This window comes from Octopus bimaculoides, chromosome 9 (genome assembly GCF_046866305.1).
Source record: "Octopus bimaculoides isolate indiv1 chromosome 9, ASM4686630v1, whole genome shotgun sequence".
Classification (NCBI taxonomy): Eukaryota; Metazoa; Mollusca; class Cephalopoda; order Octopoda; family Octopodidae; genus Octopus; species Octopus bimaculoides.
The window spans coordinates 19,782,767-19,854,855 of record NC_142936.1 but is presented as its reverse complement, the minus strand read 5'-3'; the positions used below and the strand labels follow the sequence as shown (position 1 = coordinate 19,854,855).

Below are 72,089 nucleotides of genomic sequence, written 5' to 3'. Positions count from 1 at the left end.
AGCACTGGTGCCTATATAACCCCTTCCCCTAATTTCCATGCAGTTATAACTATGCAAATGTGTCTCCTGCCTGAATTTGTTTCCTCAAAACTTTCTGAAAAGGGGATGTTATTTTAATGAAATTTTATACGAGTTTCACATGGTATAGATTACAACTATATCGGATTTAGTGAAAATTGTTTCATCAGGAGGTGTTGAGATAAGTTTTTGGATAATTCACATGCTGCGATTTTCTTTATCTTTGCAATTGCTTTAGTCAAAAGGCTGAAGCCATGCTGGGGCACCACCTTGAAGAATTTTAGTTGAACAAATTGGCCCCAGTACTTATCTTTTTAAGCTTGGTACTTATTCTATTGGTCTCTTTTGCCAAACCATTGTTACAAAGACATAAACACACCAACACCAGTTGTCAAGCAGTGGTGGGGCACAATCATAGACATGTATATGACAGGCTCCTTTCAGTTTCCATCAACCAAATCCACTGACACAGCTTTGGTTGGTTGGAGGCTATAGAAAACACGTTCAACATATCACACAGAGGAACTGAACTCGGAACCATGTAGTTGGGAAGCAAACTTACCACAGCCTCGACTCCACCTCATAACTTTCAGAAAAATCGGTTTTTCATTTTCTACAAATGTCTTTCAGATAGTGTGCATTAAGGTTACACCGAAATTTAATGTGAAAAAAAAATGGAGAGGGGCAGATATTTCATGCATCCCGACTTTGTTTCTTCATATGTTTTTGCGATGTAGATTCTAGTAGTGTTGAATAATATATACTTTTGAGGAGTATTCCACCTGGAACTTGTCAAATGAATATCTTTTTAATAATATGAAATTTTCCAGAGATACCAGCATAATTTATGGAAACAAAAATTAGCAGCTGAAACATTTCATTTTATTGAAAACTAGAATGACCTATCATTTATTGATCTAAATTATATTTTATTAACAAAAGTACATAATTTAAATTAGTGTTAGGGAAAATGACGAAGATAAGTCTGAGACGTATTCCAAAAGATTAGCCCGTTATTTTCTGGTGCAACGACTAATAAGCATATTTTATTTGGTAATGTGGCGAAGAATATGCACACCCGGTGTTTAGGGTGAGGATTATGCCGAAAACGGGTGGTGTACGTATTCTTTACCTCCGCCTAATTTTCTTGCGGGAAATCTATTTCTGATATTAATTTGGTCATTTAAATCATGAATAATTTAAACTTGAGCATATTTAGGAATATTTTCATCTGTATTATACAACGAAACTTATTCTGTGGTAAATTTGACCTTGTATTTTGAAAACTGGCATGAATGGCGGTAGAGATACTGATAATTCATTTAACAAATTCCAAAAGGGAAAAGGAGAAAGAATCCTCAATTTATTTTTTTCCGTGATTGCAGTTTACATCAAAACATGAGAAATCAAGGGTGAGGCGTGTGAATTATGCGAAACTCTTATCCCCACCTCCCAAACAATTTTCACAACAAATTCTGATATAACTGTAATCTACATCAACAGAAATAAATTTGTGATTATTTCATTAGAAAGTATTCAAAGTTAAAGGAAACAAAGTCGGAAATGTACATTGCATATGTATGCCTTTACGGCCATGTGCACAGGTTTAAAGCACTATTATAAGCAATCACCTTGTTCTGTGACTAGCGACTGAGGTTATTCGTTTGTATTACAAATCCTCAACCGAGAATATTTGTAGATAATTGGCGCAAAGACATGGGGTTGAACAGATTTGGGATTTGGAAGAATTAGAAAGGAACGAGATGAGACGATCTCCGGTTTTATTTTTGCGGTATTACAGGAAGAGGTGTGCGTCTGCACTCTTACAGATGTATGAATTTTTTTTTAATTCATAAAATAAACATATGTATTTAATCGTTAAGCTAATTCATATTTAGAAATAATAGTTATTTTAACAATTAAAATTACATTTATGAAAGGAAACCTTTTTAATTCTTTTTATTCTCCCCCGTAAAAAAAAATACTGAACGAGAGGACAACGTGATTCTCGTTATAATTTACCCGAAATCTCGTGTTCCTCTTCCTTTTCACGGTCGTCCATTTTAACTGTAAGTTGTTGGTGTGATTCTTCTTAAAACTAATAATGGAATTACTGAGGGTTTTAAATGTACAATGATTTGTTAAGTCTCGCATTTTGTTTCTTTACTATTGCAGAAGATTTTCTTAGAATAAAGAAAGGATTATGCAGAACGAAGCAGGTGAATTCGTGGATATGTATATCCCAAGGAAATGGTATGCTCCACACACGTGGTTTACACGTTTTCTTTTTCTCAATTATATTTTGAAATTATTTTTGCCTACTTTATTATATACCTCTGGTGTGTATCTTGTAATAGTCCTGTATTATACACGGGAGATCTTGTACTACGTTTTTGGCTTAGTTTCCTTTCATTTACAATCCTAAATTTAAGGTTCTCTAAACGAAAGATCGCTAAGGCTTTTCATAAGCTCTTTAACTTTTTTTTTTTTGTAACTAGCATAAAAGTTACCATATCCTATTTATTTTTCTCGGGAAAGTTTGTCATTCATGTAGAAACGAAGATTTGCAATTTTTATTCGTGTTTTTGTTTTTATCTTACCCTTATTTCATTCTGCGGCGAACTGGCAGAATCATTAGCACGCCGGGCGAAATGCATATCGGTATTTCATCTGTCTTTACGTTCTGAGTTCAAATGCCGCTGGAGTCGATAAATCAAGTACCAGTTTCGCACTGGAGTCGATGTAATCGAATGGCCCCCTCCCCCAAAATTTCAGGCCTTGTGCCTTAAAGTAGAAACATTTATTTCATTCATGTACAAGGCGACTGAATAAGCGTCAAAATATGATCACTTTGCTCTTAATTCGTTTATCCCTTTCACATCAGGAATGCTCGGTTTTATTCCACATACAATTTTCGATCCCTAGTTACTCTCACTTCATACTTTTCTTCAGAAAGCAGCGATGACACACCCCGAGACCTGTAAGTGTGGTCTCTAGATCTGCTAAAAATAGTACCCAAATCACACCCTACCATTTTAAATACAAATAAAACTTGTATAAAGTAGTAGTAGATATCTGTAATATTGAAAAAATAAGGTCTTTAATCACATAGGTTTGCTCGATTGGAACAGGCCTGAATTCAAAACACGCAGGAGACAAGTTTGCATATTTTTAGATATCGTTATTCTTCAAAGCAAAACATTTACTGTAATGAGAAGATACAAAATTAGTTTTAACTAGAGAGGCTGTGTGGTTTCGGTTTCAGTCCTACTGCGTGGCACCTGCTGCGAGTATCTTTCACCCTAGTCTCAGGCGGACCTTAAAATGGTGGGGGGGGGGGACGTCATGGGAGTCGTACCCTCCGTTTCCAAACTTCAATGAGAAAATATGGTAGACCGAAAATACCTAAATTGGGAATAGGTGAGGATTGGCGAGGGCATCTGGTCGTAAAAAAATATGGCATGGAAAGTGGACGTTAAAACGAAAATTAGGTTGATTAGGTATATAGCACAGCTAGTTCGATGTACTGCCGCTTTTGTTTCCTCGTGATTGTTTTCCAAAGGGTGTTGCGACTCATGGTAAAAACCTGTGAGTGGAGTCAAAACTTTGGTACAGAAAATGTTGAACTGCTGAAAACAATCTCAGAATTCCAACGTTCTGATTATTCTGCTGGTTCACACATTTACACTTTATACAATAGCTTCGTACCACAGTCATCATTTGACAAGAAGTGAAATTAAAAGTGTTTACTCTACTAATGTTTCACGCACGTATAGCATTACACAATAACAGACGCAAAAAGTATCTAAACAGAAAACCTGAGATGCTAGAAACACACTTTCAAAATTCTAATACGAATTCTCTTGAATTCTAACATTTTGATTTTGTGTGATTTTTCTTGGCGATATTATCTTCCTTATTGTTTTAAGAGTTACGTCCCTTGTATTATTATCGAAATTGTTAATGCCACTTCTATGATTCTGAGGAAAGGACCGGAATATGTACACTTATTAGCTTCCTCCACACACACACGTACACCCATTAGCTTCCTCTTCCACTTTAACACGTCAAACAAGAATAAGCACGCACACGAATGTTTACAATTGACAAGTCAACGTGCTCACGGAAAATGACGAAGTTAATGAGATGTATTCCGAAAGATTGCCCATATTTGTTCTTACCTGCTTTATTTCTGTATGTAAAATCCGTAAATTTCCAGGAAGAAAACGTCGAAAAAGCCATGTGGGGTTTTTTGTTAATGACCGAAGAGCCGAAATATTGCAGCATGCATGGAAAAAAAGTCGGTCAATTAAAACTTGTGTGTGGATTTGGTTGGCGGAAACTGAAAGAAGCCCGTTTTATATGTATCTGTTTGTCCCGCCACCATCGCTTGACAATCGATGTTGGTGTGTTTACGTCCCCTTAACTTAGCGAATCGGCAAAGAGATCGATAGAATAAGTCCTGGGGTCGATGTTTTCGACTAAAGGCAGTGCTCCAACATGGCCGCAGTCAAATGATTGAAACAAGTAAAAGAATAACACTTAAAGAAATGGTTACATAAAACCAACTCGCACACACACCCATTAGCGTCCTCTTCCACACGTCAAACAGAACGGGAGTGTTTACAATTAAAAAGACGTGCTCACGGAAAATGACGATAATAATAAGACGTATTCCAAAAGATTACCCCGTTATTTTCTGGTGCAACGACCAATAAGCATATTTCATTTGGTGATGTGGCGAAGAATATGCACACCCGGTGTTTAGGGTGAGGATTATGCCGAAAACGGGTGATATGCGTATTCTTTACCCCCCCCCCCATAATGTTAGCATATTTCGATATTGGAGTTATGGTGATCATTTTCCAAAGGGTGTTGCGACTCATGGTAAAAACCTGTGAGTGGAGTCAAAACTTTGGTATATAAAATGTTGAACTGTTGAAAATGTATCTCAGATTTCTAATCTTCTGAATATTCAACTGGTTCATACATCTGAACTGTTTCCAAACACCAAATGGTGTTTATAAAATAGTATCTACAAGTAATTTTTTTTTAGTATAATAATTGCAATGGTAATTTTTCTTTCCAAACTAAAATAATTATCTACATGATCATAATCATTGCTTTCATATTTTTTTCTTTTTGTGTCTCTAGTTCAGCCAGTAACAGCATTATTGCTGCCAAAGATCATGCTTCTGTACAAATAAACATTGCTGAAGTAAGTATTACAAAATTAACCAATATTCTTAGTTAAAATTTGGTTTCAAAATGTTTGTCTTCATCTGTGAATTTTAGACCAGTGCTTCTCAAACTTTTTTTTTTAACTATCATTCCGTCTTTCTTAACCCTGAACTCTTGCTAAAATACAGTAAAATTAAATGCACAACCATGTTCCTTTCAAGCATTGGGCCTCATGGAAGCAATGACCAAGGCCCTTGGTATTATATTGTGCTTGAGAAGACGACCCAAGTCATGCAAATGACACTCGTGCTGTCAGCACGTAAAAGCATTACACTTGGGAGTTGTTGCCATTAGGAAAGGCATCCAGCTGTAGAAAGCCATACCAAATCAGACTGGAGTCTGGTGCGGATTACCAGCCCTAGTCCATTCGACTTATGCCAGCATGGACGACAGACTGCAGATGATTTGCTCATAGGATAAAAATTGAAAGTAAAGGCAATTAAGAAGCATATCTCATGCTTCACTGTTCCCAGTACTTATAGTAACATTATTTCACACACACCCCTGCAAGAGGAAGTACTGCTCGTTTTGAGAAAGCTCTTATTTAGAGAATGTCATCATCATCATTGTTTAACATCCGCTTTCCATACTGGGATGGTTTGATTGAGGACTGGCAAACTAGGAGGCTGCAGCCGGCTCCAATCTGATCTGCCGTGGTTTCTGCAGCTGGATGCCCTTCCTAATGCCAACCACTCCAAGAGTAGTGGATGCGTTTTACTTGCCAGTCAGGCAGCACTGGTACCAGCCATGACTACAATTTCACTTGACTCAACAGGTCTTCTGAAGCACAGCACATTCTATCACAGACTCTGACTACCTCTTTTACCTTATCAACCCATTTCTCCACAAGGGGTATACCCATGCCCCCAACCCCATCAGTGTTCCCTACCCAGAAAATCTTATACCTATGTTCTTTGCCTGTGAGGAACCTAGCAAAACTTCCTCTCCACCTTGGGTGCAGCACGAATCTACATGTCTCTGTTCAAGCATCTCAATAATCTCACCAGACCTACCTTTCAATGTGCCAACTCTGAGGGTGTGGAAGGTCTGGGATGGAAGACAGCAGCATTATGCATCTGAAAAGAACACTTGCATTTGGCAGGTCTCATAAACATATAAATAGCCTTCAACCTGCATACACTATACCATCATTTTATTTGCTACATAATCACTACATTCAACAGGAGATAGACTCTAGGTAGGGATGGAGGGAGAAGGTAGGTGGGGGAAAGCGTTCTGTATAGCTAGTCGTAGGAAGTGTTCAGGAAAAAGACATCCGGTAGAGGTCAGGGGATAAAGACTTCAGTGAGCGCAAACCTCCACCAGGGCAACACCAACGTCCTCTCAACAATTAGCAGATTATTTTTAAAATGAAAATATCTGAAATAAACTCAACTGCTCTCACGAATGAGAATGAACCCAACCACTATCAAAAATTAAGTCAAACAAAAAAATAATCCAGAATCCTTGTCTGTTACCTGATCAATCCCAGTGCTAGTCATGGAATGTGAAGATGGCTGTGTGTGTGTGTTGTCTGCAGTGGGGACAGGGACAGTTTTCTCTATGAAGGCCTTTTTTTGTCTATCCACTGATATAGTATTTACAACCCTTAAGGTCTAGAGTGAAAAATTTTTAACTGGTTTAACAACATCATTGCGCACAAAGACGTGGGTCCATGAAATAAAGCTTCCTTCAGGGTAGAGCGAGAAATGCAATTGTGAAGTAGGTAAGAGGTTTTAAACAGGTGTGATATATTCATAATTGGTAAAAGTAAAAATTGTCAGGGATTAATTTATTATTGTTACTGAATATGCTAGTGTTTAGTTTCTGAACAACTTTGCTGCCGTTTGTTTATGTAGTTTGATTTCTTTATCCATCGGTTATGGATAGAGATGCGAATAAAATTAATAATAGAGAAACGAAACAGCAAACCATGAATGTACTTTCAAGGGAGAAGTGAGTGTAAGATCATAATACTTCATGTAAGGTAAATATAGTAAATAATCCTGAATCCTTGTCCAGTACTGGATCAATCCCAAGATCTAATCAGTTCATGCCAAACATCCCTGAAAGTTTCATTTGAATCTATCCAATGGTTCTTGGGATATCTTGAACACAGACAAACAAACACGACTGAAAACAATACCTCTGCCTTCGCTAAGGCAGAGATAATAATTATAGCGAGTGCTAAAATGAGAGGGAATTGAATTGAACATAGGATTTCTTAAGTTTACTATAACATACAGCATGGAAGAAATAGCAGTCAAATCTCTAATCTCACCATATGTTAACCCTTTCGTTACCAAACCGCCCGAAAAAAATTTTGGTTCATGTGACCAAACCGCCCGTAATCACCTATTCATATTTAAATGAGAATATCTGAGCAAATCTCATTAGTACATTCGTGAAAACACGTGATTATTTGTGTAAACAGTTCAGCTATAGTTTTGTACGACGATCAACGTGTTTTTTTAATTTTGTGAATTTTGGGAGATTTTTTTCCAAATTTGTTCCTGTTGTGTTTTCAAAATTTGTAATCCTGACAAAAAAATGGATACGAATTTTATTCTGTCAAGCAGCGAGTCAGAATTCGAAGGATTTTCCGTTGAAGACCTTGATAAATCCAACTCTGTAACCGAAAAAAAAAAAAAAAAGCATGTGGTATTTGATAATGAATCTGAGGTTTCATTTTCCGAAAATGAAAGCAGTGAATCCGAGAGCTCCGATGATAGCGATAAAGAGAATGAATTAGTACCTGAATGGAGTGAAAATTTAAAAACTCCTTTCAGTGATTTTTCTGAAGAAACTGGACCAAGTCACAGTCTTACCCAGGAGAGTAAAGCTTTAGACTATTTCTTTTTGCTTTTTCCGATGTGCCTATTTGAATTGATTACGGCGGAAACAAACCGTTACGCTAAATGTAAACAAAGCGTAAAAAAGGATAGTTTGAGGTTTCCCATAAACTTGAATGAAATTAAAGCATATTTTGCCATAAATATTATCATGGGCATTAGAAAGTTACCTAGAATAACAAATTACTGGAGTAGTGATGAACCCTTTTGCGACGAATATGTCTCGAGTATAATGACGAGGATACGGTTTTTAAAATTGACTCAATATCTACATGTAAGAGACACGAGCAGTACACCAGTACGTGGAAAACCAGACTTTGATCCCTTATTTAAAATAAGACCCCTCATTGACTTGTGTTCAAAGCACATATAAAACAGTTTATAGATAAGGATATGGTGGGCTATAAAGGCTGAGTGCGTTTTCAACAGTATATGCCAGGAAAGCGCACAAAATGGGGGATCAAAGTTTGGAAAAGATTTGTGAATCAAATACTGGGTACTGCTCTGGATTTTAATTTTATACTGGCAAAAGAGACAGTAATAAATCCAGTAATGTGCACAACTCTTCTATAATAATATTTTGTTGTATACCCAATTGAATATTAGCTAATAACCCATTTTCTATAGCGATGTTTGAACAAAAATTTTAATAATTTTATATTTTGTTGAATTTACCTGTAATTAAAGTCACTTTGTGACAAAAATTTTGGTATAGAATTGGTTGAGAACCTTTCGTTAATTTATCTTCCAAAAATCACATTAATATGTTGATAAATAAAAAAGTTAGAGTTGTTTAATGAAACCAGCCTAAATTTATGATTATGTTAGAAATTAATTGAAACACATAAGGGGTGTAATTTGGTTAGAAATATGGTAACGAAAGGGTTAAGTAACAGTTTTACATGCACTACATAAGACAGGATAATCACAGCTTGAAAGTTTTTGAACCATGGGCCTGTTCAATCAAATGCAACAGCAAATTGCCTCTGGACCTTATCAGTCACCATGTAAAACAAGTTCAAAATTTTTTTGCTTTTGTCATTGATATTTGTTTCTGCTCAACTGTATATACGTGGTGGTTGTGATATCAATATAAATGAAAAATCTTGTATAACCTATGCAGAAAGTTTATTTCTTTCTCTATACTACTTGTAAGAGTTGGTGGCATTCAAAAGTTTTGGCATAGTCAGGCTTAAATAGATCAGATGTCACTACTATTTGGACAATGGTTTTCTTCAATGAGTAATTGTTATTACAAAATGTTATGTAGTAGTAAAACCATGAACATAAATGTGTGTTCAAAAGGGGAGAGCAATGCCACAGTCCTTGCTGGCAGTGATAGACTTGCTAGTAATTTTACCTACATGCACACAAACACGTGTACACATGCCCGTACTCTCAAACATACATACACAAATATACCTTTCAATCTACTTCACTGCTGCCATTCTTGTGGTTTTCAATTCACCATGCTTGCCGGTACTCTAGGTTTCCTTTGTAAAAGAGTTGTGTAACTTGTATGTAAAATGTATCACCAAAGTTGTCAAATTCCTGTTCACATAGTACCCCTGTGTACAGAGCCTAGTCTTTGGGATATAAATTGAGGAAAACTTTCAGCTAATTTTTTACTCGTAAAATTATCTGGACAAGCACCTCTGACATTAGTTTCCATATTGTTTGTTTTTTTATCTTTTGGCAGTTTGTGTTGCAAGTTAAAATGGCTTGCATACACACACACACATCAGAATTGAATGTGGTTTTTATGTGATTTTATTTCTAGTCTTTCTCCCTTTTCTCAGGTTGATGTTACTACAGGCAGAATGACAGGTTCAAACAAAACATATGCTATTTGCGGGAAGATTCGACAGATGGTAATACCCTTGATATATTTCAACTTGGCTCATTATTATAATGTTAATATTGGAAAATTGCTAGATTATATAGGAAGTCTGTTGTGATTCTATCTTTATTTGTATATAAAGCCAAAGTCATCAAATTCCTGTTCATGCTTCATTTTTGTGACTGGGGCCAAAACTTTGGAAAATAAAAAGAGGAAAACTTTCAGATAATTTTCCATATAAAATTGTCTGGACAAGCACCTCTGACATTCTTTTCATTGCATAGATAATGGTGTGCATCACTATTAATTGGTGGTACTGAAATATAGAATTTTACAAAATGAAAGGTTTGTCAGATTTGGTTCTAATATATTTTGAATTAACTTCATCTTCAGTAAGTTCCTCATATTTAGGGAGATGCAGCCTTAGATTCATAGTAACATTTGTTCATTTCTTTTCAATGCCTTTTCATTAATTTATTTCTCCTTTCTCCTCACTTTACAGGGTGAATCTGATGACAGTATTTGCCGTTTAGCAAAAAGGGATGGAATTATTGCAAAGTAAGTTGTGAAAGTTTGTTAGTTTGGACTTGGTATTTTTGGTGGTTGTGTGGTCAGTTTGCTTCCTTTCTACGTGGTTCCAGGTTCATGTGGCTTCTTCTATAGCCCCAGGTAAATCAAATCCTTCAGAGTGGATGAGACTAAAAGAAGCCTATCATGTTTGTCCTCTCACTTCCACTTGACAATTGGTACTGGTTTGCTTTATGTCTCTGTAACTTAGCAGTTCAACATGAGGGACCGATGGAATAAATCCCAGGCTTATAAGAAAAAAAAGATTCAGTATTGTGGTCAATTCATTCAACTAAAACCCCTTCAAGATGGTGCCCCAGTATGACTGAAAGAAGTAAAGAATAAAGATATACATATATAAAGACATGCTTAACTCTAAAAGTATTTATTTTTAGAAGAATTGTTTAGTGCACAATATTATAAGTTATATTGGTTTCCAGCAGGGCATTCATTGATAATTAGCACTTTTGGTGGTGGAAATAAGTGGCCTTTGTATATTATATTAATTTATTTGCAACAGGCTTCTGCAATTTCTATCTACTAAATTTCAGTAGGGTGCAGTGGCAATTGGTCAACCCAGGGCATTGCTAGAAGATTTCACCTTAATCAGTAGGATTGAAACCGGAACTATGTGCTTGCAAATTTCTTAACCATGCAGCCATACTTACACTAATGCATTAATTAATAGTAAATGCGGTGGGAACTTGATTCAAATACATTGAAATATTTTAACTTTATAGAATTTAATTTTCTATTATATTACATGTCTTTCAAAACTTAATTTCAATACCTATTGCAGTTTTATGAGAATTTTTTTTCTTTTTCTTTCAGAAATTATTGAATATGGCCTGCCAAATAGAAAATAAAATTATAAACTAAATTTAGTGTTTGTTCTTTTGTCTTTTGAGTTTCTATTTATTTTCACTTGTCCTGTCTTTACTATTAATACACTTATAAATAATGAAATGAATCATGACTATTTCTTCAATTTCAAACAACCCTTCCATTGTTGCCTCTTGTAACAGGATCTGTGCTTGCATAGAATGCTTGGATCTTCAGCACAGCCCGTCACCACCTGTTGCTGCAGTCACTCCTTTCTGAAAATCAGTTTGGCTTTCACAGTTACAGCCTATGTTTTTACCTTCCACTCAAATCACTGGTACTTTACCCAATTATCACTTTCCATATACATTGTAAGTTTTCACTAATAGTTACCTTTATTATATCTTTTCTTATGCCTAGTCTTTCATTGTACTCTAATTATTCGTGCACAACAACACTACATATCTAGTAAAATGTATCTGCATCATGGCAAGTTCATGTTTTGGTGTAATGCAACATCAGATTTCATGTCATAAGATTTACTTACACTCAAAGATAATCCTTTTAAGCATTTAACAGAATTTATTTTATTTGTGCTTTCACTACTAACTATTCCTCTAGGTCTACCACATAAAAGGTTTTTCTTTTCTCTCAGCCTTTTCTGTAATTCCAGTATGCCTTGCACGTTTATAGTTTACAACAGGTACACCATATGGAATTCTTATCTATTTTTGTATATTGATAATGGCAATAGAAATCTGCTTTCTTTGCTAAAACATTTTTGTCTTGTACTTTGAGACCTCTTAATTGTTGAGTTTTCTTCAATAATTTCTTCTGATATACATGTAGCTTTCATAGCAGCCATCAGACTGCATCATCATAGTTTTGACATCTACTTTTTCATGCTTGCATGGATCAGCAATATCTCACTGAGATACATTTTTCCATGGCTAGACACCCTGCCTATTGCCAACACTCGTTTGCAAAGAAGATATTTCTTCATGGCTAGACATTTCTACAGGATTGTATGGTGATGACTGTTGTATAATATCAAGGCAAGGAGACAAAAATACGTGCAGTTTCCCCCTTCCAAATCAACTCTAGGCTTTTTTTTATTAACCTGCAGCTATAGAAGACATAGCTGTCACTCAGGTGGATTCACAAAAACTGACGTTTTGTTCATTTTCCAGTCCTGAATGTGGAGAATGTGCAGATGTATTAATTTGACTCCATGGTTGCTAATGAGATTTCCCTCTGTCTTTGGCAATGGATTGCAGTTGTTCCCAAGAATAGCTGCCTGTCAGCGCTTCAGTTTCCGTGTTCTTGATTTGCCATGCTTCTCTCTTGGGGTGTCCTTGTAATATTGGAAGCCAGTTTTCATTGGGTGTGTCCCAACAGACTCCCATTTCTTCTTGGTCTGGACTTCAATAAGTTACTAGTTTGCCTGTTCTTACTAGGCTTTTGTGAGTTTTGCCATTTCACCTAAAGAGATGATTGCTTTAACTACCTCACTATCCATTTTTCTGACAACTTGTGATGATGCTTACTCCTTGTACAGGGCATACATTGACTAACCCCTTGTTCCAGCACCTCAACAATTTTCCCAGTACTACTTTTTGTGATGGCAGCCCTGAAGGAGTTAGTGCATTCATTTGTTAACAATTGGGTAATGGGGTTTTCCTATATGGCCAGACATTTCCACTTGACTACAGCACTAACAGGGTTGTATCACTCCTGTACGTGCATTTAGGGGGTGGGGGTTATGTTTGTAACTTGTAGTGGTGGTGTTTTATTGGCTTTATGCTTTTCTTGTCACCAACTACTTTGCAGCATTATCTTTGTACATTTTATTCCACTGGCACAAGGGAATCCGTCTCCTTTATTGTGTGTGTTTTTCATTGAGTTTCTGCATTCTTAATCACATTAGCTGCATTATCGTTTGTGTTTTTCCAAAATTCTGCTAAAGCGTGAAGCTTATGATAGACTGTTTCTGTATTGCAGAGGGGAGACGGGAGTAGTTTCCTAGACTGAAGTTGGTACTGCTTACAGCATACTAGATAAGATTTATGACAAAAAAAAATTTACATATCTTATTCTCATACAAATGAAATACATATATAAATACTAATGATTATATTAGCAAAAAGTATGTGGAAACATACAAATCTAATATTGGGGTAGTCTGAGGTAAGAATAGTTATGAGGAGAGGGAAGCAGCATAGTTGATCAAGTATAAGAGATAGGGGTCACTACTACAATTCTTCAGATATATGTTTACCTGTTCTGAGAGGACGAGTGCTACAAACGAAATAATTGTAATACTTGCCCTGTTATTGACTGCTGTTTTTATTTACTAAAAGATTAGTAAATAAACTATTACAGTGCCATTATTACAACAAATACGTAGATATTTGTTTACATTTTGCAATGAGGCTTATAACTTAAAAAACAAAACTAGAAATAAAATTTCATATCTAGATAATAAAAAAGGCTATTCCAGTAATTATTAGCTTAAAACTTATCAAGACACCTTAGTTCCAGCTCAGTAAGAGCAGTAAATCTGAGATTCTGTCTTTTGGCCATATTCCAAATATCCTAGTTAAAAATAAAACATTGATTTCTTTGTGTAGAAGCATTTTGAAGAGAGAGGGTGGTGGAAATGAAACAATACTAACATACTATGCTTCAGGTTTGTTTGCCTGTTGTGGGTGTGAGAGGAGGAATAATACTGCAATTATAAACAATGGCAGCTACAATAGTTAAAATACAGTTTATTGGAAACATGTCCACATAGTGAGTACTCTTGTTTTATGAGACAAAGCAATCTCACTAGTACTGATGCCAAAATATGCACCCAGTATGCTTTGTATAATTGGCAAACAAACAATTGCATTCAGAGGACACTAATCTTGCCAAGGGCATGAACTGTTGTTTCAACAAAATGCACACCACTGGAAAGTGGTTGATGACAGGAAGAGCATCCACTTGTGGAAACCAATCCAAAACTGAAATGTACAAGTAAGACATGGCTCACTAATATAAGTGACTGAGATTAAAACTTATTTCTTTAGCAGGATGCCAATCTATTGCAAGTATATTAATCAAAGCAAGAGACAATCCACAATTGCAGCAATATATTTGGTAGGGGGTGGAATGTTGTGTTAATGGATATTATTTATAAGGGGCATCGGACTTGTTAGTCTGCCTCGTGATCCCAGTGGACAAAATGGAAAAGGTGTTGCCCCAGAAGATGGTGAGGGAGACACTTATAGATAGCCATCTCTTCCCTGATATGGATTTAGTCTGGGGGCAAAGAATACCAGATGTCTCCACAAATTTGCCAGCAGCTAATAACAAGGTTACTCATTTACAGTTGAACTGAAATGCTTTGCTCAAGAACACAATGCACTGCACAGTCTGGGAACCAAACCCATGATTTTGGGAGTGCAACACCCTAACCACTAGGTCACTCGTCTTCACACTCATGGAAAGTAAACATAAAATGATTATAGTTATCTTGTTCTAATACAAGAAAAGAGCATATCTAATTATTGCAAATATTTGACAATTCTTTGAAATTTCTTCCACTTAAATTCTATGTATATTTCTACTATATTCTATTAAAGAACAGACATTGGTGTGTAGATGAGAAGTGACTTTCCAATCATATGGTTTCAGACTCAGAAACTTGCCCAACAGCATATGTCTTTTGCCATAGCCTCAGACCAACCAGATCCTTGTGAGTGGATTTGGTAGACAATAATTAAAAGAAGTCTGTGCATGTGTCTTATCTTGACATTGTTGTAAAACAAGCATCACCATTTTACAAGCATTGTTTCCAGTCTTCTGCTGAAACATATCTGAGTAAATGTTACTTTACTTAGAGACCTGTAAAGATTGGCAAAGGGAAGGGTATCCAGCTATAGAAAATCTCCCTCACTGAATTACATTTGATCCATACAAAGATGGAAATGTGAATGTTAAAAAAAAACTGAGTTTAATACAGTTGTATCTGATGGTGATATATATTTAGTCAGTCATACTGGCTGTAAAGACAAATCATTTCCAGTAACAGATTGAAACAACAAAATTGAATAATTTTTCCAAGTTTTTTTAAAGAACTTTAACCCATTTGCATTTGGATTATTTTGTCAAATGTAATGCTTATTTATTCACAGTTTTGAATTAATCATGCATTATCTTGTACCTTCAAGATTTTGATGTGATTGTTTATTTTTTAGAATGACATTGTAGGATAGATGTGATAAGCCAAATCTGGCCATTTTGAACATAAAACAAGTAGAATATTTGAGTTAGATATGGCTGGTTTAAAGACAAACAGGTAAATCTAACCAAGTAACTTGTACAGGCTGGAAAACTCTTTTGTTGATGTGTATATATATATATATATATATATATATATGCATACATATGTGCTGGTACCACATAAAAAGTACCCAGCACACTCTAAAATGGTTGGCATTAGGAAGAGCATCTAGCTGTAGAAACCAAACCAAATCAGACTGGAACCTGGTGCAGCTCTTTTGCTTGCCTGCATGGAAAATAGGCATTTAATTAGAATGATGATATATATGTGTGTGTGTATGTTCCCTCACACCCACTGCTTAACAACTGGTGTTGGTTTGTTTATATCCTCATAACTTAGCAGTTGTTTGACTTTGAAATAAATTTTGGATATTGATAAATATTGATGACAGTCAACTTGCTGAGTTTTCTTTAGAAAAAGGCCTTAAATTTATGGAGAAGTATTTTCATGTCAAGTGAAATGAAATGGCTCAAACTAGGAATTGGAATTAGATCACTAAGATTACCACTTACTCTATGGAGCTCACTGCAAATCTATAGATGAGGATGATTTAAAATAAATATTTTACCTATTAAAAATATACTTTGGCAAATTTTGGAGTTTGTAAGTCTTATATTACTCATGCAGAATAGAAAAGTAACAATTGGAGTACAGATAAGTGAAATGATAAAGTCAATCTCCACTATATAAAGTTAGTGGTGATCAAAGATTGAATAGAGAATGACAGATTTTTCAGAGATATTGAGTCGTTGATGTAGCCATTAGGAAAGTACAAAATACTTTGGCTGTTCATTCTTTTACATAATCAAGAAATATTGATCAAAATGCTGGCAGATAAAGGCAAAAAGAACTATGCTTTCCTGGATATTTTGTACAAATATCTAAAAGAAAGTCTGTTGCAAATCCATGCAGACAGCTGTGTGGTTAAGAAGTCCACTTTGCAAAATGTGATTCTGGATTCAATCTCAATGTTACACACTATGGACAAATGTCTTTTTATCATAGCCTCAGGTTGACCAATTCTTTGTGAATGAACTTTGGTAGATGGGAATTGCAGAAGTCCATGATGTATCAATGAGAACATTGAAAACCTGATGCTCATCAAAGTACTATGCACTGAGTTTCAGACATTCTCTTGTTACCATAAAAAATGCAATGTACTAATGATTGACCTGTTTGGGAGTCTATCATCAATTACTCTATTGTAATAATGGCACCCAATCATAGTCGTGGCTGTTGCTGGTGTCATGTAAATGGCACCTGTGCTGGTGGTGCATAAAAAGCAACTATTACACTCTTGGAGTGGTTGGCATTAGGAAGAGCATTCAGCCATAGAAACCATGCCAAATCAGACTGGAACCTGGTGCAGCTCTTTAGCTTACCAGTTCCAGTCAAACCATCTAACCCATGCCAGCATGGAAAGCAGACGTTAAATGATGATGATGACATATAAAGAAAATATAACTGCACATTTGCATAAACATTTTTTCTTATAAACCATAACTCACTCAGCAAAATAGCATGCTGAGAAAGCAAATTCCTCAAAAGCATTTTTCAGTTACCTGATGTTATTCCTAGCTGTAACTAAATTCTAGTATATTAGAGCAAACACTCAAACGAGCAGGCTGGATAAAAACACAATAATGAAAGAACAACCAATTTGTTGATGGCTGGATGGAGTAAAGGGAGTACAAATAACTATTGTAATGCCATCTGTTTTAAAATACAGTGAATAAGGTAGCAAGCTGGCAGAATTGTTACCATGCTGGATAAAATGCTTAGCAGTATTTCGTCCATCATTCAAATTCTGTTAAGGGTGACTTTGCCTTTCATCTTTTCAGGGTCGATGAAAAATGTACTAGTTGAGCATTAGCTTCTTCCCATAAATTTCTGGCTTTGTGCCTATAGTAGAAAGAATTATTAAAGGAGGTGAACTGACAGAGCTGCTAGCATGCTGGGCAAAATATTCTGTGTCATTTCTTCTAGCTCTATATATTCTGAGTTCACATTCTGCTGAAGTCAACTTTGACTTTCATCTTTTTAGAGATTTATTTTTCAAGATAGTCCCCTTTGCAGTCCACATGTCTTCCATCTGTGTTTCAGGGCTTGGATCCCATTGGTAAAGAAGCTTTCATCTTGTTGGTCAAAAAAGTCATCAACAGTAGATATGACATCATCTTCACTGTGATATTGGTTCCCAACCAAATGTTTTTCATGTTGGGGAACAGATGATAGTCAGATTGGGCCAAATAAGAATAGAGAGGGTGATCAACCAGTTCAAAGGCACAATCATGAACAGCAGCCATTGATACCAAGGACTTGTGTGCTGGAGCATTGTCCTGATGAAACAAAACCCCTTTCATCAGTTTTCCTGGGTGTTTGATCTTGATAGCCTTTCATAACTGCCTCAGCAAGTTGGCATAGCACTCTCCATTGATGGTGTGGCCCTTTTTAAGACAGTCAATAAATACAATGCGTTTTGCATCCCCCCAAAACAGGCTATCACCTTCCCTGCAGATGAAACAACCTTGACCTTCTTTGGAGCAGGTGAGAAGTGGTGTTTCCACTGCATGGATTGTCTTTTTGCCTCTGGCACAAAGTGATGAAGCCAACATTCATCCTGAGTTAGGAAACGTTCAAGGAAACAAACAGGATCTACCTCAAACAATGTCAGATTTCCCTGTGATGTTATTAGTCTGGTGTGCTTTTAATCAGATGAGAGATGTGGCACCTACTAAGCAGAAACCTTTGTCATAACAAGATCATTGTGCAGAATATTTTCAACACTCACAGGATATACTAATAGCATTAGCTATTTGATTTATAATCAATCGCCTGTCATCCATCACCATGTGATGAACGTGATCAATGTTTTCCTTGATAGTGACAGTTGTAGGATGGCCAGACCTTGGGTTATCTTCAAGACTCTCCCCTCCTTTCCTAAATTCGCGCTCCCCACTTTTGTACTGTTGATAAATATGGAGCATCATTACCTAATGCTGTAACCATATCAGCATTAATGTTTTTGAGGGCTAAGCACTTTATCTGTAGGTACTTGGTAACACGGTGGAGGCGCAATGGCCCAGTGGTTAGGGCAGTGGACTCGCGGTCATAGGATCGCAGTTTCGATTCCCAGACCGGGCATTATGAGTGTTTATTGAGCGAAAACACCTAAAGCTCCACGAGGCTCCAGCAAGGGATGGTGGCGAACTTTGCTGTACTCTTCCACCACAACTTTCTCTCACTCTTACTTCCTGTTTCTGTTGTGCCTGTAATTAAAAGGGCCAGCCTTGTCACACTGTGTCATGCTGAATATCCCCGAGAACTACGTTAAGGGTACGCGTGTCTGTGGAGTGCTCAGCCACTTGCACATTGATTTCACAAGCAGGCTGTTCCGTTGATCGGATCAACTGGAACCCTCGACGTCATAAGCGACGGAGTGCCAACAACAACAACTTGGTAACACAACAATGTTGTGTTATTTTCAAGAGAAGTTGCTACTAGTTACTTTTGAAGTCTTCTTTAAACAGTCAGATGTTAGTTTACCTGGAAAAAAACAATGCAGTTATTAATAAGAGGTGAAATTAAGGCATGCAAGATTTCACTGGTCTAGCATTACGCCTTCATAGTCAGCCTATTAAATATTCAGCCCAATCTCAGATAGCAGGGTTTTTGATCTTTTGTAGCTCAGTTGCTCCTTTCATAGAATGATGTATAAATGCCCTGTCATCTCCATGTTTTACAAAAGCAAAAAAAAATTGGTTCTGTGGTTGGAAAGTAAGCTTCCCAACCATGTGGTCTTGAGTTCAGTCCAAGGCGCACCATACTACTATAGCTTTCTACTGTAATCCTGGTATGACCAAAGGTTTGTGAGTGGATTTTGTAGACAGAAACTGGAAAGAAGCTCATTGTGTATGTGTGTGTGTTGAACCCCACCAGTGCTTGATAGGGTCTGTTTCTCTATAACTTAGCAGTTTGGCCAAAGTGACCAATAGCATAAGTACCAGGTTTTGAAATAAGTAATGGGATCAACTTGTTCACTAGATCCTTCAAAACAGTACTCCAGCACTGCCACAGTTTAAAGGCCAAAACAAGTAAAAGATAAACATGATTTAATTTTGCACAGTAGTCTATTATCTATACTTCCATATATCAATCTGTTCAGTTTGTACCTCTTTTCAGTTATTTGTTGAGGCTAATATCTTCTATGTTAAATTTTTATGAAAATTACTAAAGAGAGTGAAGATTTCACCATTTCATCATCAAAATTTTAATATCCACTTTTCCATGCTGGCACAAATCAAATAGAATTTGTTGAAACAGATTTTCTATAGCCCAATGTCCTTGTTGCAACTCTCACTTGTTTCGAGCCTGGTGTTGCCATCCGGTTTCACCAGTCCTCAGTCAAATCGTCCAACCCATGCTAGCATGGAAAGCGGACGTTAAACGATGATGATGATGATGAACATTTCCCCTTCTCAACACCAAAAGAAAGAAATCATAACAAGAAATTAAGCTATGGAATCAAGGAAGTTGCTAAGATAACTTTGGTTTAGTTTGGTAGAAATATTTATGGCAAAAGAACAGGAAGCTCAGATATTATTGCGATGGTGAAGCTAGAAGCACAGCATGCAAACTCCTCAAATGACCACTTATTTGCATGGTCAAGAATAAAATTAAAAGCCAAGACATTCGTGGAAGAAAGGCATAAATTTGCTTCTAAATAGCTGGTGTTATATTTTTATCCTCTTTAGTAAGAAAATAACCAATAATGAACCTGGGCAGATCAGTAACTGAAAGTCATTATTCATTAGGGAAAACTGCTAGGAAAGTTTAAGGTATAGTGTTTTCTTTATGGATTTTTTGTAAGATGGTGTGATATTTATTGATTTATGTGGTTGCAGTATCATAGTCAGCATTTGAAACAGTTTGGTCTTTTGAGATCATTTGATACTGCTGCATTCTATGGAAGAAGTAATCAACTTGACCTGATTTAAGCATCTGCCTTTGAAGCGTATATCGGAAGTAAGGTAAAGGCATTGATGTTGTGGAGATAAACAAGAGCTACTAAAAACCCCGGATCCCCTTTTGTTGAAATATAAACAAGTAAGAAGTGGAAGACAAAAAAAAAAAATAATAAATAAATGGAGTGGTGAGCAGTTTGATATACAGGAATATCATATGTATAGGTACAAAGTAAGTAACATGGACTTGGGAAACTGAGCTTCAAGCCATTTTGCCAAAGGAATGAGTATAATAGTAGAAGTGAAGCCTCGAGAACAAGGAGACAACTTCATTTTGCGCAATGCTATCAACAGAGCAATGTTTGAGGTAGGAATGGTGTGATGGAAAAGCTGTGGGTTTAGAAATGGTATAAATGAAATTTAAAGTCGATGCATAATATATTCCATAGTAAAATAGACACTAACAAATATATTGTCATCATAGTTTTAATGTCCCCTTTTACATTCTTGCATCAGATGAATTTTGATGAGGCAGATTTTCTTTGGCCAGATGTCCTTTCTGTTGCCAACCCTCAACTGTTTCCAATAAAGGCATTCTTCCTCAGGGCTGGACATGTTTGAACAACAACGCTTGTATGATTGCTCGCTCGTTTACAAATTCGCATAAAGAAACATACGCAGAAACGACAGGCTTCTTTCAGTTTCCGTCTTTCTAATCACTCATAAGGCTTTGGTTGGCCCGAACAGTAGTCGAAGAAACTTGTCCAACTCGCCACGTTGTGGGACAGCACCCTGAACCATGTGGTTGGGAAACAAACTTAACAACACAGCCATGCTTACGTCTAAAACTTACAAAGTACAAAAAAAAAAAACCTCCCGATATTGGTTATCGACTCTGTTATTATCAATTCTTCTAAGATAGAATAATTAAACTATATACATATACCTCAATTGAGATCATTTACCTGAACAATAACTATAGATACATTAACCTCTTGTATGTCAAGTTCTTTGTACTAACGTTCAAACTCAGAAATCTAATGTCTCAACTAGCCCTCAATTACATTTGATGACAGCCTCGTAATACAACTAGTTATGTTGACTTAAGGCAAATAAAGTGACAAGAATTATTTGAAGTAACGGCATATCGTGTGAGACAGGAATCGAACTCAGTATCCATGAGCTATTCAATTAAAGCATTTTATCTACACAGCGATGGTGATTAGAGATATCAAGGATAAGAAATTTGTTTACTCTTACCAGCTGCCATTAACTATTCATAATATGGGAGATCACGTCTTAGCTTTGTTTAAAGAAAAGCATGCTACTGGTTAATGTAAAAGACGGGAAAGGAGAGAACAAGGAGAAAAGTAAGACGATAGTGAGGTGAAGAGATGTGATGTTTTTGAGTGAAAACAAAAGAAAATATGCATCTATCTTTGTCTTGATAGGTGAATGCATTTGAGGCCAACAAACAGAAAATAAGTGTTGGTTTATTTTGTTTTTTTTAGGTGTTGAAAGAATTTTTATTATTTATCTCTTTCTTGTACGTGATATTCCAAGGTCTTCTCTTGTTCAGTTTAGTAATCGTCTGCTGTGAAGATCTTGTATTTATTCCTCTGTGGCAGTATCTCACTACAATCAACAACCTAACTCGTGGCATAGTTAAAACAGACCTGGAGATAAGCAGACGTCGTCTTTTACAGCTCGAGCTGTAAAAGGAACAAACAGTATTTCACCAATTCCTAACTTCGTTTTATTTATAATTTGACAACAAATGTTTTGGGTTTGACTTGCAAGGGAGCTAATTATAAATATTATTGTCACTTCAGAAAAGGAGGAACTCTTCAAGTCTTCAGGTTATTTCATCGTTTGTATGGTGGCTCCAACGTGCTACCAAAATGCACGTGGTTGCCAACAAACTCCAACTGACATTGGCAATTTTAAAGCCCGATTGCATGGCTTGTCCGCACATCATATCAGTAAGAATAATTTATCTTATTTCATTAACTTTTTTGCTATTATTATTATTTTTTTGCTTTAAAATCTATGAAAAAAACCAATGTTGACATTACTCCGACTCGCCTCTATTTATTTACTTTCCTTTTATTATTATAGTTTTTTTTCTTCGTTATATTGTAAACATGACCGTATTGGTATGAAGCGATGATTTTCTCCCCCTCTCTTTTACTCACCACCCTCTTGCTTTACTTTATTTCTTTCCGTCTGATTTTTCTTTCTCCTCTTTCTCTCCTTCACACACACACACACACACACACACACACACACTATTTCTCTCTCTCTCTCTCTGTTTATAGAAAGTTCATCATTGGCGTAAACAAATACATACACACATGTACACACACTATTATTTTTTTTTTTTTTAGTTTTGAATGAATTTTATTTTAATATTTACGTTTAATACTGTTACATAATTTATTAAAAAAATTACAAGAAAGAAAATTCCAAACAAATAACAAAACCTTTCACATATAAATGATACAAAAAAACTGGAGCCAAAAATTTGCATTGTTTTTAATGTGACCATTATGATTGCAATATGTGTATATACATTAAAACATCAAAAGGAAAAGCATATCCAACATCTTAGCACCGATCCCCACCTTTCAAAAAATTTGTGTTACTTAAATCCTTATGGAAAATGGTTAAATTGTCATTAACAGATGTTCTGGAAGTTTATTCCATATTGGGACTATTCCATTTTTTTAAAATCACGTAATCTAATCGGTGACATTTAACAAAAATCTTTTTGAGAATGACCTATTGTATGAGAATTTTCAGTTTTGAAAGAAATCGTTAATGAAAATATCCGCTAAATTGTTCGTGTTTATTAAAAAATACGTGAGTCCACACCGTTAAAGCTAAAAATTTGAGACAGATATTTTAACCAGATATTGTAGTTATTCAACGTCAGTCCAAACAACACCTGAAACTGACTTAGAACTGGTCATCATTTTAAACAGTTCCAACCACGTGCAAGCATGCAAACTACCTGCAGCAGCAATTAGCCGAACAATAATCTCATCGATCTGGTAGATAGATAGATAGATAGAGGACTGGATACGTTTACTTAATAATAGATTAATGTAAATATAACGTTACTCTAACCACGGAAAAACTAAATCGTGATTGTCATTAAATTAAATCTCTGTGGCTTTCCAAATTCTCTTCACGATTCTGCACCTTCTTTCTACGTGGTGGTGTCGCTAAATTACTAAATTACGAGTATTAGCATGATGTAGTAGGGTTGGCAGTGTTGGAGGTGTTAGACTTGAGTACTTGCGGCAGAAGTTAAAGAAATCAATGATGTTAACTTGTTATTTGAAACTAAGTACAGAGTGCCACATGATCAAGCGACAACTCTATACAATCGGAGGATACGATGCGGGTTTTGAGTAGCAGATGTGCTAGTGAAGTGTACTTATGTGTTATACGTTCAAATGATAACAGAGGGGTTTTTTTTTTTTTTTTTTTTCATATTTAGGTTTAATTCAAGCTATGTATCTTCCAACATGAATCAGGTTTATATCTGTAGAAGAGATATCCAGTAAAATCTTTTTCTAGGCATGGGTGTGTGGTAAGAAGTTTGCTTGCCAACCACATGTTTACAGGTTCAGTTCCACTACACGACACCTTGGGCAGTTCTACTATAGCTCGAGACAGACCAAAGCCTTGTGAGAGGATTTGGTATATGGAAACTGAGAGAAGTCAGTCTAACGTCCGTTTTCCATGCTGGCATGGGTTGGACGGTTTGACTGAAAACCAGCAAGCTGGGGAGCTGCACCAGGTTCCAATCTGATCTGGCAGAGTTTCTACAGCTGCATGCCCTTCCTATTGCCAACTACTCCAAGAGTGTAGTGGGTGCTTTTTACATGCCACTGGCATGGATGCCAGTTACAAAACACCAGCATCAGCCACAATTATGATGTGCATGTGTATGTGTTTGCATCTGATCCCCATTCCCACTGCATGACAACTGGTGTTGGTTTGTTGTCATCCATGTAACATAGATGTTTGGCAAGCATCCAATAGACTAAGTACCAGACATTAAAAAATAAGTACTGGAGTCAATTTGTAACTGAAACCCTTCGAGGCAGTACACAGTTCAATGGCTGAAACAAGTAAAAGATAGAATATATTGTTGTTATAATAAACATTTCTTTACATTTTCTGAGCTCCTACTGGAACATTAAAAAGAAGTAGTTGATGCAGTTATGATCAGAATATGCCCTGCATTTTGTGCCTATCTCCACTCCATGGTTTAATGTAAAGCATATTATGAAAGTTCCAATCCAGCTAAAGCTTAATATTTTGAATTGTATTTACATGAAGGATATATCAGAAGATTAGTTATGTTGTTGATATATTTTATTTGTGGAGCGAGATCGTTGCCAGTGCCCCTGGACTGGCTCTTGTGCGGGTGGCACATAAAAGACACCATTTCGAGCGTGGCTGTTTTTGTGCAGGTGACACGTAAAAGCACCCACTACACTCTCTGAGTGGTTGGCGTTAGGAAGGGCATCCAGCTGTAGAAACTCTGCCATTTTAGATTGGAGCCTGGTGTAGCCATCCGGTTGCACCAGTCCTCAGTCAAATCGTCCAACCCATGCTAGCATGGAAAGCGGACGTTAAACGATGATGATGATGAAGGATTTTTTTTTCTTTTCTTATCAAGTGTATTTATCTTCAATGTAAAGCAAAAAGTGAAGGGTTAAATTTATTAAAGTTAAATATTCCATTTTGATTTTTTTTATCTCCACTGTTATCTGCACAAATGCTTTGATATTGTTTATTATCTTTACACCACATTGCTACAGTTAATAGAAAACATAATGAATTTAAGTGGAAGTTATACATAGACATACAAACTATTTAGGAACAGTTTTATGAAATAGTGGTACATCTGTGGCTTGTGTAGTAAGGACCTTTGCTTTGCAATCACATGGTTCCAGGTTCAGCCCCACTGCATGGCACTTTGGGCAAATGTCTTCTACTTTAGCCCCCACACAGCCTTCTAAGTGGATTTGGGTGACAGAAACTGAAAGTCCGAAGGCGGCGAGCTGGCAGAAACGTTAGCATGCCGGGCAATATGCTTAGCAGTATTTCGTCTGTCTTTACGTTCTGAGTTCAAATTCCGCCGAGGTCGACTTTGCCTTTCATCCTTTCGGGGTCGATAAATTAAGTACCAGTTACGCACTGGGGTCGATGTAATCGACTTAATCCCTTTGTCTGTCCTTGTTTGTCCCCTCTGTGTTTAGCCCCTTGTGGGCAGTAAAGAAATAAGAAACTGAAAGTCCATTGTGTATATATATCATCATCATCGTTTATATATAAATATATATATATATATATATATACATATATATATCATCATCATCATCATCATCGTTTAACGTCCGCTTTCCATGCTAGCATGGGTTGGACGATTTGACTGAGGACTGGTGAAACCGGATGGCAACACCAGGCTCCAATCTAATTTGGCAGAGTTTCTACAGCTGGATGCCCTTCCTAACGCCAACCACTCAGAGAGTGTAGTGGGTGCTTTTACGTGTCACCTGCATGAAAACGGCCACGCTCGAAATGATGTCTTTTATGTGCCATCCGCACAAGAGCCAGTCCAGGGGCACTGGCAACAATCTCGCTCGAAAACCCTACAAGGCCAGTCAGGCGATACTGGCAACGGTCACGCTCAAGATGGTACATCTTATGTGCCACCCGCACAAGAGCCAGTCCAGGGGCCCTGGCAACGATCTCACTTGGCTTGCCGGGTCTTCTCACGCACAGCACATTTCCTATATATATATATATATATATGACACAAGGTATAAATAATGGTCATATATTTTTCCTTTATTGGAGTAAATTTGGTTTACAGTTGTTTTCAGTATTTATAGGTCCACTACCGATAAGTTTACTCAACTAGTCTATTGATCAGTTGAGAAAAGTCGAACAACCTGAAAAATTAATGCTACTTTTGTCAGAGCCATTTCTGGTTATGCTTATCAGTAATGAACCTGTAATAATTACTGGAAACAGCTGTAAGCTAAATTTACTCCAATGAAGGAAGAATATGTAGTGATCATTATTTATTTATATATCTCTGTTTAAAATCCAGTATAACTGGAGCAGAATCATGGATTTGCAATATAGAATGGTGATGAACTATAACCTCGGACCCTGCCACAAGAATACTTAGATTTCTTTACTAATCTAAACAATATTGTTAGTCTGGTGTACTAACAGAGAGCTTAAGAAGTATTTTGCCCAGATTGATAATCCCTCACAAATAACTATACATGTATATGTATATAGCTGTTTGTTGACAACTTCTTCCACATTGTAAAAGTAATACCCAATATTTCTGGTGTTTTAATGGTGATGCTGTGTTTGAAATATCACTTTTTTGTCTATATCGTACAATACACATTCAACACTTCTAAAAAAAAAATTAATGTAAGTTTATATACACCCATGGTTGTTTATATATATATATGTATGTATATATGCATATATATAATTTTGAAGCTAAATAGGTATCATTACCATTATTACTGTGTAATGTGATGAATATTTCAGAAATAGATGTTTTAGTGTTAAGTCTGGCTGACAAGCTTATGTGTATTTTTCATACTGAAAGTAAAATCAATTGATCCCGGAATCTATGCATTCCTTACTTCTGTAGTTCATACAAGGTGAGCCTATTTCTGTTATGTTTATTGCATTCACCGTGTGTATTTTAATAGTAGTTTGTGGTTTTAGAGTGATAGCTCTATCTATAGCAAGTGGTATTTTAATATCCTACTGAATTTTTATTTATATTTTAACTATAAAGGTGTAAACTTCCTAGCCACTTTATTATTATTATTATTATTATTATTAATGGTAATGTTACCTATTTAACTTTAAACTGTCCTGTCTCACATTATGTATGCTCTGAATGTCATGGGGGCATACAAATGTAAGAACGCACACGGTGTAATGTGATGAATATTTCAGAAATAGATGTTGTAGTGTTAAGTCTGACTGATGAGCTTAAGTATGTTTTTCATAGAGAAGGCAAAATCAATTGATCCTGGAATATACGCATTCCTTACTTTTGTAGTTCATACAAGGTAAGCCTATTTCTGTCATTTTTATTGCATTCACTGTGTGTATTTAATGGTGAAATTTTCTGACTGTCTTTCTGGAAACTTACAAAAGGTATTTTTGATTTTGGTGTTAAATGCAATCTGAGGTTCTTCCTTCCGTAAAGCGCTTATAGAATCTGATATGATCATTTTGTTTACTGTATCAAGATTGTTTCAAAATCTTTGTGTTGTTTTAAAGTGCCTGGAAACTATTTCAACTTTCTAAATTTAATATTACATATCTCATTCCATTATGAAGAATTAAAAGAAGTTTGCAAAAAGGAATTTAAACTGGAGCAACTATCAAAAAAAATTATATATAAAAATATATGTAAATACTTATATATGGCCACAGCTCATGAGCTGAAACTAGATAAAATGAAAAATGAAATATATATGATCTGATGCTGATGTGTTTGTGTGTGTGTGATTTCTCAGGTGAAGGAACAACAAGCTGGTGAATTAGTTTAACACTTAGGAAGAATGGAAAAATCTTCGATGCTTCGGGCTTATGCTCATTGACAGCAAGGGACAGACAGACATAAATAGATAGATAAATAGGTAGATATGACAGGTTTCCATACAGTTTCCATCAACCAAATTCACTCTCAAGACATTAGTTGGTCAGGAGCTCTAGTAGAAGACACTCGCCTAAGATGCTGTGCCATGCGACTGAATCCAAAACCACATGGTTGCAAAGTCAGTTTCTTAACCACACAACCAAGCCTGCACTGTAAATAAATTTAGGATGCTAAACGTAAACATCGCCATAAACTCATAAGCCAAAGAAGTCAGTTGCAGCAAAGGTTAATAAAATGATAATCAGGTAAATTTTGAGGGAAATTTGGCTACTGTTTCAGAGATAAATTGGAAGTACATAAGAACCTAGATGGACTGAATCTGTGCTGAGAACCTATATTTAAATTTAAGATTCATAGGTAAACAACATCTTAAATTACTGTTTTGGTATTTGTATCAAAAATGTTTTGTTTTTTTACATAGGTTTTTAGAGATCTTGTCAGAAAACACTTTCAGATTTTATCACAAGTAAAATTGTGCCTGCAAGTGAACTTTTCCTAACCTTCATGTAGAGGTTCACTCATTAGCTTGTCCTGATTATTGCATTGATAATGACAATGGTGCATTCTTAAATACAAAATTGTTGAGATTTTTTTTGTACAAGTTGCAGGCATGACTGTTGTAGTTAAGTAGCTCACTTTGCAACCATGTAGTTTTGGGTTCAGTCCCACTGCAAGGTACTTTGGGTAAGTGTTTTCTATAACTCTGGGCTGTGAGTGAATTTGGTAGACAGAAACTGTGTGTGTGTGTGTCTTTTTGTCTGTGCCCCTCACAACCAGCCTGCTAGAAATAGTAGCCAAATCTCCTTCATATCACTCCTTGTCATTGTAAATAAAGGAAGAGCATATTGGACAGTATTGATGGTCACAAGTGGAATACCTTTAACCATAGATCTGCTATATGAGAGCCAACTTTGGAATAAACAACAACAACAATGTCCGTAGATTGGATAAACACACACACACACCATCTTCATCATCATTTAATATCTATGTTCCATGCTGGTATGGGTCGGACAACTTGATAGGATCTGACTGGTCCAATGACTACATTGTGCTCTAAATGTCTGCTTTGGCATGATTTCTACAGCTGGATGCCCTTCCTATTATCTTAACACCAACCACTCTACAGATAATATATCTGATTTTGTTTAAAAATTCCAAATCCGTACATATTCTCTGATGAAGGAAATATGGATTACTGAAGTCCAAAAAGTTTTACCTACATTTTTCTTGGCACATTCCTGGAAATGGTCGTAAGATTCTTTCTATTTATTAGATTCATTTAAGGACTCCCTTTTGAATTATTGTGAACTGTTATTTCATCAGCTTGGACTTCTTAATTTATCTGTATGTATTTATGCAATTACTTATCCAACTTTGATTTGGGCACGGAATTACACTATTATATGTATATATATGGTTTTGTATGTTATATGTTTGCATGCTTATAATGGCTTATATACACCCTCTGTGTTTAGATATGTGTAAGCTTTGATGAGGAGTATTATTGACTTTGGAACTTGTCTCTTTCAAATTAATACATTAATCTAATCGCTCAATAAATTAAGCCCTACACTGTTGTTTCTTGAAAAGAGTTCACTTCTATAATTTTTCATTACCTATATATAGCTCTCCTGCGTGAACTTTCTGTCCGGCAGTCGCCATGATACAACAACATTCAAATTTTTTTTCTCTGTGTTTTTCTCCTTGTTCTTCTCCGTATTCTTTCAAAACGTTAAAAACTTTCTCTGTTCCAGAGCGTTAAACTAACACATCCTTTTGTTGTTTACACCACCTGTCCTCGTCTGTTGTTGTTTTTTTCATAAATTCTCCCATATATATATATATATAGATAGATAGATAGATAAACAAATACATAGATAAACAAATGGAATTAAATACTACATACGTTAACAAAATTTAATTAAACACAAAAACACACACACACACACACACACACACACACACATGAACAAATAAATAAATAAAAACAAATACAAACGAACACGTATTAACAGAGTATATAGGTGATACAGACACTCCCCATACACACATGCACTTACAAAAGACACAGACACATTGAAAGACACGCAAGCGTAGACACATACAATAGGAATACAAAATACAAAATGGCTGATATTTAGCAAGGTGAGACACACATAAGAAGGAAGGAAACAAAGGACCACTGATGAGGTCACAGAAGTGTGACGAAAGAACTCTGGCCGAAATAAGATTAAGATTAATGTAATATAAAGCTGAAGCAAATTAACACCAAATATACAGTGCGTGTGTTTTTATTGGCTAAACTGGCAATATGACCATCCCCAAGTACAACAATATATATATATATATATATATATATATATATATATATATATATACACACACATAACTGTGAATGCAGACTTGTACACATATAAGGCACATATTACATCAACCAGTCACTAAAACAGCTGTAAAGAACTAGGCTCTATGAGATTAGTGAGATTGACTTCAACTATGTCAAGTAGACAACTGCAGGGTAAATATGCAGATACAATGTTAATAGCTTAGCACTAGGCTGTAGGTAATGAAAAGAGGAGAGATGAATGAGTCGAGAGTATGTGATAGGAGGTAAGTTATGAGACATTTCGGCACAGTTGTTTTGCCTCCACCTGTTGATGTCATTGATTTAATACTGACTTATTTGATATCAGACATTTTAATGTTTTTCTTGTTCTCTCCCTCCTTCTCTTTCTCTCTGTTTGTGTGTGCCGGCATATTTCTCTTTATTTGTATGAGAGGGAAAGTGTTTTTGTCAAGCATGTTGAATTGTAATGTGTGTGTGTTTTTGCTTAAAAAGTTGCCTCTAAAGCAGGCTGAATGTACAGTCAGCCATACCAAACCATCATTGTCCAAACAGCTGCACTCAGTCATTTTACTCCAGTGGAGGTGGCATGAGACCAGCCTACTTTGAGGAGTAGAAGCCACCTTAGTTGTTGGGTAAAATCTCAAAGAAGTGACAATACATCTATGTGCTAGAGGTTAGAATATGCACCACCACAGGTGATCATGAGACAATTCTATTGGCTGTGGAAAGAATTTAATTAATTTCTCTTATTTTAATCATCACCATCACCATCATCATTTTAACATCCACTTTTCCATGCTTGTATGGGTTGGATGGAGTTTATTGGGACAATTTTTTTCTAGGGCTGGATGCTCTTCCTCTTGCCAAACAAGGTAATATTTTCCCATAGCCAGACATGCTCTCACAGGAATGTGGAACTGAATGACACTGCTTGTATTACAGTGACAACCATTTTACAACTATCACACAAGGTCAAGACAAGGTGACAAACATACGCACACACATGCACAGTGATGGTGCCATGTAAAAATCATTAGTTCTGGTGCCACATAAAAGCTGCTCAGTACACTCTGTAAAATGGTTGGCATTAGGAAGGGCATCCAAACATAGAAAGTATGCCAAAACAGACAATGGAACCTGATATGGCTTCCGGCCTTGCCAGCTCCTGTCAAACTGTCCAACCCATGCCAGTGTGGATGTTAAGTGATGAAGAATGAAGAAAACAATGGGCTTCTTTCAATTTCTGTCTACCAAATCTACTCACAAGGTGCCACACAATGGGACTAAACTTGGAACCATGTGGTTGGTAAGCAAACTTCTTACCACACAACTATACCTGCACCATAATTATTTTCTGTTTTAACCTTTGGCCATTTGAAGATATTGAGTAATTTCTTTTATTTTAACAGAAATTTTGAGTTTAACCTTGTTGGATTGTAAGTGATTATGAAATGACATCTAGTGAGAAAACTTTCTGGCTCTTCATGGTTGATAGTTAAACAGTGGAATTGAGTATTAATTTTTCCACCTTAAAAAAAAAAAAATTAGCTAAAATTTCACTGATCAGTGCCAAGCACTGGTGAGATTCAGCAATTCAGAAGTTGGCTGCGACTAAATTTGTTTCTGTTAGCTAATCTCTAAGCACATCTAACCAAGAAAAAAATTGAATAATTTACTTCATGAAAAAAAAAAAAAAGGTATAATAAAATATCTTTGTATTTTACATCATAAATATTTATTTGAATAATTTCCAAATTTATGAAGTAAAATATGATATTTCATTTATTTAGTTTTTATAAAGTAAATTATTTAATTTTTCCATGGTTAGAGATTAAATAACAGAAAATACGATTCTTCACAGCCAAATTCTGAACTGCTGAATCTCACCAGCAAGTTGTTTGCTTGGCACTGATCAACAGAATTTTGGATAATTTTTTCGTTTTCTTTTTTAGGTGTGAAAATGAATACTCACCTATACTATTTAACTAGCAACCATAAAGAAGTAAGAAACTTGCTTTGCACCATGTATTTCCAGGTTCAACCTCACTGTGTGGCACCTTGGGCAAGTGTTTTCTACTATAGCCCTCGGATGACCAATGCCCTGTGAGTGAATTTTACAGATGGAAACTATGTGAAAGCGTGTCATATATGTGTGTGTGTGTGTGTACAGTATCTCACAGAAGCATGTACACCCCTAAAATATTTCAGTAAAATTGCCATTACTCTGATAACATTGAAGGAAATCAAATGAAATTTATACTGAATAAAATATATTATACACGCAAACATTATACAAATTTGGAACACAAAATAAACATTTTCAAAGTTATGAATATTAATTTTCAAACATTACAAAAATATGTACACCCTAAAGGAAATTTGCTACATTCAATATTTTATCCACTTTTTTTACTAAATTCAGATATTGCTGATAATTTCAATTCTAATAAATTATTTCTCCTGGCATTTTTGCACTGGTCATTGTTATTGCATCTGCAGGAATTCTCATTTGTATACCTTGGGGAAAATCTTCATTGTGATTAAAATATTGTTCAACAAATAAAACATTTATACAATCGAATCTTGCTCTTCGTCTTGACTATTTACCTTCATGAAGAGTTACGGCAATCCTTTTTAAAATATAATAATAATAATAATAATAATAATGGCACTCTTCTTTTAATTTTGACTCTATGTCTTCAGGAGGAGTTACCTCAATCCTTTCTATATTAACCAAAATGAAGTAGATTGACAAATTTATTTTTTGAACCAATTGAAGACACGCGAGATGTCGAAATATTGTTCACAAGATAGCAAATGGCACTCTTCTTTTAATTTTAATAATAATAATAATAATAACAACAACAACATTGAAAATACCTTAGGAATGAGAACCCAAGTTTGAAATTTCCCCAAGACACCTGAAGAAGGCTGGAGGGTATATCAGCCGAAACGTTGTGTTAACAACAAACAAGATGAGGACAAATATCCGTCGAATGTAAATGATGTAAATAATGTAAAAAAAAAGTTTGCTAAAAGGAATACAAGTCAGAACAACTACCAAATTAAATTATCCATAAATATATAAACATATATATACATATGATATGATGATGATAAAGATGATGTATATATAAAGATATATATATGATAAGAGATAGACAGGCAATTATATGGCATCAAATCATTTATAAAGACGTTAGATAAGCATCATATATATATGTATGGATGGACAGACAGACAGAAAGACTGCATTTGAAGGAGCTCTCTGCTGGTGCTACTGGGTTTTTCATTCTGTCGAGTGCACTTTTCTTTAGTGGCAAGTTCCTGTTTTTCTTCCCCTTGCTTCATCTCCTTTTGCAGTATTTGTCTCCAGCGTGGGTGATCATTTGTAACCAGCAGAGGACTCCTTCAAATGCAGTCCAGTCCTTGTATGCATGATAGCCACTCCCATATGAGCCTCTACAGCCACACTAGATGCTGTACCACCATCAGCAACTGACATAATTTCTTCAGGCTCAGATCCATGGCTTCTCAAGACCGAGATGCATATTCCTACTACTATTTATATCCAAAATGTTTTTTTTTAATTTTTTACATTGGTTTTTAGACACCTTGTCAGAAGACACTTTCAAATTTTAACACAGGTGAAATTTCACCTGCAAGGGAGGTTTTGAAACATGTCCATAGCTGTCGCTTTACCTGCAAACAAATTTCAGATTTTCTCTTGAAATATGCAAATTAATTTCTATGAGTAGCATTAATAATTACTGTTAGTTTTCCTTTTCTTTTACATTTTTCAAATTTCAATAGATTGAGAATTTTTTCTCTCTTTTAGCAAAGCAAAATTGTAAGTTAGCCACTTAAAAGTTATCTCAGTCAGGGATATCATCGAACTACACAACCACAGTGACAACAATCACCACCATCACAAATCACCACCGCCATCATTGTTGTCTTCCTCTATTTGATTGACAAATAAAGATGGATTGATTCTTCAGTCTCATTTCTAGCTTAGAACAGGAAAACATGAACCCCCACTCCAATCTCTACACAATAGTTCTCTCTCTCTCTTTTCAACATGTAAACAAAAATATTGGGTGCCTTTGATCATGTACAGAAGTCCACTATTTTAGATGTAGTTGCATATAAGGGTTATATTAACAGCTCCTCGTGCATTTTTCTATCATTTAAGCCTAAGAAAAGTATACTATTATTTTAAAATCTCAAACTATGGAATGAAATATACATGATTAGCTCAGCTCCTCACAGTTCAAACTATTTATGCCAAAGTGTAGCTGAGGAGGTGTCCTCTTTAAAACTATTAACAGTTTGCAATTTAGTTGGGAACTGAATTAGTGGTGAAGCTTGGAAGCTGCTGCAATTGACGAAATGGTGGACTTAAGAATATATTTAACCACGTTAGTGGTTGAATGATAATGTATATATATATGTGTTAGTGTGAATCTGTTGTAAGAAAAAATAAGAACTTATTTAACTGCTTACAGTAATATGATACACAGATATGGCTAACAAGCCTGATTTGCAATTATTAGCCTCTGTTCAGTCTCATGGCATGACACCTTGAGCAAGTGTCCTCTACTGTAACCTTGTGTCAGTCAAAGTTTTGCAAGTGAAATTTGGTACAGGAATGTACAGAAGCCAGTCTGTTGAGTGTTTGTGTGCATACATGTGTGTGTGTGTGTGTATAATACACACTTCGTATCTGGATTCTTAAATCTAAAAGTTATACATTAAACATGAGAACTAAATGTTTTCAATTTTGTTTTGTTTCCAAGTGCCTGGTGATATGTGGATGGCATAAATTATTTTTTGTTCAGTCTAACTGACATGTAATGTAGAGCTTTAATCACTATGGAGATGTTACATTTTTCTATGATAGTGATTATACATTAAACATTCATTATATTTCATAAGCATGCCCACATCAGAGATCATATCACTCAAGCTTGTTTACTATTTACCAACACATCAAAATGTTTTGGAACTAAAATGTCAAACTGTAAAAAGAAACTGCAAAAGGACAAAAGTACTTAGTTTCTGTTTATATACTGCTGTGCATCTCAGTTTGTGTATACAAACCACTGCAAGAACATGTACTTCTTAAAATTTTATTTGTGTTTCAATAACTTATTATAATAGATACTAACACCTTATCTATCCATTTCACTGCCAACAATATATCTACCCCACCACCAGAAAAAAAAAACGTATTTGTAGTGGTGTATTGTATTACCCATGAAGAATCTGGTTGAGCCCCTCCCCTCCGGCTCACCTTGTACACAGCACACATCCACTCTACATTTATTCTGTTCTTGCATTTCTACAATTTCACTAGACCTACCTTTCATTGTACCAGCATTGATGGGTCATTTGCTTGATGTCTGTTTCCTATACATGAAAGGAAAAGAGTTTGTGCAACTGTTTGATGTCATGAAAGGTTTTTACCCATGGCTAGATGTTTCCACTTGATTACTACACACTATTAACATGATAGTGTTTGTCCTGCATTTCCAATTAGGGTTTTTTCATTGAATTGACAGTCATATTTACAGGGTTTTTCCCAGTAAGATGCCTTTTCATCATCATCATCATCATCGTTTAACGTCCGCTTTCCATGCTAGCATGGGTTGGACAATTTGACTGAGGACTGGTGAACCAGATGGCTACACCAGGCTCTAATCTGGCAGAGTTTCTACAGCTGGATGCCCTTCCTAATGCCAACCACTCCAAGAGTGTAGTGGGTGCTTTTACGTGCCACTGGCACAAAGGCCAGTCAGGTGGTACTGGCAACGGCCAAACTCAAAATGGTGTATTTTACGTGCCACCTGCATAGGAGCCAGTCCAGGGGCACTGGCAACAATCTCGCTTGAATGTCTTTACATGTGCCACCGGCACAAGTGCCAGGAAGGTGACGCTCACAAATCACATAACAGCATGGATTCAATATATCATATCAACTACATTAGAAAGATTGTCTAGCAGGAGTAAAGTACTCCTTTCACACTATGTTTGTTATTCAGAGTTGCTATTCTCCAAGTTAGTTTGCCTTCGCTGAGGCTTGTAGTGTCCACATCCCCCCATGCAGAATTTTCAGGCATTCTACTTTCCCTGAGTCAAGTTACCTTCATTAAGGCTCATTTCTCTCCATAATGCTGCCATGGGTGTAGTGGCATTAAGGAAAGAGACAGCTTGTTGTAAGCAGGTGGTTTATTTGGTGTGCAAGAATTCTAGAAGTGAAAAAGGGACTAGCTGACAGAAGACATTAGACACGGAAGAAGAGATTTGCTCTCCCAGACAAGTTGGCTTCCCTGTGTCTTATGGAGTTCTTGACTCCCTTGTGCAAATTTTTCAGAATTTCTGCTCTTATAGTCAATGGTTGTCTTCATTATGTCTCCTGTCTTTCCATAATGTTGCTAGGGATGCTAACAGACTGGTGGTAATGAAGGAAGCAAGAGGTTATGGTAAGCTTGTAGTTTTGTTTACAGTGTATGAGTTCTGAAAAATGAAAGGCAGTGGGGGTGAGCTGACATTATACTAGCAGGTTGCATCCTGGAAGAGATAAGAAGAATGGGAGCTCCTTACAGTTGACTGGTGGAAATTGTGGTAAATGAAGTAATGGGTTGAGGGCAGGTTGTTGGAAGGCATGAATTTCTAAAAGTGGAAGGGGAGAAGAACTTAACCAGTAGAATGGTGAGATGCAGTAACTGATGAAGTAATAACGGTGGCTGGCTGTATTGGGCATGATAGGGAGTGGGAGGAGAGAGCATGGTAACCTGCTGTTCTGACAATTTATAAAGGTTTGTTTACCAAACTGGATTTCATTCTAGAATGTTATTACTTCTAAAATAAATAAATATTAATGATATTTAGCTAATCTTAACTTATAAACACATATGTCCTACTACAAACACTACAAATATAATACATATGTAATATGTCTATCTGACATAAAAAGGCATGCAGTCTATTACCATCTTGTTTTTAAGAGTATCTTGTGGTATTCTTATTAGCATTTTTGCTTGAATTACTTCAAGGTAGAACGTTATAATTTAGATTAAGTTTAATCTGATTAGCATTTATTTTCAGAAAAGAATTTTTTTGTCTTTTTTCATATAACAATGAATTTTTTGAGTTTTTTTTGGGGGGGGAACAGATTGTTGTGAAAAGTTGTAGATTGATTAACTATGTTATTTCTTTCCACCCCCACTCCCCACAAAGTTAGATCAATATACACACTGGAAATAACATTAGTAATGCTCCCATAAGTAATGCAGTTTTTTCAATTGCATGAGCTAAAAGTTGGAGGGGAATGGGATAACTACTTGCATCAACTTGCTATAAAAGTATGTAGTAATTTTACCTTGTCTTTATTCTTAGTGCAAGTCTTGAAGAGTGCAGTTTGATTTTAACAGTTATTTTTTCAAAGCTATAATAGAAGTGACAAAGCATGTTCAGCATATTTTGCTTTATGAGTTCAATAAAGGCAACAATGCAATGGAAAGTGCAAGGAATATTAATGCAGTATATGGATATCAGACAATAAGCGTAAGGCAGCATCAATGGTGGTTCCAGAAATTCCGAGCCAGAAACTACAGCCTAGAAGATGAGCCTCGTCTTGGGAGATCTGTAGATCTTGATAAGGAAGTTCTGTATACCCTAGTGAAACAAGATCCCATCGTAACTGTTGAGGAAGTACTAGAGAAGCTTGGATTTGGTCATTCAAACATTCATCAACACCTGTGTGCCATCGGAAAAGTCAGCAAATTGGGTCAATGGGTTCCTCATAAACTTTTTGAGTCTAATCATGTGCAGAGAGTGAATGTGTGCTCTTCTTTACTGTCACGTCTCACAAATGAACCTTTTTTGAACCGAATAGTGACTGGTAATGAGAAATGGGTTTTCTATAAAAACGTCAAGTGCCAAAGACAGTAGGTAGGGAAAGGAGAAACACTGGCACCCCAGGCTAAAAGAGATCTTCATTCACATAAGATGTTACCTGTTTGGTGGGGTATGAAAGGTTTATTCCACTTTGAACTTTTAAACCCAAACCAAATGATAACAAAGGAGATCTACTGTAAGCAGCTTGAGCAGCTTAAGTCAGTGCTAGAAGAAAAACAACCATCTTTGGTTTTAAGACAAAAGGTGTTCTTCCATCAGGATAATGCTCGACCACATCAAGTGAGGATGACAGTCCAAAGGCTGGAGCAGTTTGAATGGAAAACAATGCCCCACCCACCATATTCGTCGGATATTGCCCCATTTGATTATCATTTATTCTGCAGTCTTCAAAATCATTTGGTTAGAAAAAATATTAATTCTGTAGACGAGGTCAGAACAGTACTGGAGTAGTATTTTTTGTCACAGACAAGTGAATTTTGGAAGAGGAGCCTTGCAAGTCTATCTTAATTTTGAAAAGTAAAAAAAGTATAAAAAACCTGCATTATTTATAGGATGACCCAATATATATAAATGTAGGACAGTACTAGCTGTAATACTTTATCTGAGAGAAATTTCTCTTAAAAGATTTCTTGTTAAAAGCATGGAACTCATTGAGAATGACATCAGCAGGCTGTCAAACACTTGTGTTTCCACTTGATTTAGTCTCCTCAGTGACAAGTATTCTTGGTCATTCTGAGATAAGTTGGGGCTTTCATTCCAATACAGAAATCAACAAATGAAACATTTACTGATTAGTGAGGAAGCCAACCAGGATTGTGTTAAATCAATACATGGAATTAAAACAGCATTAGATTATAATAATGATGTGTGTAACCTGATATGTATACAAATGTAGAACAGGGCTAACTGTAATATTGTCTCAGAAAACTTCTTTTAAAAACACTAAGCTCTTTCAGAATGATGTCAGTAGATTGTCAAACACAAGTGTTTCAGCTTGGTTTGGCCTTTTCAGTAACAAACACCCCTGGGTCTTTTGAGCTAAGTTGGAGCTTAGAATTCAGCAAACAAGACATTTGCTAATTTGTGTGGATGTTGACTAGACTTGAGTTAATTTAATATACACCCTTGAAACAACATTAGATTAAAATTACTCTGATACAGCAGACCTATGATCAAAGAAATTTTCAGCTTTGACCATCATCATCATCATTTAACGTCCGCCTACCATGCTAGCAGGATATAGTTATATCTATGACTATTCAATATGATGGCTTTAGTAATGAGTATTAATGGTTATAGTTGTTGTCCACCCTCAGTCCAACAAAACCACAATCAAAGATGCAACTGTCTGTCAGTGTATACTATAGTGATGTATGAAGATATATAATAAAAGTAATACATAAACAATATAAAGCCAGTTTTACACAAATTGTATTCTCTCTCACTTTAAATAGAGAGTGGAATATTTAGAATCACCACAAAGTCCAGTCCTTGTTGCAGTGTGGTAGCTTGTGTGCTTCTGTGACCCTGAGAGCTATACCAGCAGGGTGTAAGCTCCTGATAGGGTCTCCCAGGCCAGATAGGTCAATGGATAGAGACCAGACTAATATGAACCATCTCTTCCCAAAGGTAAAAATGAGTTTGTATGGGACCAACACCCCTACCTAGAAAAATAGAAGCATTGATGATAATTCAAAGCCAACAAGACCTGAGAGAGGAAGGCCTTCCTTCCAAAAAACATACATATCAATCCTACAAGAGGTGGGGGAAGAGATGCCCTAAAAATAGCTGGAGGAAGGATATTGAGACAGAGTTGAAAAAGTAGGGATCTCACTGGAAAAAAGCAGAAAAGATGGTCTAGACTTGAGAGTGGAGAAATATCATCCAAGACTTATACTCCATAGGGAGCAAACAGCTTAACTAAAGTAAGGAATATTTTAGAAATACACACCAATATTGACAGTTAAATATTTTTCATAATGAATTAAAAATAGAAACCCAACATAGTACTGTGTGTACTTGCAAGTCTCAATATGTGTGTATACACATGTATGAGAACATTTCTATTTTGATAAAACTATAAATTATTTTGTTGTGTCTGTATACATATCAGGTTACACACATAAAGAATCTTGCAAACCAAATCCAAAAACGAAATATTAATTATTTATATACATTACATATATACTTGCTTGTGTAATTAAAACTGAGCCCTACACTCTGGTCTTTAATAGGGCTGGTAAGGATAAATCATCATCACCATCATGATTTAATGTCCACTTTTCCATGCTTGTATGGGTCAGATGGATTTCTACAGTTGGATGCTCTTCTTGTCAACCTCACATGTTCCCAATAAGTTAATGTACAACCAGCTAAAATAAGAACAGAGGCAAAAGTCTTTCTGTTTATATTTGCAGGTAAGATGTTCTGAATCTAAGTTAACTTAGACAGCTAGCCCTGCAAAAATAATGAAATTTTATGTAGCTGTTTGACTAAAACCAGAGGAATTATTAAGATGTGAAGTGCTCCGTTTGACAAAGCAATTTGCTGACTCATGTGCCTAGAGATTAAATATGGTGTGAAAAGCAGAAGTTTCTGGTTAATAGACCTGCATCAGTAGGTGTTGGTGTGTCTTTTAGGTATTCAAATAGATGTTAATACTAATTGGTGCAGACAGTTGAGAATAGCAAATGATTGATTTGGTCCCTCTCTGTCAGCAGCATTGGTATAAGAGATGTACAAAAATCAAAAAAAATTCTGAAATCATAAAAGGTGTTCAGTTCAGAGAGGGATGAAGTGAAGCAGATGCCTTCATTGCAAGTCAAAAAACTACCTTTTAAACGTGTCCAGCCACAAACAACTGTTAATAGTTAGAGGAATCTGAAAGGTAGTTGAGGTAATAAATGAATTATAGAGAAGTGTTTAAGATGTTCATTGAACCAAAGTAACTGGAAATCTTTGGTGTTAAAATCTGGAAAAGAGAGTAAATGATGCAGTTATTGGTTTCTACCTTTGTGTAGGCATAGTGTTCCAGAGCAAAGTTGGAATACAGAGTATATAGTCTTGAGAAAAAAGATCAGTAAGGCAGAAGATGTGAGATTAGTATTTTAAGAAAGAACGGCTATGTGGATTATGTATTAGTAGGCATTGCTGGGTAGGATCTAGGTTGAACTGTGGACAATTATGTTGAAGAGGTAAAATTGTCCTGCAGATTTATGTTTTCTTGCTTAGTTTTATTCAGATGGACCTAGATACTTAATTTTTCAATGCTTCAACTATTGGAAATCATCATCACCATTTCACACCTGCTTTCCATGCTAGCATGGGTTGGGCATTTTGACAGGATCCAATAAGACGGAAAATTATGTTAACTTGTAACTTGCTAAATTGAAGAGCCTCCTTGAATGAGAGGAAGAATAGGAGAAAGAGAGAGAGTAAATACTTTAAAAGCAAGGTATTGAGAGATTAAAGTATAATGAGGGGAGCAGAAATAGGTTATTCTTTGTGGAGGAGATTCAAGGCTACTTTGTATTTTACAGGGTGGATGGGGAAGCTGGAGTGAAGCTCAAAAGAAGTAAATATAGTGATGATGAGGTGTTAGAACATATTCTCATGTTCACATGTCCAAGAGATGTATAGAGGAGAGTGAGGATGCAGAAGTGTCAGGGAGGGCAGTGGGTGAAGTTAGAAGAGTGAAGAAGGAGTGAAGTGGGTATAGACATGGGGTGAAAGAGGTCAGATACATATGTTAGATGAATGTTGTAAACAGGGTTGGGAAAGAATTTTTAGATATGTTACAGCAATAAATAGACATTTTATCAAATGCACAATTTATCTCTCATCTGTTTAACTATAGGAAAGCAAAGCTAAGTAGCAGCTGTTTTAAACCTCCCAGGGTTGAGTGTGTCTGTGTGTGTATATATATATATATATATATACATCTTATCGGCTTGAGTTCAATGTAATAGATATTCCCCATTGTAGTTAGTCTGGAATTGAAACTGCAAATAGTTGTTGTTTTGCTCTATGATATAACCAGGGGCATATATTCTGGGTGTGCTAGGTGTGTGAAAATGGCAAATTCATTATAAATATTAACCTCACTCATTAATTTAATCACAAATCTTAATGGAAAATTTTTGTTATACCCCTACTTAAAATTTGGTGGTAGTGCGCCCAGTACAACAACCACCATATGCCACTGGATATAACCCAGTGTTTGAAATAAGGCATGAAGTTTCATCCATGTTTCTTCCCTGTGATTATATTACTGGTATTTTATCACAATAGAAAAACTTGGTCTTTCATTCAGCTATGGTGATAAACTAACAACTAGAAATGAGAAATTTGGTCCCATGACTATCTAAAACTTTTTTGTAAATTCATATTGGTTGACAGATTATTTTTTTCTAAAATGAATGTTGAAATTGCAGGAAATTCGAAGAATTATGCTTGAGAATGAATTTTGGCTTGTCCGTACTAAAATGGTGAAATTAAGCAGAGAACAAGCTGAACAATTTTATAGTGTGCATCAAGGTCAGTAGTAAAGTATATTATTAATTTACTTTCATTCTATAATGAAAATTTACTTCTCAAGTTTTAAGTTAGTATTAAAAGAATTGTATGTGCATGGGTGCATGCGTGTGTGTGTGTTAAAATATTCCTTTCTGAAACTTCTGGGAGGCATCAAGTTAGATGCTGTCTTGATGTGTATGTATGTGAGTGTGTATGTGTGTGTGTGTATATATATATATATATATATATATATATATATACTCTTTTACTCTTTTACTTGTTTCAGTCTTTTGACTGTGGCCATGCTGGAGCACCGCCTTTAGTCGAGCAAATCGACCCCAGGACTTATTCTTTAGAAGCCTAGTACTTATTCTATCGATCTTTTTTGCCGAACCGCTAACTTACGGGGACATAAACACACCAGCATCGGTTGTCAAGCGATGTTGGAGGGACAAACACATACACACATACATATATATATATACATATATACGACGGGCTTCTTTCAGTTTCCGTCTACCAAATCCACTCACAAGGCTTTGGTCGGCCCGAGGCTATAGTAGAAGACACTTGCCCAAGATGCCACGCAGTGGGACTGAACCCTGGACCATGTGGTTGGTAAGCAAGCCACTTACCACACAGCCACTCCTACGCCTATATATATATTAAGAAGAAGGAGGTAATCAGAATTTTGGATAATCATTTATTAGTGCTTTCATCCCATTTGTTTCTGAGATATGATTTTTTACAGAAAATTTATGCCTTTTTATATAAATCTGGAAGAGAATGTTCTCAAAAGTATATATATGTAACGGTTGAGATACTTTTGATCAATGTCAATGCATGAAACTCTCAGCCCTTGAGTACTCAATAACTTCTGCTGAGTATTAATAAAAGAATATACTTATACTTGTGTTTTGAGTGCCATTTTCCAGTTTACATCACCAAATCTATATATTCTAGGTATATAAAAGTATATTTACCTTATTTGATAGCATATAAGATGCACTTACTTTTTCTACAAAAAATGTCTGAAAAACTCCTATTTGTGAAGTTGGGCATATACTACATGTTTTAATGCATAGAAAGTTTTTTCCCTTGAATATGCACTGCTGAAATTGGGATGCATCTAAAATGCCTGTATATCTTTTATGCCATCAAATATGGTATATCATTTATTTATTTGAGAAGCTTTCCATTTCCATCCTATTTACTTTAGGTTTTTCATTTCAGAAAAATTCTTCTATAACCGATTGGTGACCTTCATGTGCAGGTGAGTAACACCAACTTTTGTTATACTACCATATTGTGTTTCAGTCAACTCTATAGTTGTTTATCACTGAATGGTTGCTTTTGGGGTTTTTTTTTTAAATCCCATATTTTTATAATTCAGTTATCCTTGTCTGATACAAAGGCACTAAAAAACCTTAATTTCTTTCTCACCACCAAACCACACCACTACCAAGCTATCACCATCTCTATACCTGTCAGGTCATCCAACCACGACCTTATTAAAACTCCCTATATTATATCTACATTCTGTGCAACAACTTTCTGGACCCTATGTTATTTCAAGTCAACTAACTGGTTAAGGCCCCACCAGTTCTATGTTAATTATCCCTTGCAGCACATGTTCTTCATTCCTGACCTGTCAGAAACAACTCGGTGGATGAGTGAAACAAACCTCTCAGGCATGTCCCTATATATCTTGCACACAACTAAAACTCAAACTGGACTTTTACCAGCACTGTAACTCTTGCATCATCATCATCATCCATACCACAAAGGTTGCCTCCATACATTGCACAATCTGCAAGCTCTCTCATCCCTTAAATTGCAGCTGATCTTTTCTGTCCCTTGCCAAAAGGATTGCTGTGAATTTTCCACATTCTTCTTTTATTTCACTTCTTCTCAACCATGATTCTATAAGCAGTACTTCACAGAGATAGTCTTTACATTCTATGCCCATTTAGATACTTTGCCACACTACACACACACTAACTATCCACTAAAACTATCTCTTTCAACTATACAAGGCCCGTGCCTGTGCCCGTGACATGTGTAAGGATTTTCGAGCGAGATCGTTGCCAGTGCCGCTGGACTGGCTCTTGTGCGGGTGGCACATAAAATACACCATTTTGAGCGTGGCCGTTGCCAGTACCGCCTGACTGGCCTTCGTGCGGGTGACACAAAAAAGCACCCATTACACTCTCTGAGTGGTTGGCGTTAGGAAGGGCATCCAGCTGTAGAAACTCTGCCAAATCAGATTGGAGCCCGGTGTAGCCATCTGGTTCACCAGTCCTCAGTCAAATCGTCCAACCCATGCTAGCATGGAAAGCGGACGTTAAACGATGATGATGATGATGATGATGAAGGCACACATACATGCTGAATTGCAAAGTACCTCTGGTCACTTCCAACCAAGAAGGTGATAAACCCTCACAATCTCTATGCTATTATCCTGGGATAATAAGCATATCACTTTCTTGATTATATCCTGATTTTTAGAAACACTACAATTGACCTAATCTCCAAAACCGCACTTCTTCTGGCTCTTCCAACGTCTCAAAAGTTATAGAGACAGCCATTAGCAACAAGCTTCTCTATCACCTTCAATCTCTCATCCTCTTTAGTATCTAACAATAAGGTTTTTATAAAACCAGATCTACTGATGGCCTTTGTTACAGCAATTTTATTTTGTCCTTTCCCATTTAACCCTTAGGTAGAAAGGTTAACTGTATGAAAGGCAATCTTCCTGTTGCTAGCAATTTCACATACTTACTCCTATAGTGTACAAATGTTTGAAGTTTGCAAAAACTTGCCTTTCCATTACTTTAGGAAAAATGATTATAAAGTAAATACTGCAAAATCGTTAAGAAGTTTGTATTGCAACCACATGGTTCTAGGTTCAATCCCACTGAACAGTACCTTGGTAAAAATATCTTCTACCATAGCTTTGGGTTGGACAATACCTTATAGTTCTTTAGTTTGCTTTAGCCATCATTGTTAAAACCATGCTGGAGTAAACAGAAACTGTGTAGAGACCTGTTGTATATATTCATTAATGTGTTTTAGTATTACAGTTAGTCATGCTGGAGCATCATCTTTATGTATGTATGTGCACATTTTTCACTAATATATATTGGTGAAAGCTGTCAACATTAGTGAGAAAACCAGTATACTTGTGCTTTCAAACTGAAGTACACTGTTGTATTGTCACCATGCTGGTAACATGTAAAATGCACCCAGTACACTGTGCCTAGCGCAGCTCTCTGGCTTACCATCACCAATCAAACCACCTAACCCATGCCAGCATGGAAAATGGACATTAAATGATGATGATGATGACAATGCTAACAACATCAATCCCTAACTGTTCTACCCAAAAATACACAGGAAATTCCACGTCACTCTCATTGTTGTAAATGCAGTGGACCAATGATTGACCCATTGAAGACCTGAAACAATCGACACTGTTATTCACGAAGTCTGACATGAAATAAATAGAAAATAAATATAAGCATACAGGCACAGGGATAGCTATGTGGTAAGGAGTTTGCTTCCCACCACATGGTTCTGAGTCCAGTGGGACTGAACCCAGAACCATGTGGTTGGTAAGCAAGTTTCTTACCACACAGCTACTCCTAAGTATCAAGCTTAAAAAAAAAGAACATAGACTGGGATTGATTTGTTTGACTAAAATTCCTTAAGGCAGTGCCCCAGCATGGCCACAATCAAATGACCGAAACAAGTAAAAGCTAAAAGATACAGCAGGAAATATATAACTTATAAATATTTGTGGGAAAGAGTATTTAACAAAATCTAAATACCATGTTTCAAATCCTGATAAGGTCAATTTTACCTTTCATCCTTTTGATGTCGATATAATAAAGTACCATTCAAGTACCGGGTCACTTTAATCAACTAACCCCCTCCCCTCAAATTTCTTGTATTATGCCTTTGTTGAAAACAATTATTACTTCCAAGGGTATTTGATAGCGGAATCTGTAAAGTTACTGATAAAATATCTTACATTGTCATCGTCGTTATCATCATCATTGTTATCATCTTCATCACCACCACCACTACCATCATCATTGGCATCATCATCATTGGCATCATCATCATTGGCATCATCATCAACCACAGCAGCAGTGCCTATGTTCTTTTTCCAGTCATGAATCTAAAAAATTTTCTTACAATTATTACTTCATGTATACCTGTAAATTTTGATTTTGGTTATAGTATTCCATCTTAAAGAATAAACATTTTCTTCTTTCTTTTCCTTCAGTGGCCCAATTGGTGTTCATGTTCTTGCTCGTGATGATGCAATTAATACCTGGAGGAAACTCCTTGGTCCCACCAAGGTACTCAGGTATGTTCTATATCCTGTTACTTAGCAAAATATACTCCTGAATTTCTTATCGTATATCATCATCATCATCATTTAACGTTCGCTTTCCATGCTGGCATGGGTTGGATAATTTGACTGGGGACTGGCGAACCAGATGGCTGCACCAAGCTCCAATCTGATCTGGCAGAGTTTCTAAAGCTGGATGCCCTTCCTAACGCCAACCACTCCGAGAGTGTAGTGGGTGCTTTTACGTGCCACCGGTACGAGGGCCAGTCAGGCGGTACTGGGAACGGCCACGCTCAAATGGTGTTTTTTATGTGCCACCTGTACAGGAGCCAGTCCAGCGGCACCCTAATATTTATCTAGATGCATTGGAACACTTCATACAAGCACACCGAAACTTGAGCTCACTCAAAGTAGTTGATAGCTTTTGTTACCTAGAGGCATCAAGCTGTTAGATCAGGTTATGAAAGTTACGGAGAGGGTCATAGCCCAACTAATTAGGGAGCGAATCAATTTAGATGAGATGCAGTTTGGGTTCGTGCCAGGTAAAAGCACCACTGATGCCATATTTCTAGTGAGACAGCTGCAGGAGAAATATCTAGCCAAGGATAAACCTCTGTACCTGGCCTTCGTTGACATGGAGAAAGCCTTTGACAGGGTCCCCTGATCCCTTATCTGGTGGTCAATGAGGAAACTTGGGATAGAAGAATGGTTAGTGAGAGCTGTGCGAGCCATGTACAGAGATGCTGTCAGTAAGGTGAGGGTTGGAAATGAGTACAGTAATGAATTCCGGGTAGAGGTAGGGGTCCACCAAGGTTCCGTCCTCAGCCCCCTCCTATTTATCATAGTCCTCCAGGCGATCACAGAAGAATTCAAGACAGGTTGCCCCTGGGAGCTCCTCTATGCTGATGACCTTGCACTAATTGCGGAGTCACTATCAGAACTAGAGGAGAAGTTTCAGGTGTGGAAGCAAGGACTAGAATCGAAGGGCCTTAGAGTCAACCTAGCAAAAACCAAAATCCTAATAAGTAGGAAGATAGATAAAACACAAACCCCTTCAGGTAGATGGCCCTGCTCAGTATGCAGAAAAGGAGTAGGTAGTAACTCTATAAGATGTACCCGGTGCAAGCTATGGACACATAAGAGGTGCAGCAATATCAAAGGCAGATTAACTACGAAGTTAGTTTTTGTATGTGCCAGATGTTCAGGTGCAATAAACACTGTAAACAAACAGGAAACAACTTCTATCTCATTCCAGGGAGAAAAACTAGAGGTAATCGATAGCTTCCGCTATCTGGGTGACCAAGTTAGTAGTGGGGGTGGGTGCGCTGAAAGTGTAGCTGCTAGAATAAGAATAGCCTGGGCCAAGTTTAGAGAGCTCTTACCTCTGCTGGCGACAAAGGGACTCTCACTCAGAGTAAAAGGCAGACTGTATGACGCATGTGTACGAACAGCCATGCTACATGGCAGTGAAATATGGGCTGTGACTGCTGAGGACATGCGTAAGCTCGTAAGGAATGAAGCCAGTATGCTCCGCTGGATATGTAATGTAAATGTGCATACCCGTCAGAGTGTAAGTATCTTGAGAGAAAAGCTGAACATAAGAAGCATCAGTAGTGGTGTGCAAGAGAGACGATTGCGCTGGTTTGGACATGTGGTGAGAATGAATGAGGATAGTTGTGTGAAAAAGTGCCACTCCCTAACAGTTGAGGGAACCCATGGATGAGGTAGGCCCAGGAAGACCTGGGCTGAGGTGGTGAGGCAAGACCTTCAAACATTGGGCCTCACCGAGGCGATGACTACTGACCGAGACCTTTGGAAATGTGCTGTGCGTGAGAAGACCCGGCAAGCCAAGTGAGATCGTTGCCAGGGCCCCTGGACTGGCTCTTGTGCGGGTGGCACATAAGATGTACCATCTTGAGCATGACCGTTGCCAGTACCGCCTGACTGGCCTTGTAGGGTTTTCGAGCGAGTTCGTTGCCAGTGCCCCTGGACTGGCTCTTGTGCGGGTGGCACATAAAAGACACCATTTCAAGCGTGGCCATTTTCGTGTGGGTGACACGTAAAAACCCCCACTACACTCTCTGAGTGGTTGGTGTTAGGAAGGGCATCCAGCTGTAGAAACTCTGCCAAATTAGATTGGAGCCTGGTGTTGCCATCCGGTTTCACCAGTCCTCAGTCAAATCGTCCAACCCATGCTAGCATGGAAAGCGGACGTTAAGCGATGATGATGATGATGATGATGATGATGATATGTAATAAGCAAAGGTGGTTGCTCTGAAAGTCTAGTGTGAGAACTGGTTGGAGGAAGTTCAGCAAACTATGACCACTGCTGATAATGAAGATCCTTTCCCTAATAGTTTGATGCTTGCATTAGAACTGCAATGCTGGATGGTAGTGAGACATAGATCTTGAATGCAGAGGACTTGAGAAGACTGGAAAGAAATGAAGTGAGTATGCTTCGTTGGATGTGCAGTGTGAGTGTGAGTAAAAGAGTTAGTACAAAGGTACTGAGGGAAAAACTGAGCAGGAAAAACTGTGCAAGAAAGAAGACTCTGCTGTTATGAACACATGATATGAATGGATTGAGAACTGTATAAAGAAGTGCTGATTGCTAAATGTCACCAGAAGTTGTGAAAGAGGGGTGAACCAAGAAAACATGGATTGAAGTGGGTAAGGCTGACCTCAGAACCCTGAGCCCGACAAAGGAGATGACAAGGGACCAGGATCTCTGACGATGTGAGATTCTCAAAAAGCCCCACATTCATCAGCAAAACTAAGTTCTGGAGGTGCTATGTATTATGCTCTCCACCCATGTTACAGTGACTCATCCACCACTTTCTCTTATGCATTAATCTTGGCTTTTCTACCTACCCACTCCTGCAGACTACTCAACTATGTATTATCTTTGCTACTTCCCTCCCAACTCCTTTTGTCCCCTAGCATGAAGCTGACCTCCCAGCAAGGTTTGTAATTCTATGGGCTGCATGGACACCTCAGTGATGTAGGTGACTAGCAAAATGTACTCAATCCATGCTGTAAAGTGGTTGACATCAGCAAGGGCATCCAACCATAGAAACTGTGCCAAAACAGACATCAGAGCATGATGCAGTCCTTGGCCACATCGAATCCTGTGAAACCATTCAACCCATGTCAGCATGAAACATGGATGTTAAATGCTGCTGATGATGATTATGATGATATCTTATTCTTGAACTTTCTGTTTTTTAATATTTTCTATGGATTAGTCAGAGGAAGAAGAGCAGCATCCATGATATTTTGTGGGGTTTCCAAGACTGTTGTGGAGTAAGAGAAAAAACAACAGGCCGTGGGTTGTTGTAGTAGGCAACAATTCATTCAGATACTGAGTTTATTTATCCTCAAACTAAAGAACTAGTCCAAATGCTGCTAAAAGCACTCAGTGGTGTTGTTGCTTAACAAAGCAATGGATTAAATATATATTAAATAAATAGATCTATATGTGGAGGTAGTCCCTTCATTACTGCCAGTGGAGAAGGGACACAGTATAAATGATTTCTGACAATGGATTAAAGCATATATAGGTTAGAATAAATAAGATTTTGTAGAAGTCAAACATTTTGAAGAAATATTGGTTTCAGATTTTGGTACAAGGCCAGCAACTTTGGTGGAGTGTGTAAGTTGATTACATCAACCCCAGTGTTCAATTGATACTTATTTTATCAACCCCAAAAGAATGAAAGGCAAAGTCAACCACAGCAGAATTTGAACATCAGAGCATAAAGATGGATGAAATGTCGCTAAACATTTTGCCCTGCGTGCTAATGATTCTACCAGCTTAGCGCCTTCTAATGTAGAAATATTAACAAGTAATCTTCATCGGTCTAGCTATACATTCTTTTGTATGTGAATATATTTTGATACCCCCTTGATGGAATTACATTGTCACTGGTTACCCCCTCCAACAGATAGGAAAAGAAAAAAAATATATCTTCTTGTACCTTACCACAACTGTGTATTGTCATAGTCACATAAAGACTGAACAGATATTTGTCGTTATTTATAGTTAGCAAAGGCAGTGAGCTGGCAGAATCATTAGCATGTTGAGCAAGATGCTTAGTGGCATTTCATCAGTCCTGACATTCTGAGTTCAAACTCTACCAAGGTCTACTTTGCCTTTCATCCTTTCAGGGTTGAACACTGGAGCCAATGTAATCAACAAGTCCCCTTCCCCAAAATTTCAGGCCTTGTATCAAATAGTAGAAAAGGTTATCAGTAATCTACATCATTAGAATATTTTTCATTAAATACTTGGGACTATATCATCCATGCTGACATGATAAAATTAATATAAAATGTTGACAATGGTTATATTTTACCTTTTTAATTTGTTTTAATATTCTGAGTAGAGACCAGTAGAATCAATATCTTCTCAGACGATACCTTGCAGCATTTAGTTACATTCTTTTTATGTCCAAGTTCAAATCTCACTAGAGTCTACTTTGCATTTTGTTGATAAATATATTTGCTGCTATATAAAACTTATTCTCACTTAAGATGCACTCCTATTTGCAAGTATATTTTGTGGTAAAAAGCAAATTTAATATGTTTCATCATACTCTCATGTACTCTGTATCCTACCTGTAATATGTCATATTAGGTGCATAGCAATTTTTTGTTACATTTAAGAATAAAAATGTGTTTTAAATGCCAGCATATATGGTACCGCTCAAGAGCTGGGGTTAATTTATAAAGTGTCCTCCCCTCTCTATTAGTAGTTATATACCTATGTTAAAAATTATTATCCATTTACATTATTTGATGTTATTTTCCATTAATTCTGTTTTTAGGACAGTTTTTGAAGAACCCACTTCTATACGTGGGCGTTTTGGACTGACCGATACAAGGAATTGTGCTCATGGTTCAGGTATATCTTCCTTAGTTTTTTTGAAATTTTTCTCTATCTTTCACTGATTACTATATGATAACTGTTGAAACATCTACTTGAATAAGTGAGGTACTGACCTCGATGACCTGAATTCAAACTCCAGTAGTGTTTACATTCTCTTTAACCCCAGCAAAAGTTAATAAAACAAGCATACAAGCATCATTTAATGTGTTGGAATAGATTTAGTGCTGTAACTAGTTCTTAAAATGAAATAGTACCCATGAACCTTGAGAAGAGCTCTCTAAACTTTGCCCAGGCTATTCTTATTCTAGCAGTTACACTTTCAGTGCACCCTCCCCTGCTACAAACTTGGTCACCTAGGTAGCGGAAGCTATCAGCTACTTCTAGTTTTTCTCCATGGAGTGTGGCAAAGGTTGTTTTCTGCACATTTTCAGTGTTTATTGCCCCTGAGCATTTGCCACACACAAAAACTATCTTGCTAGTTAGCCTTCCTTTGATACTGCTGCACCTCTTATGTGTCCATAGCTTACACCGGCTACATATTATGGAGTTTCTACCTACACCTTTACAGATCAAGCAGGGCCATCTATCTGATGAGATTTGTGGTTTGTCTGCCTTCCTGCTTATTAAGACTTTGGTTTTTGCTAGATTGACTCTAAGGCCCTTCAATTCTAATCCTTGCTTCCACATCTGAAACTTCTCCTCTAGTTCTGATAGTGACTCAGGTATTAGAGCAAGGTCATCAGCATAGAGAAGCTCCCAGGGGAATCCTGTCTTGAATTCCTGTGTTATTGCCTGGAGGACTATGATAAATAGGAGGGGGCTGAGGACTGAACCTTGGTGGACCCCTACCTCTACCTGGAATTCTTCACTGTACTCGTTGCCAACCCTCACCTTACTGACAGCGTCCCTGTACATGGCTTGCACAGCTCTCACTAACCACTCATCTATCCCTAGTTTCCTCATTGACCACCAGATAAGGGATCGGGGGACCCTGTCAAAGGCTTTCTCCATGTCAACGAAAGCTAGGTACAGAGGTTTATCTTTGGCTAGGTATTTCTCCTGCAGCTGTCTTACCAGAAATATAGCATCAGTGGTGTTTTTCCCTGGCACAAACCCAAATTGTATCTCGTCTAAACTGACTCTCTCCCTAATTAGTTGGTCTATGACCCTCTCTGTGACTTTCATTACCTGATCCAACTTGATACCTCTGTAATTATTTGTATCTAATGCATCATCCTGACCTTTGTAGCAGTTGACTATGGTGCTGCTACACTAGTCATTGGGTATGACTACATCATCTGTCACCTGATTGGCTATACGGGTGACTAGACTATGGCTGACATTGCTGGATATTTTAAGCATCTGTGTGGTGATTCCTGATGGGCCGGGAGCTTTCCTTGTTTTCGTACCCTTAATTGCTTTATCTACGAAGGTACTATCAATTCAGATAGCTGGTCCCTCTGTTGGGTCGACATTTGGCAGACTCTCTTTCTCCCATTCATTCTCTTCATATAGCAGCCTTTCATAGTAGCGTCTCCAAGTCTCTCTCCTTGCAGCCTCAACAAATGCAAGTAAGCCATGTATATGTATATATGTGTGTGTGTATATATGTATTTATATAGATATATATATGTATGTATGTATGTATATGTGTATATATATGTATATATATGTGTGTTTTCCATTTGTGTCTTTCATTGTTGAAAAGAATAGTTCATGTTCCATGTACTCGTACTTCGTATTTTTTTTTGTACATGTTTCATGATGTCCTGTGTCCACATATGCATATATGTATATGTATAGATGTAAGTATGTATGTATATGTATGTATATATGCATATATATATATATATATATATATATATATATATATATATATATATATATATATATATATGTGTGTGTATGTGTATGTATATATATTTATATATATATATATACACACACACACAAACACAGGTCAAGATTAAAAATTATTAACTAATCAGTTACTTTTACAAATGCTAAATTTGTGGCAGAGCTGTAGCATATGTTGACTATCTGTTCTAAACCAACCTGTCAGTGTATATTAGATCAATCGCTGTTAATAGTTGGATTAAGTTTTATTAATTAGGATAGCTTTTCTAATCCTCAAATTTCCTATATTTTGTTCTGCAGCTTTAATAACTGTGATCTTCTTTTGACATATCTTGTGATATATTTTGCCAATGGAGGCGTTTCTATGAATATGCTCTTTAATGCAGATGTACACCCTATGAATGGTGTTGTTGTAAGATCTTTGCATTGTGGTGGCTTTTTAAAAAAATCATACCACACACAAAATAAAACATCAAACAAAGCAGTTTGTGATATTTAGTTGTGTCTAAGGTGGTAAGCTGGCAGAATTATTAGCACGCCAGGTAAAATGCTTAGCAGCATTTTGTTCATCTTTACATTCTGAATTCAAATTCCACTGAGGTCAACTTTTCATGCTGGATTCAATGTAATTGACTTTACTCTTCCCTGTAATTCCTGGCCTTGTACCAAAAGCTGAAACCAATACTTTATAGTGTCATTTTATACCCAAGTTGGCTTCAGCTTTCTTTCTTTCACAATTTAAAATAAGTACCAGGTACTGTGGTTGATATAATCAGCAAAACCATTCCAGTATGGTCCGAGTCCAGTGACTGAAACCAGTGTAAGAATCAAAGTCTATATATATTAATGTCTATATATTATAGTATATTTTTATGATACTTATATTGTTTCAAAAGCTGAAAGATTTTTTTGTTTTCTCTCTTCCTTTCTCTAATTCAGATTCTGAAGAAACAGCAAATACGGAAATTCAATTCTTCTTTCCAGAAATCGATATAGACAAATTTCGAGAAGAGATCAGAAAATTTTTAGAAGAAAAGGGCACCATGTTTTTCAATGAAAAATCATGTGAACATGAATGTCGTAATTAATTTTATTCAAATATATTTTGTATGAATCTAATAATTTTTAACACCCACCCCACCAACTCTCAATGTTCTAAAACAGTGGTTCCAAAAATAGTTTAGCCAAAATTCACTTTGTTCTTTAAATCATTCCTTACATCTCTTCTTCTCTGTTAAACAGAATAACAAATTGCACAACACTGTAGGAGACAATATTATTTTTATGTTCTTGTTAGTTCCAGCCATTTGGTTGTGGCCATACTGAAGCATCATAAAATTCAGTTTCATAATTCATAAATTCACTGAGTTTTTTAGTGAGTCACATTGCAATAGAAATATTCAAAATCTGTCACTTTGTAATCTCCCTTGTTTTCCCACAGATACTTGGAAATTTCACCAGTTTCTGAAATTTGAAATTTAATGGTATGGTATTTTTCTTATGTACCACTGAGTAACCAATGGTACTTCTATTGGTGGTGATGGCAGGGGTCACTTCTCATATATTACCCGTATACTATGCTATTACCTCAGTATCATTTAGTACCTCTTGTCACCTCTTTGTTATGTAGAACTTTACTAAGTGTATGTTATTCATTACACCACCTTTTGGGAGAAATGTATACTATATTTTAAAACACTGTTCTAGAATATTTTCTTCTTACAAGACTTTTGAAATTTTTACTGTTAAAATATTGTTCTACATTTTTAACTGAAAACAGAATTTGATCTTCTTTTCGTTCTGGGAAACATGGTAAAAGAAATAGCGATACCATTAGTTTCGGTTTGAAAAATATATCACTGTTATTTAAAATTTAAGTGTTTGTTAGCGAATTTTGAAGAATTCTTTGAAAAATGTTGTTATTGTAATGTAAATTCTGGGTAAATTCAGATCCAGTATAGGTAGAAGATTAAACTTAGGAAAATAGAGTGACTTGAATTTACCAAAATATGTTTGATAGATATAAACATTGTCACACTTGTGATTTTTGGTGACACATAGTTTATATTATTTATGTATTTATTTAATTTATTACTTTTTTAATTCAAGAAGGAAGGAAATTGTTCATAGCTTCCTTAGTTCCTGAGGCTCTCCATAATTAGGTAGATGTTTGGTCCAAGTTCTGTTATCTGATTAAATTAAATTGAAGTTATTTGTCAATCAGATAATGGTCAAAAGAGAGCAACATTTTGGAGGTGGGGTTTCTCAGACTTTTTTGATAAAGTTTTAAAAATCCTGCTGTAATTTTTGTATTATTTGGTTATGTTAGCTAAACTTCTACCTCTACGTGTCTATAACAGAAAGGCTATAATTCTACAGATTTAAGTAAATTATAAAGTAAACATTTCCTTATGAAAAATGTATATTTAATGTTGAGGACGAACAGAACTGTAATCTATGAAAGCATTTTATAATATAGTATATCGTTCCAATATTTATACCATAGTTACTGTCTATTACTTCACTTATCCATAAAGTGATGTATACACACATATATGCATACATACACTTCAAGTAATCAAAACCTGAATCGTTAATTGAGTTTTCTTATTGGATAGATTTAATATATATCAATTCTATACACTAGTCATATGTCTATTTATCATTTCTGATATATGTCACAGTAATAATTTAACTGTTCTAAGTACAGACTATAAAGCAAGTAGAACTGTTGAAGCATACAAACCAAAGACACTCATCAATGATACTGTGACTGAGTTGCAAAAATTGAGTTAGGTTTGTCACCTGAAGCTTTAATTAGTTCAAATGCTAGCACCTTGTTTTGCATTGTGGCATTGGACAACACACACTGGGCTACTTGCTTTAGCAAACCTAAATGAAATATGTGTTACTTATTACTCTACTTCACACATTGAAGCTAGAGAAGCTGGTACATAGAGGAGTTGTATTTAAAGCAAGTTGGCAGACTGGTGGAATTTCTAACAAAACTCCCTTGCAAAGTGCATTTATGGTTGTATGGTTAAGAATTTTATTTTGTAACGAAGTAGTTCTTGGTTCAGCCCAACTGTGTGGTGACTTGAGCAAGTGTTTTCTGCTTTAGTCTTGGATTGACCAAAGTCTTGTGAATGGAATTTGGTAAACAGAAGCTGTGCAGAAGATCTTGATATATATTTATGTATATATGTAAGCATGAGTGAGAACACTGGGAAAATAGTGCTTTTCAAACAAAGTCCTTTGAGATTTTTGTTGTCATAAGTTACAGATGTTCCCATGTCACTCTGACCATCAGATATGCAGTGCACCAGTGATTGACCTGTTAGAAGCCTGTGACTAGTGATCCTTTTGTTTATTAATTGCAGTAGAAAATGAATAAAAATGTACATACACCCTTAGTGTCACTCGAACCTCACATATAAATATGCATTCATGGAAATGATAACAACACAAAAATATTTTCTTGATGGATGATTAAGTGTTTATCTTTGCTGTCAATGTTGTTTCCTCTGAAGTCTTGAAGTACATCTGTTAATAATGTAAAATCTCATGACATCGGGAAAGGTTGATTTAACTGCTATGCTCAAAGATATCATAAAAAATAACAGTGTAGTTGGTGAGCCAGGGAACATAATATTTCCTCCCAACCAAATATCAATCAATTATTCAAAAGTAAATGCTTCAGCATTTCATGTGAATTTTCAACCCATTCAACTTGCATGTATGAAAAATTGAATATGAAATGGCTGAAACCAGTTTTATTTATGAATTATTTGATTCCTATTTAATAACCTGATCCTATATACAAGTAATAATGTAGTTATCACTTATATATGACCAAAATTATTTATTTGCCAATATTACGTGCCAATGAGGCCAGTGGACTAACAGAAACAGCAGAGTGTCAAAGAAAATGCCTTTCAGTATTTAGTTGTGACTATTTATGCCTAGTGGTTTGGGTGTTGAGTTTTGATTGTAAGATTCAGTACCTAAATTTGGAAGCAAATTTTGTCCTTAAGCAAGGCACTTCATTTCACATTGCTCCAGTCCACTCAACTGCAAAAGAGTACCAGCAGCAATAGCTGGCAGTTAAGCTTGCAATGGACTGGCATCCCATTCAGTGGGGATTCCTTGTATTCTCAGTAACCTAAGGCCTAGCCTAATGAGCCAGCTGTAGGCTTGGAACAGATTTTATCTAATTTTTTTTTTTATTTATGTCTTGCTAGGATCATCTTTGCCAGGGTTAATAAAATAAGTACCAGTCAAGTACTGAGTGTGGTCTAATCAACTATACCCATCCCCTAAATTTGAGACCTTGTACCATTGTTATAAATTGATATTATGTGCCAATGAGAGAACCTCTATGCAGTCATTCAGTCTGTTAAAAATAACTGCCAAATTTCCATCAATTCATATCCTATTATCTTGAGATAATGTGGTCCTAGGTGAATTATGATTGAATGAAAGATGGAACGGTTGCAGCTTGAATGCCTTCGATCATAGGTCTGTTCTAGTAGAGCCAGCCTAGAACTGATTTGCCAATACTATTATGAGCAGTCAAATTTGCGTTAACTTCCAATATATTTTCATGTAATGATTATGTAAATTGAGGTGAAATATATTGTATTTTGAATTACTTTTCATAGATGCGGATACAATAGCATGATTAGGATTCCTTCCTGCTGCATGGCTCTGGGGACAAGTGTCTTCTATTGTAGCCTCAGCTGACAGATACCTTGTGAGTGAAATTGATTGATAGAAACTGCATGGAAGCTTGGCTCATGTGTATGTGTAGCTTTATATGCATGTGTGTATGCATGCGTGTATATATATACGTATGTGTAGGTGCATGCATGTATATATGTGTGTTCCCATCTATATCTTGATATTGTTTACACACTTGAAGTATAAGGCACTGTCACCATTTAGGCGGTGTCAATTTTTACAACTACCATGAAAACATATCCGGCCATTGCATAGTTTGTTGTATAAAAGGCCAATACCTTACTTGAGAACAAGTAAGGATTGGTGACAGCAAAGATATACACTCATAAAATATGGCCTCAACTAAATCTTATCCAATCCATACCAACATGGTAAAAGCAGACATAAAAATAAGAGTGTTGTAGCTCACTTGAAGCATTGCAGTATAGACGTAGAAACATGAGTGAAATGAGAGAAAAGGAAAGTTTCTTACAATACAGAAAGTTTTAAAATCCTTTATATTTTGAGCACAAAGCCCATCTTCAGAAGAACACAGTCAAATGAACGTTTGTTCTTGACTGTATTCTTCTGAAGATAGGTCTTTGCACCAGAAATATAATGGTAAACTTTCTGCATTGTTAGAAACTTTTCATATTTCTCATTTCATTCATTTTTAGACATAAAATATTGAAGGTGACAATTGTGATGGTGATGATAACAATAATTCTTACAGTGTGAAAATGTAGATTATGACTTACTTTGTGGTTGTGAGGATGAAGACTATCTCATTGACACAACTATTTGTTGCTGTAGAAGACTGTAAGACAATTTTAACATTGCTTGTGTAGTTAGTTGATGTCAACGAATTTTAAGTTTTGTCTAAACAATGAACATATGAAGTTAATCTCAAACAATAAGTGAGTTGGAAGAAGTTGATATGGAACTTACAGAATTATGGATGAATATTTAATCATAAGGTTATAAAGCCCCTTGAATGGTATGTACCTAATGCAAAAAGGAAAAAAAAAAAAGGAAACAGCTACAGCAGCAAATGTATTTCTGACCTACTGAACATCCAGTAGGTTGTAATATACTTATAATCAAAAGGAGTGTGTCATCTCAAGCAGAAAAATAATATACAGTAATGAGCTGTACATGAGCCTTCCAAGAAGTTTATGTACAGCTCATTATACTTGAGTTTTAGATACTTCTGAAACCTGAATGTAAAGCCAGAAATGTGAGACAATAATAGCATATGTGCTTTTCCTGTGCTACTTATGAAAGAGCCTTTGTCGGCAAGTATGATATACCCCAGAGTTTCATTGTTGTAATCAGACAAGACAATCTCCTATTCTGATTCCAACTTTATTAATCCAATACTGGAGATAATCTACAAGGAAATACTGTTGATTACTCTGGTATATTATTGATTTTCATCATTGAATGAGTGAGCCATAGTTTATAACTCTCATGTAGATCAATGATGAAAATGACATTGTATGTGTATGTATTTGTGCATACGCGTATATTCACTTGTACACATATGTATATAAATTCACATACACATCACACACACATATTTCTGTATTGAAGTTAATTGTATGGAACACAAATATGGACTTAGCAATTAACCATATATACATACAGATATACACAAACATATGTTTGTATGTGTTTGTATCATCTTTATCCACCAATGTCTTGCTTGGCAGATAATGAGATGCATCTCCTTGACATTTAGTTATAGGCAAGTTAATATAAAGATCTACTCTGAATTACCCTAGGTTTCATAATCTTGATAACCTTCTCTTGGTATCATTAATGTGATCTGAGGAAATCAGAGAAGACTAATGTAACATAGTTGACTCAAAATAATACCATAAATTGTAACCATGAAATGAAAGCTACATATTTCATTCCATTACTCAATTCAATTGATATTTGTATATCACAGGTAATTTACCAAATGCAACAAGGTCAAAGATTGATTATGGCAAAAATTCAACTTCACACACGAAACAAATCTAGTATAATACCTCATTAATTTGTCAACAACAGGAGTGGCTGTGTGGTAAGTAGCTTGCTTACCAACCACATGGTTCTGGGTTCAGTCCCGCTACATGGCACCTTGGGCAAGTGTCTTCTACTATAGCTTCGGGCCGACTAAAGCTTTGTGAGTGGATTTGGTAGACGGAAACTGAAAGAAGCCCGACATATATATGTAAATATATATATGTATGTGTGTATATATGTTTATATGTCTGTGTTTGTTCACCCAACATCACTTGACAACTGATGGTGGTGTGTTTACGTCTCTGTAACTTAGCGGTTCGGCAAAAGAAACCGATAGTATAAGTACTGGGCTTCCAAAGAATAAGTCCTGGTGTAGATTTGCTTAACTAAAGGCAGTGCTCCAGCATGGCCACAGTCAAATGACTGAAATAAGCAAAAGAGCAACAAAATATATATTATGAGGCCATGTTTAATAAAACATGGGTATTTTCTGCAGAATGGTGGTTCTAGTTTGTTACCAACAGCTGTTCTCCATAACATTTATACAAAAAAATCAAATCAGTTAAGATATGGCATTTGTTATAGCTTAGAGCTCTAGGGTGTGCAGAGCTTAATGAGACCAAATAAGTTGTCCTAACAGTAGCCAAATTCACCTGACATGCACTCTCTCAGCTTTCTATAACCGAGGTAGAATTTGATATTTTATTGCTCTACTTGATACACACACACGCACATTCATATTTATATAAATGAATATGTGTGTGTATGTTATGTGACGCCACATGGCCTAATAGCTAGGGCGTGTGTTCATGATCATAAGATTATGGTTCAATTCCTGGACTGGGTGCAACATTGTTCTTGAACAAGGCACATTATTTCACTTTATTCCTATACAGTTGAAAATGAGGATCAGCCAACTGCTGGAGAAGCCTTCTCTTGTTCAACTGCCCCATCCTTAATGTCCTGGTTGGTCAAGGATGAAAGATCTACTTCTAGTTACTTAGGTATCTAAAACAATTAGTGAAAGTGGAGTATAAGGTATCAGATGATCACCCTTGGTTGTGAATGAGGTTTAAGCTATATATATATATATATATATATATATAGATAGATAGATAGATAGATAGATAGATAGATAGATAGATAGATATATAAGACAAGGCTTAAATAATGGTCATTGCAAATTTCTTTATTATAGTAAAGAAATATGCAATATAGAATGGTAATAACCTATAACCTCAGACTCTGCCACAAGGATACACCAAGTTCTTTACTGATTTAAGTAATACTAACAGAGTTTATAAAGTATTTTACCCAGATTGATAATCCCTCGGCACTGGCAACGATCTTCAAGCGAGATCGTTGCCAGTGCCGATGGGCTGGCTCCTGTGCAGGTGGCATGTAAAACACACCATTTCGAGCGTGGCCGTCGCCAGTTCCGCCTGACTGGCCCTCGTGCCGGTGGCACGTAAAACACCCACTACACTCTCGGAGTGGTTGGCGTTAGGAAGGGCATCCAGCTGTAGAAACTCTGCCAAATCAGATTGGGGCCTGGTGTCGCCTCCTGGTCCACCAGCCCTCAGTCAAATCGTCCAACCCATGCTAGCATGGAAAGCGGACGTTAAACGATGATGATGATGATGATGATAGCAGTAAGAAAATGGAGGGGAGCAATAGGTGGTATTCATCAACTTATAGACATTATATTATGTCAATTTATTTATTTATTAAAAGGACAATTATAACAATATACATACATGTATGACATATTATGCTTTGCATATATAATATATAATATATAAAATATAAATGTTGTGTTGACGCCCCCAGGCGAAGAAGTAGAATCTCCCAAGACATATAAATAGAGGTAGTCTGGCCATGGTAGGTGGGTTGAGTAGAGATCATCCGAAGGTGCTAGATAGCAGTAGCGTTGAGACATAACAATAAAATATCAGTAATTATTAAAATATACTATATAGCAATAGAAATTGGGATAATATATATATATATATATAGTGTAAATTACAATCAAAATCCTATTCTGAAACCCTAGGTATGTTAATAGAATGGATTTGTCAGTTAACTGGTGATTTGACTCTATACCAACAATTTGGCAGGTAGCAAGATGAAACACATTTACATACACACGCGCATTAGTTTTAATAAATAGGATAGAAAGTACTCAATACTAATAGAGTGTAATATTTTATTCAGGCTGATCTGAAGAAACAGATGAACTTGAATAATTTGGCACTGCTTGTGTGGTTAAGATATTCGCTTCCCAATCATATAGTTCTAGGTTCAGTCTTCCTGCAAGGTATCTTAGGCAAATATCTTCTACTATTGCTTCAGGCTAACCAAACCTTTGCAAGTGGATTTGGTAGATGGAAACTGGATCACAAGATAGTGTAAATATTGTAATATAGTTGTAAATAAGCATCACCATCATACAAATTTTGTCTTTTATTTCCAGTCTTCCACAAAAACATGTTCAACCACGGAGAAGCGTTACCTTTCTTTGAAACAGGTGAGCATTGGTGACAGGAATGGCATATGAGCATAGAAAATCTGCCACAATTAATTCCCCACTTGGCCCAGGCAAGCATGGAAAACATGTGTTCAAACTAGAATAATGATTATATATATATTATATGTGTATATGTATACACGCATGCACATACATAATGTGTGTGTATATATATATATATATATACACACACACACACACACATATAGGCACAAGAGTGGCTGTGTGGTAATCAGCTTGCTTACCAACCACATGGTTTCAGGTTCAGTCCCATTGCTTGGCGCCTTGTTTTCTACTATAGCCTCAGGCCAACCAAAGCCTTGTGAGTGGATTGGTAAATGGAAACTGAAAGAAGCCTGTCATATATATATGTGTGTGTGTGTTTCTGTGTTTGTACCCCCCACCATTGCTTGACAACCGATGTTGGCGTGTTTACGTGCCCGTAACTTAGCAGTTCAGCAAAAGAGACCGATAGAATAAGTACCAGGCTTACAAAGAATAAGTCCTGGGGTCGATTTGTTCAACTAAAGGCAGTGCTCCAGCATGGCTGCACTCAAATGACTAAAACAAATAAAAGAACATAACAAATATTCTTTTGTAGTTGTGAAAGCTGAATTACCTCAACAGTTTATTTTTATACGAATTTACACAGATGTTTTTTACTCTTCTGTAGGTTGAATAACTTTGTGAAATTTTTATGGAGCCTGGTATAGCCATCTGGTTCACCAGTCCTCAGTCAAATCGTCCAACCCATGCTAGCATGGAAAGCGGACGTTAAACAATGATGATGATGATGATGACATACAAGTGTGTGTATAATATATATATATATATATATATATATATATATATATATATATATATATATATATATATATATATATATATATATATATATATATATATATATATATATATATATATATATACAGGCATAGCTGTGTGGTAAAAAAGCTTGCTTCCCAACCACATGGTTCCAGGTTCAATCCCACCACGTGACACCTTGGACAAGTGTCTTCTACTATAGCCCTAGGCTGACCAAAGCCTTGTGAATGGATTTGGTGGACGGAAACTGAAAGAACCCTGTCACATATATATGTATATATGTGTGTGTATGTGTGTATGTATGAATCTATGTGTGTGTGTCTTTGTGTTGCCCCACCACCACTTGACAACTGGTGTTGGTGTGTGTATGTCCCCATAGCTTAGCAGTTCAGTAAAAGAATAAGAACTAGGCTTAAACAGAGAAGTCCAGAGGTTGATTTATTCCACTGAAACCCTTCAAGGCGGTACCCCAGCTTGGTTGCAGTCAATTGACTGAAACCAGATGGTATCTACATATCTCTCTATATATATATATTGATTTGTTGGATGTGCAATTCCTGTTTCATTCCATAGTCACAGGATTAGGTGAAATGAAGTGCTGTTAATATTTGTGTTCTTGTTGGTAAGTGTACAGTACAAAGCAGTTGAAAGCTAGTTAAGTCCTTGATTCAATAATGATTCTTATAAATAGCTCATAGCTTTCATTTAGTGATTGCTGTGAAAAGTCATCTTTCTCCTCCCCTGTAACATAACTATGTTAGAAATATTTTTTAGTAAAGTGGCGAGCTGGCAGAAATGTTAGCACGCCGGGCGAAATGCTTAGCGGCATTTCATCTCTCTTTATGGTCTGAGTTCAAATTCCGCTGAGGTCGACTTTGCCTTTCATCCTTTCGGGGTCGATAAATTAAGTACCAGTTGCATACTGGTCGATCTAATCAACTGGCCCACTCCCACAAAATTTCAGGCCTTGTGCCTAGAGTAGAGAAGAAATATTTTTTAGTAACTGTATCAACTAGTATAGCAGATCTGAAAGATCATGATTTTAGACCTTTCTTGTTCTTACTTAACCCTAAGTAAACCCTGATGAAGTAGGCTTATGACCAGAAGTTTTTTCAGCTGCAAGTAATCTGTTTTTGCTTTTCAGGCATAGTGTATTTAGGACCACGTGGAGGCGCAATGGCCCAGTGGTTAGGGCAGCGGACTCGCGGTCATAGGATCGCGGTTTCGATTCTCAGACCGGGCATTGTGAGTGTTTATTGAGCGAAAACACCTAAAGCCCCATGAGGCTCCGGCAGGGGATGGTGGCGAACCCTGCTGTACTCTTTCACCACAACTTTCTCTCACTCTTTATTCCTGTTTCTGTTGTGCCTGTAATTCAAAGGGTCAGCCTTGTCACACTCTGTGTCACGCTGAATATCCCCGAGAACTACGTTAAGGGTACACGTGTCTGTGGAGTGCTCTTCCCTACATTTAACCTTAACCTGCAGCAGATCAGAGATTACCTGTGAAAAATTAACCTCATTGGTAAGGCTTAATGCATATTTTTAGCAAATTAGTTGATAAAAAGGAAATGAAAAACATGCCTTTAAAAATCTCCTATAAATATCTAAATTTGCAGAACCATCATACCCATAACTAACATTGATAAACATGTTAGCAATGAGTAAGATGTTTTATATTGGAAAAACAAAAACAAACAGAAAATATGTATCTACAGAGAGCCTTGTTGCAAAAATATTCTAATCTTGCTGTGTGTTTTAATCTTGGTTCCATAATTATTCTAATGTTGGTACCACGGTTTTAATTGCTGGAAGATTGGAATTACAAACATTGTTTACAGTTAAACACATGGAGTAGCAACACTGTATAACACAGAATATATTTATTATGTGTTATATAGTGTTGTTACATATTGATAATTTATTGAAGATGTTTTTTCTTCTCCTCTTAGCTGCTAGATTTGCAATCTCATCCATTCAGCCTCACCAATGAAATAATTCTATGATTTACATTTATCATAGACTTGTGAGGTCCATTTTATTTATAACATCTCCTGCAACAATCTGTCTGTGATATCTCCATTTGGGGTTGGTAGACTTAATCTGTTGTATGGTTTACACCACCACTTGGCCCTTGGGGAGTACACTCTGATAAAAGCACTCAGGCAAGTACTCTGGTCTGAGTATAATTTCCGTCCTTCCTTCCACAAGTCTTGGAGGTCCTGAAAAGCATTACAGATGCTGCTTTTCCCTAAAGTTTTTATAAAATTCATCAATGATCTTCCACAATGAGTCCTCCTGTATGTCTTATTAAACTTTTTGGACATACCCACTGTAGCAATAATTAATTACAATCTATTCACTTGTGATCAGTTTGTACAACAAATTAAGGGTTATAAACTGTTGCTAAATATGTATTTTTTATTGTAGGTTTATATGTCATGTTTTGATTTTTTTTTTTTTCTTTTGATAAGCTATGATAGCTATAAGGTTAGTATTAAAGCTCAGCTATGCCTTTTGTGGTATTAAATGAATACCAGCATGGCTGTGTGGTTAAAATATTTGCGTTACAATCATGAAGATCCAGGTTCAAACCCACTGTGTGACACCTTAGGCAAGTGTCTTTTACCATAGACTTGTATTGACCAATATTTTGCAAGTAGAAACTGGACAGAATACATACATACACATGTATATATGCACAAAAATATACTATATATAGATAAATATATGTGTATATATATTCATACATATTATATACATGCCTACCACTGATGCATCTCAATAAGAAAAGTGACAAATTAATGCTTTTTGAATAAAGTTGTGATATTTGTTCTGCCATAAATTATAAAGACACTCCCTTGTTACTTTCACAATTGGAAATACAGTGAACCAGTGACAAGTACATTGAAAACCTGTAACCAACAATACTATTATCTACCAATTGTAATATAAAATAAAATAAAATAAAATAAAAATGAAACAAACAAATGTGAACAGGATGCTAGTCTGTTGCAAGTTAACATACTAGACGTGTAGTGAGAAGTAGGATTTTTCTTTTTCCCTGCAAGTTATATATTTGGAGAAAAATGGAATAAAATGTCTTGCTCAAGAATATACCATAAAGCCTACTGCAAAATATAGATGATCTCTATCTTGCAAGCATTTGTAGTATGATCTCATAAGTACTTTATAATTTGACTGAAACTCAATGCAATAGTAATTTTAGTCAAGCATGTAATTTTGTTTTTTAATAAAACATTTCAAGCTTTTTTGTTCTGTGTAATTTATGCCAGTTCTTTATTTATGTAAACAAGAAACTTCAGGTTTTATTGTTTTCTTTTAATGAATTAACTTGAATGATAAATGGTTTTATTTTTACTTTCATGTATTTCTTCAATTACATTACCTTACACGAAGACCATTCAAGTGCACGGTTGAAAAATTTGCTTCCCAACCACATGGTTTTGATTTCAGTCCTACTGTGTGGCACCTTGTACAAGTGTTTTCTATTTTGGTCAGCATCAAGCCAACCAAAGTCTTGTGAGAGAAACTGAAAGAAGCCCATCATATGTGTATGAGTGTTTTTATTTTATTACGTGATAGTCGTAAGTCATGCAGGCAGTGTCACTCATTTTCAATATTCTGTGTAAACGTGTCTGACTATGGGGAAATATTGCCTTTCTTGGAAACGGGTGAGGGTGAGTGACAGGAAGGCTGTCTAGCCTTAGAAAATCTGCATCAATAAACTCAATTCAACCCATGTAAGCATGGAAAGTAAACATTAAAATTATATATATATATATATATATATAGGTGTAGGAGTGGCTGTGTGGTAAGTAGCATGCTTACGATCCACATGGTTCCAGGTTCAGTCCCACTGTGTGGCACCTTGGGCAAGTGTCTTCTACTATAGCCTCGGGCCAACCAAAGCCTTGTGAGTGGATTTGGTAGACGGAAACTGAAAGAAGCCCATTGTATGTATGTATATATATATATATATATGTATGTATGTATGTGTGTTTGTCCCCCCACCATCGCTTGACAACCGATGTTGGTGTGTTTACGTCCCCGTAACTTAGCGGTTCGGCAAAAAAGTGACTGATAGAGTAAGTACTAGGCTTACAAAGAATAAGTCCTGGGGTCAATTTGCTCGACTAAAGGCTGTGCTCCAGCATGGCCGCAGTCAAATGACTGAAACAAATAAAGGAGTATATATATAAGGTTTTGAAATGGTTTCTGTCAACAACAAAATTAATTCACAAGTCTTTGGTCAGCTTGAAGCTACAGTAAAAGACACTTGCCCAAAGTGCCATGCAAATGGCACTGTATTTGAAATCAGTTTCAAAGCAAACTTCTTAACCATACTGCAATGCCTTTGTGAGTATTTTAGTACAACAAATATGATCCACCCCACCTCTTCCTAGTGAGCATAATAACTAATCAATTTTAACAGCAGGATTATAGCTCTGTACAAATTACATCCCACAAAACCTCTATCAATCTCATTTGATGTTTTTTCCACAAAGCCATCAGCCTGATCTGGATTAAATAAAAAAAATTAATAGTTATATAAGCGATTTGAAACATTGTACCACTGTCAGTTATTGATTGTTTATCTTTCCAAAGAAGATTCAGGACTGTGCATGCTTCTTACACTAGAAAACTTTACATAATATTTCCTATAAAACTAGCATTTTATAAAGTTATCAGAACAATTATGAAAATGCTTATACATGGGTTCAACGAAGTCTACTGCTAATGGCTTGCTTATATTATTTCTATGTGGCAATTGCAGGCTGTAATAATAGTCTTATTAATACTTATTGATTAATATTCCTGTTGATTGTGAATTGTGGAAGCAAAATTTTATACAGAAAGAAATATCTAAGAGAGGTTTCGAAATTTTAAAATGGGTAGTTTTCTTTGAAATATTACTTACAAATTTAATATAGTCTTATTGAAATGTGTTAAGAAATTATAAGATTTGAAAAATGTATAACTCTATCGATACAAAAGGATAAAAATATAGTTTGAGATGAGGAAATTTGTTTTAAAAATGACTTATTTTTCATTCAAATATACTCAAACCTAATATGAAAAACTGACATTAAAAGCAGCTTGTGGTCCCCCCCCCCCATTCAATTTTTTTTTTTTGGTCCAACAGATTTATATTTATATATTGAATACTATAGGGGTGTCTTTTATAGTCCTGATTATTATTATAACTAAGGCAGTGAGCTATAAGAATCATTAAAGCATTAGAAGAAAAGGAATGCTTTGCAATGTTTGCTCCAGCTTGCCACATGCTGAGTTCAAATCCCATTGAGGTCATCTTTGCCTTTAATCTTTTCTGGATCAATGAAATATAAATACCAGTCAAGTACTGAAGTCATTGTAATCAACAACCCACCCACCAAAATACTGGCCTTGTGCCAAAATTTGAAATAATTGTAATTATTATCTCGCAAATAGTTTAAAATTGGTCAGCCTCTACCCACCACACTCATCAGTCATTTAACGTCCGTTTTCCATGCTAGTATGGGTTGGACGATTTGACTGAGGACTGGTGAAACCAGATGGCTACACCAGGCTCCAATCTGATTTGGCAGAGTTTCTACAGCTGGATGCCCTTCCTAACACCAACCACTCCGAGAGTGTAGTGGGTGCTTTTACGTGCCACCGGCACGAAGGCAAGTCAGGCGGTACTGGCAACAGCCACGCTCAAAATGGTGTATTTTACGTGCCACCTGCACAGGAGCCAGTTCGCCGGCACTATATAAATATATTCTAAGGAAGGTAATCCTTCTGACCCTGCCAACTATTGTTCTCTCACACTCATAGGTAATATCAATAGCCATTAAAAACCCTATCCAGTAGCTTGAATCTCTATCTCTCTAAAATGACAACCAATGTGGCTTTCATAAGCTATATCTATGAGAGCCCTATCATCCTGTCACTCATTATTTGGTATAAGTGCTTTGTCCTTCATATCAGCAAAACTTTTGACCATATGTAACATACAAATCTACTGGCAAAACTGACCCCTAATGGGCTCCATATATCTCTCTTGGATCGGTGGCTTCCTGTCAGACCACTGAGGTGTGATGTGACAGGAAGTACTAACAGAGTCCTGTATGATCCACACTGACTTTGGTCTGCCCAGGATCAGTTTTGTTCCTCAGCTATATATTGAATTACATGACTTCACTCCTAGCAACGACCAGTACTACACAGATACCACTTGTCATTCCTTCCATAAACTTCTGCACCCAAACATCAGCAGCAATGAAACCTAATCATCTCATAACAAACTCCATGAACAAAGGTCTTTCAACCATGTTCTGAATATAGCAGTTCACCTGACTGGGGAAAAAATAGGTAACATTTAGTTCTAAAAATCTGGAAAAATATATTATATAAATAAATAGGGCATTATTGTCTATCCTTCTACTGAACTCATGTTTCATAATACCATTGTAGTGACACCTTATAGCAGACGACTGTTATATGTTCAATGTCCGGAGTTTTATCCATGCATGCGCAGGGACTAGTTCCGGAAGGAATACAGGAAGAGTTTCATGCGCATGCGTAGAGTTCGACACCCAGCTTTGGCGCCTTTTCTCAGTCTCTTCGTTGACTGATCTCCGTCGAGCCAAGATGTCCAACAGAGCTCTCTCACATGTCAGCACCAGAGCTTCACAAATAACCGCGGAAATCATTCAGAAGGCGTCTCAGTAACCGAGGGCGACGAGCTACCGAATTCCCTCCAAGCGTGAACTGAATTCCACTGTAAATAAATATTGTTATGTTGTTCAGAATCTGCGTTCCGTTGTTTCTTCTAGAAATTTAATGTACGGAAGCGGTGTACACCTAATGGTGTATAACCACTTCCCTACACCATTATCACTTCTAGTTTTATATTACATTAATTTACACTTGTTGCAAATCAAGGAGTATGTTATACCCTTAGATTTTAATGGCTCTGGATAAACTGGCAGTACAATTACAAAGACTAGAATTAACTAGTCTTGTTAAAATCATCTTTACATGACCATAACACAGTAGTACACAGTATTGACTTATAAAATCGTTTAATATACTTTGTAGTACATTATGGTTGCATAATGAAATGCTGTGTCCCTACAAGTCATTAACTAGTCGTGCCACAAGTCAATCCTAATTGTAGATTGCCTATGAACTAGGCAACCAGCTTCATCTTTACTGTTTGTTGAAATATAAGAGCCCCAAGCATAAGACCTCGTTCTCATAACTATTAAATGCTGAATCAACATCGGCATTTAAACTGGCCATATCAAACCCAAATATTCTACTGAATTTATGTTCATACTGGCCAGATCCAGCCTCTCAGACACACCTAACAATGTCATTTAAAAAATTAACATCTTCAAAATCTCAAAAGTAAAGAATGAATAATACAAAACAATGTGAATAAATAAGCATTACATTTAACAGAGTAATTTGAATGCTAAAGAGTTAATGTTTCATTTTCCCATGCCAGTGTGGTTTGGACTGCAATAAATCAGCTCACCAGTAAAACAAATATTTCATTGAATTTAATCATTTATGTTTAATATTTCCTTTCCATCGCTTTTGTCAGAGTATTTATTCGTTGAATGAAATTCTGACTCCGTTTCCATCACAGCGAGCATTTAGAGGCAGTCGACATTTAGGATGGATTTGTTGCACAAAGGGTATTTAATTCTAGACTCTGAAATTGTATTGCCAGTTT

The 72,089-nt window shown here is 36.3% G+C and overlaps 2 protein-coding genes across 4 annotated transcripts; both read left to right on the top strand.

Moving 5' to 3' along the window:
* The first annotated feature begins 1,107 nt into the window (after positions 1 to 1,107).
* Positions 1,108 to 11,398, top strand: LOC106876195 (small ribosomal subunit protein eS21). The gene is made up of 6 exons (XM_014924636.3): positions 1,108 to 2,087; positions 2,194 to 2,271; positions 5,173 to 5,236; positions 9,911 to 9,982; positions 10,454 to 10,509; positions 11,350 to 11,398. The coding sequence occupies exons 2-6, from the start codon at positions 2,222 to 2,224 to the stop codon at positions 11,357 to 11,359; spliced, it is 252 nt and encodes an 83-aa protein (XP_014780122.1). The 5' UTR covers positions 1,108 to 2,087; positions 2,194 to 2,221; the 3' UTR covers positions 11,360 to 11,398.
* Positions 11,399 to 21,985: 10,587 nt separating this feature from the next.
* LOC106876202 (nucleoside diphosphate kinase 6, mitochondrial) lies at positions 21,986 to 67,608 on the top strand. Of its 3 annotated transcripts, none has more exons than XM_089357241.1 (7): positions 21,986 to 22,118; positions 22,464 to 22,613; positions 43,067 to 43,169; positions 44,382 to 44,421; positions 47,440 to 47,523; positions 52,335 to 52,411; positions 55,193 to 67,608. In XM_089357241.1, exons 2-7 carry the CDS (start codon positions 22,533 to 22,535, stop codon positions 55,339 to 55,341), a joined length of 534 nt encoding a protein of 177 aa, XP_089213367.1. In that variant the 5' UTR covers positions 21,986 to 22,118; positions 22,464 to 22,532; the 3' UTR covers positions 55,342 to 67,608. The 3 variants fall into 3 exon arrangements, with proteins under 3 accessions (XP_089213367.1, XP_052826429.1, XP_014780145.2); XM_052970469.2 differs by lacking the exon at positions 21,986 to 22,118 and adding an exon at positions 40,868 to 41,050 and having other exon boundaries at positions 22,290 to 22,613; XM_014924659.3 differs by lacking the exon at positions 21,986 to 22,118 and having other exon boundaries at positions 22,290 to 22,613.
* Positions 67,609 to 72,089: the final 4,481 nt, after the last annotated feature.

Bases quoted from the DNA above. Each gene is read 5' to 3' on its own strand.
- LOC106876202 (XM_089357241.1), top strand. From the start codon at position 22,533: ATGCACGTGGTTGCCAACAAACTCCAACTGACATTGGCAATTTTAAAG. The intron at 22,614-43,066 runs GTAAGAATAATT...TTGAAATTGCAG, and splicing joins CTTGTCCGCACATCATATCA to GAAATTCGAAGAATTATGCT. The intron at 44,422-47,439 runs GTGAGTAACACC...CTTTTCCTTCAG, and splicing joins TTGGTGACCTTCATGTGCAG to TGGCCCAATTGGTGTTCATG.
- LOC106876195 (XM_014924636.3), top strand. From the start codon at position 2,222: ATGCAGAACGAAGCAGGTGAATTCGTGGATATGTATATCCCAAGGAAA. The intron at 2,272-5,172 runs GTATGCTCCACA...TTGTGTCTCTAG, and splicing joins ATGTATATCCCAAGGAAATG to TTCAGCCAGTAACAGCATTA. The intron at 5,237-9,910 runs GTAAGTATTACA...CCCTTTTCTCAG, and splicing joins TACAAATAAACATTGCTGAA to GTTGATGTTACTACAGGCAG.